The sequence below is a fragment of the Eptatretus burgeri genome, chromosome 15 (assembly GCF_056783735.1).
Source record: "Eptatretus burgeri isolate ZD-2024b chromosome 15, Ebu_testis_v1, whole genome shotgun sequence".
Lineage (NCBI taxonomy): Eukaryota > Metazoa > Chordata > Myxini > Myxiniformes > Myxinidae > Eptatretus > Eptatretus burgeri.
Window position 1 is genome coordinate 16,273,195 of NC_140975.1, and position 72,089 is coordinate 16,345,283.

At 46.8% G+C, this 72,089-nt stretch overlaps 1 protein-coding gene and 1 long non-coding RNA gene across 3 annotated transcripts in view; both read left to right on the forward strand.

Annotated features, from left to right (window-relative positions):
* The first annotated feature begins 8,229 nt into the window (after positions 1-8,229).
* MPC1 (mitochondrial pyruvate carrier 1) lies at positions 8,230-30,647 on the forward strand. Of its 2 annotated transcripts, none has more exons than XM_085857209.1 (4): positions 8,230-8,356; positions 24,198-24,294; positions 24,638-24,770; positions 28,787-30,647. In XM_085857209.1, the coding sequence occupies exons 2-4, from the start codon at positions 24,252-24,254 to the stop codon at positions 28,809-28,811; spliced, it is 201 nt and encodes a 66-aa protein (XP_085713335.1). In that variant the 5' UTR covers positions 8,230-8,356; positions 24,198-24,251; the 3' UTR covers positions 28,812-30,647. The 2 variants fall into 2 exon arrangements, with proteins under 2 accessions (XP_085713335.1, XP_085713334.1); XM_085857208.1 differs by lacking the exon at positions 8,230-8,356 and adding an exon at positions 19,642-19,961.
* A 21,990-nt stretch (positions 30,648-52,637) lies between these two features.
* Positions 52,638-72,089, forward strand: part of LOC147011626 (uncharacterized) — a 22,154-nt gene continuing 2,702 nt past the window's right edge. Inside the window, exons 1-2 of the long non-coding RNA XR_015051723.1 lie at positions 52,638-52,818; positions 71,919-72,089. The exon at positions 71,919-72,089 is cut by the window's right edge and continues 2,702 nt beyond it. This is a non-coding gene — a long non-coding RNA (uncharacterized LOC147011626). The remainder of the gene's footprint in view (positions 52,819-71,918) is intronic.

A 72,089-nucleotide genomic window follows, 5' to 3' on the forward strand; every position in this document is an offset into this window, starting at 1 on the left:
CTTCCTCTGGATTGAAACTTGCCAGGAATATTACCGGGGCCCCGCAGATGTGCCTTTTCGAGGTTTGATATCAATCTGACGAGCGGTTCCCAAGTTACGTCCATTTATCTGTCGACCAATGACAAGACACGGTGCTATGACGTCACAATTAATGTTTATTTGTTTATTTATTCATTTATTATTTATTTAATTGTTTTTGCACGATTGACTGTCTGATCTGATTGAAACTTGCCAGGAATCTTGCTGGGGCCCCGCGGATGTGCCTTTTCAAGGTTTGATATTAATCGGATGAGCAGTTCTCAAGTTATGGCCATTTATCTGTCGACCAATGACAAGACACGGTGCTATGACGTCATTCATGACGTCACAATTAATGTTTCTTTATTTATTTATTATTATTAAATTTTTTTGCACGATTGACGGTCCGATCTGATTGAAACTTGCCAGGAATATTGCTGGGGACCCGCGGATGTGCCTTTTCGAGGTTTGATATCAATCGGACGAGCGGTTTCCAAGTTACGGCCATTTATCTGTCGACCAATATCTGCGAGAGAGGGGGACGGGAGAGAGGAGGGGGGAGAGAGGAGGGGGAGAAGGAGGGGGAGAAAGAGGGGGGAGAGAGAGGGGGAATAGAGGAGGGGTGAGACTAGGGGTGAGAGAGGGCGGGAGAGGGGTGTGAGAGGGGGTGGGAGAGGGGGTGGGAGTGGGGGCGAGAGATAGGGGCGAGAGATAGGGGCGAGAGAGAGGGGGAGAAAGAGGGGGGAGAAAGAGGGGGAGAAAGAGGGGGGAGAAAGAGGGGGGAGAAAGAGGGGGGAGAGAGAGGGGGAATAGAGGAGGGGTGAGACTAGGGGTGAGAGAGGGTGGGAGAGAGTGGGGGGGGAGAGAGGGGAGAGAGAGGGGGAGGGAGAGGGGGGCAAGAGAGAGGGGGTGAGAGAAAGGAGAGAGAGGGGGTGAGAGAGAGGGGGCATCACAATTCAAGAGAGGGGGAGAGGAGGGGGAGAGGAGGGGCGAGAGAGGTGGGGTGAGAGTGGGGGCGAGAGAGAGGGGCGAGAGAGGAGGGGGGAGAGAGGGGGCATCACAATTCAAGAGAGGAGGGGCCAGAGAGGGGGGTGAGAGTGGGGGCGAGAGAGGAGAGGGGAGAGAGGAGGGGCGAGACTAGGGGGGAGCGAGGGGGCGAGAGAGAGAGGGGGCGTCACAATTCTTCTTCATTTGATATGGCGTCACCATTGACGCTGGGGACCTGAGTATGTTTCCCAGGTGTTTCCCAAGTTATTTTTTTTTTTTTTTTTTTTTTTTTGTATACCTTGGTCGAGGCTCGTATGAGAGCTAACACACAACTCACAGCAAGGAGGCATGAGACAAGAGGGGCGGGAGTGGAAGGGACAAAACATTGGGGAACAGACACAGGTGAACTGTTGAAGGGAGAGGGAAGGGGTTGGGACGGGGAACATGGCGAGGGAAGATGGACATTGGGGACTTTCAGGAAGGAAAGCAGGAGAATTGAAGGAAGTGGGGTAGGGTGGATTATCGGGGGAAGAAAAGATGGAGGATTTGGATGGGGGAAGATAAGAGGTGGTGGTGAACAGCTGTTTTGAAAGCCTGAAGGGAAGAATGGGAAAGAATAGAGTGAGGAAGTTTATTCCAAAGGCGGGAAAAAGAGGAATGAAAGAGTGAAGATGAGCAGTGATTCGTGATTTTGGTAGTTTTACCAGAAGGGGGGTTGTTGGCGGACCTTGAGCGCCCTGTGGAAATGTGGTTGGGACAAATCGCAGAGAGAGCAGGGGGGCAAGGCTGGAGAGGAGTCGGTAGAAGACAGAAAGACCACCGACCAACCTGCGGTGATTGAGTGAGAGGCCCAAAGACTCAGCTTCATTGCGGGAGATGCCAATGATCTTAAAAGCCCTGGTTTCGACAGCGTGAAGTCGAGAAAGGTGGGAGGCAGGAGCACCAGCCCAGAGGGGAGAGCAGTACTCCATCAGGCTACGGACAAAAGCTTTGTAAGTGGTCAGGAGCTCAAGAGGGCCGAGGAAGGACTTTGCACGACGGAGGATTCCCATTCGGCGACTGGCTTTTGAGGCAAGGTTGGAAATGTGACTTTCCCAGGAAAGGTCATGGCAGATAGTGAGACCCAGAAGCTTGAAAGAAAAGACTTCTTCCAGAGGATTGTTGAGAAAGTGGATGGGGGGGTTTTGTAAACGGTCCTTTCGAAGAGACATAGTGAGAGTGTGAGATTTGTCTGGATTGAAAGACATGTTCCACGTGTTGGACCAGTTTGTGATTTTATCCAGATCTGCAGTGAGCGAAGAAGCTGCTGCTTGCCGGTCTGAGGGATGACAGATGGTACGGCAGAGGGTTGAGTCATCGGCAAAGAGAAATAGAGGATTTTCCAGAGAGTCCGAGAGATCATTGATGAAAACCAGAAAAAGAACAGGGCCCAGAACGCTACCTTGAGGAACTCCAGCCTGCACAGGAAGAGGGGATGAAAGAACTCCATTTAGGGCCACACGTTGACTGCGACAGGAGAGGAAGTCTGCGAGCCATGAGTGGAGATGGCCTTGAATACCATGGGCAGAGAGTTTGGTGAGTAGGGCAGGGTGCCAGACTGTGTCAAAAGCACGTGATATGTCCAGGGATACGGCTCGGATTTCCTGTCTGGCATTGAGGACCTCCATCCATTGATGGGAGAGCAGTAGCAGCATATCTAGGGTAGAGTGACCTGGTCTGAAACCAAATTGATGATTGGAAATCAAGCCATTGGAGAAGAGGAAGGATTTCATGTCTGAAGCGATGATGGATTCCATAACCTTGCTGATGATTGGGAGGAGGCTGATTGGTCTATAGTTACAGGGATCTGTTTTTGCACCTTTATGCAGGGCAGTGATGTTAGCAGATTTCCAAGCAGATGGCAGATGACCTTGGGAAAATGAGAGGGTGAATAGAACAGAGAGAGGGTGAGCAAGAGCAGAAGAGCAGGCTTTGAGGACACGTGGGCTGATGCCGTCTGGACCGGTTGCAGAATCTGACTCGAGGTTTGAAAGCAAGCTCTCCACCTTGTCAGGAGAAAAGGATACAGAGTCCAGGGACAGTTGGGTGCGACTGGGTAAAGTGGGTAGAGATAGTGATGGGTTTGGGACACAAGATTTAGCTGCAAACACCGAGTTTAGACATTCAGCTTTATCACGTGTGGAATCAGCAGTGCGGCCATTTGAGGTAAGGGAGGGGATGGAGGGGGAACATACACCAGAAACAGATTTGATTAAACGCCACCAGGATTTTGAGGTGGGAGAGAGAGGTTTGAGAGTTCAGACTTGAGATGAGAAAGATGTTGTTTTCTGGCTCTCCTGAGGGTAGATACACACTTGTTCCGAGCTTTGTGGAAAGAACTGAGATTGCTCCTCACTTGGGTTTGCTTTGCATGAGGCAGAGGCAAGTTGTTTCAGGACAACTGCCTCGCCACAAGCTTCAGTAAGCCAAGGGCGGGAGGAAGGGTAAGACAACTGAACACGAGAGGGGATAAATCTGTGCATGAGGGAGAGCAAGTTTCTTTGAAAGAATTCCCAGGATGAGTTGATGTTTGAGAAAGTAGTGATAGGAGACCAGTCTGTAAGTTTGATGGCTGCTCGGAGACCCTGCCAGTCGGCTTGAGTGAAATGCCAGACTCGACGGCGGTGAGGTGGTTCTCTGATAACAGCCAGAGAGATGTCCACTTTAATAAGGACGTGGTCAGAAGAACCAATTGGAGCGAAGGAAGAGCAGCAGATATTGTCAGGGAAATTTGTCAAAATCAGATCCAGAAGAGATGGAGTACCATTGGTTGAGATCCGGGTCGGGAAGTTGACCGATTGAGTCAGTCCCAATGAGTCACAGAAAGCTTTTGCTGATGTCCCATGGCAGGTGAGAGAGGTACCCACACCTAGCCAACTGGCGTGATGACAATTGAAGTCGCCACATAAGAGGAAGAGAGAGTTTGGATGAGAAGATAGAAGATGGTCCATGTTTTCGGAGAGTGAGGTGTAGATGGAGTCATCACTGTTCGGTGGACGGTACAGTACACATATAAACATGAGGTGGGAGTGGAGGGGAAGCCAGAGCCAGAGGTATTCCTGGGGGTGTGGGGGAGTGAGAGCAGTGCAGGGAGAGTGAGGAATAGAGTCTTTGATGAAGAGAGCAACACCTCCACCAGGACGAGGCTCAGGTCTGTCATACCGTAAGAGGGAGTAACCAGGGAGAGATACTTGGGAGTCAGACACGTCTTGGGAGAGGAAAGTTTCTGTTAGGCAGATAATGTCTGGTTTGTCAGTGGCAACCTGCATGGAAAGATCTGAAAGGTTTGAGCGAAGGCCCCGGATATTTGAGGTCCACACTTTTAATGAAGAGGTAGGGGAGGAGGCTTTTGGTGCAGGAGGTGGAGGGGCGGGGGAGGGTCGGACGAGGGACGAGGGGGGGAGGTAAGGAGGGTTGCTGAAGGAGTGTGGGGTATTGCAGAATAGCGAGGGGAGGGGGCCGAATGAGGAGGAGAAAAGGCTCTGTGGTGCTGTGAGAGAGGGGGACAAGAGACAAGGAAGATGGCAGTTGAGGATTTGAGGAGGTGGAGTGAAGAGATGGAGGTGAGAGGGCAGTGGAGGGAGGCAGGTTGGTGGATGAGAGGGGGGGCAACTTAGAGAAGGAAGAGTGAGGGGGATGAAAGGTGGGAGAATTTATGATAGTTATGTCCATTTATGATACGGTTGGTCCGATCTAATTGAAATAATGCCCCAATCCAGTCGTCATTTACGCACCGACGGGCCCGCCCCTACGGGCCCGTACTAGTATATATAAATATACATATAAGTAAAATAAAAATTATATATATATATATACATTTATATATATATATATATATATATATATATATATATATATATATACATATATATATATATATATATATATATATATATATATATATATATATATATATATATACAGTAGACTACTCGTAAGTCGTCACCATTGGGACTGAGAAAAAAGTGACGACTTAAACGTGTGACAACTTACGCGTATGCGAACATTCATGATGACTGTGGTGTGAAGGATGATACCTTTCCAAGATGTCTTTCAATTTGCCATCGTTCCAGTCGTGCACCACTGCCGAATCCACGCCGCATGATTCGCCGCACTTCTTGACCTTGCCGATTCCCCACCTCACTTTGAATCTGTCTATCCAGTGCATCGGCAAGGTCTCGGCATCATCATGCCCGAGGTCCGCAGCGAATTTACGTGCCTTCAGCAGCAACATTTCACCGTCCAACCGAATATTTGGCTGAGCCGACATTTGCCGAAACCAGATGATGAGCGCGTCATCGACATCTTCAAAGGACACACATTTCACGCGTTTCACACTTACCACCGGCCTCGCCATCTTCTCCACTCGTCCAAATATCTTGTCCTTATTCTTCAAGATATCGTTCAATGTCTGCCGTTTGATGTCCAACTTCTCAGCTATGGCTGTTTTCTTCATCAGTGGGTTTGCCTCGCAAAACTGGATAATGTCGTATTTTTCTTGGTAGGTTTTAGTTGTGAGCTTCCGCTTAGTCGCCATCGTCCTGCCTGCAGTGCGATAAACGTGTGTACATATCCAAAGTAGAATGACAATCGTCGTCACGACGACCACGGCTTATGACTCCATAATACTCAATACAGCACTCAATGTCCAGCTTCACGGCCGAGCCTGGCCACACACTGAGCCAGCGACCACCGTGGTCGCTGACTGAGCTGAACACAGCACAGTTATAATTCGTCTATCACTGGCGGTGTAAACCAATGAGCGAGCATCACAATTCCATGAAATCGGGCTTCTCACGAGGCAGCAGTTCCGTGTGACGAGTTAGGCATGGTAATTTACTTGAGTTTCCATTATGCGGGAACGGACAACATCTGACGACTTCGACGAAGTGACGACTTAAAATGACGACTTACAGACTTTATGCAAAGGGATTTAACATTAGATAAATTCGGGACTTTTTGACGCTGCCGACTTAGGCGTAGTGAGGAGTTACACGCTGCCGACTTACGCGTTGTCTACTGTATATACATATATAAATATGTGTGTGTGTGTGTGTGTGTGTGTGTGTGTGTGTGTGTGTGTGTGTGTGTGTGTGTGTGTGTGTGTGTGTGTGTGTGTGTGTGTGTAGTTTTTGGCCCTATCTCTGAATGGTGAAAAAAATCACTTAAAAAATAAATAAAGAAAAATTCTCACGTCTGGATCTTCATCAAAATCTAATAAATTCGTCATTGTCACACACCCAACCTGTCCACCAAGTTTTGACCAAATCCGTACACAACTTTTTGAAACTTCGTGGTGAGTGTGTGTGTGTGTGTGTGTGTGTGTGTGTGTATAGTCTTTGGCCCTATCTCTGAATGGTGAAAAAAATCACTTAAAAAATCAATAAAAATTCTCACATCCAGATCTCCACCAAAATCTAATAATTTTTTGCATTGTCACACACACAACCTGTCCACAAAGGTTCGGCCAAATCCATACACAACTTTTTGAGACATCGTGATGTGTGTGTGTGTGTGTGTGTGTGTGTGTGTGTGTGTGTGTGTGTGTGTGTGTGTGTGTGTGTGTGTGTGTGTGTGTGTGTGTGTGTGTGTAGTTTTTGGTCTTATCTCTGAATGGTGAAAAAAATCACTTAAAAAATAAATAAATAAAAATTCTCACGTCCGGATCTTCATCAAAATCGAATAAATTCGTCATTGTCACACACCCAAACTGACAACCAAGCTTTGTGCGAATCCGTCCACAAGTTTTTGAGATATCGTGCTTTCCATAGTTTTTGGCCCTCTCTCTTTATGGTGAAGCATCACTTTAAAAACATTTTAAAATTATTGTATTCGGATCTTCACCAAAATCTAATAAATTCTTCATCGTCACACACCCAACCTGTGCACCAAGATTCGTCCCAATCCGTCCATCACATTTTTGAGATATCCTCTTCACAGACAAACAGACAGACAAACACACGGACAGACCGGGTAAAAACATAACCACCGCCGCCACCTACCTCAAGAGAAAATCAGCTGAGCTGGTCACTGGAATTTGGCGAATCTCATCAGCTTGTTTCAGACTATCAGCTGCTGTTGGAGCATCATCGTCCACGTCATTATGTAGCTGATCCACGTCTCCAGCTATGATTGTCAATATCGCAATAATTTCTTGGCTCAGTTCACCGGTCGCAGCCTCCCCACCTCCTGCCTTTTGCAAGTCGAGTTTCTTCTCACGAGCCAGCGCCTTCGCCTTCGTCTTCATCCTCCTCCAGAGTTCTCGGAGGTCCCGAGCAGAGGTTTGTGGCCGCTCTGGGAAATGGGCCGCCATCCTTTTGGAAATATCTTCCCATGCGAGCTGCTTTTTCTTGTTTGCGCCCGTGTCACTTCTCCTGTCTTGGATTGTTCCTCGGTGAACCTTGATTACTTCGATTAAACCCATTCTTTGTTCCAATGAAAAATTGTCCCCTCTTTTTTTCCCCGACATGTTGTCGGCCGTTGGAATACACGGTTCAAACAATTGACGATTGTGAGGCCAATACAGAGTCTGTGAGGTGAATCAGTTCAGTGACCTCCTATATGGTGTGATGAAGAAAAGAAGTGTTTAAAAAGCAGAGAATCATAAATTAGGTGCGTACAAGCCGGCTGTTTAGACGCGTACAACTAATCGGATGTTTAGACGCGTACAACTAATCGGATGTTTAGACGCGCACAACTAATCGGCTGTTTAGACGCGCACAACTAATCGGCTGTTTAGACGCGCACAACTAATCGGATGTTTAGACGCGCACAACTAATCGGCTGTTCATGTTCCTTCATAAATTGACGTCTACACGGGCGATTAGCCGTGCACGTACAACGAAGTATTTGTCATCGTTTTAATGGTTAGGCTGTATTAAGAAGACGCTTGCTAAATGCCTTTCGTAAATTCGGTACTTTAAGACTTAAATAGCAAAAAAGAAAGGCAAAAACTTACATGACATTTTGGGTTGTTATTTATTTGGAACATAAGGTAAAATCGGGGATGCCATCCTCACTCGCAAATCGACGTAATAACACCTTATTCTTTCTCTTCAATTTCTCAAGTTATTGACAAACGAATGAACTTACCTTATCGACGTCAACCCTACAATATATGAGTAATTTAAATTCAATAGTAAAATTGCAAAATGAAGATGAACACGAGAAGTTAATTCTTAAATGCGGAAGTGGCTTGGGCGGGGGGGGCTTGCCGCAGATTTTGTTCACCTTGACACGACATGGCGGGTGTTATTGCGAAAAACCTTTTGAACAACATCAAAAGCAAGGAATTCCGTGATTACCTTTGCAGGTGGGAGTCACGTACGGTTGTGATGTTAGTCGTAAAAAAAAATATTCCGCCGATGTGTCGGTGTGAGAGATGAAGGAGCCATGAACTTAAACTTCGGTGGCGTCATGTGATTCTGTCACAGTTATATTGTACTGATAAAAGGGATGAGAGAAATCAAACGCCGTGAATAACAACTCCTTTTATTGCTCAGATTTACACTGTATTTTAAATATCACTCTCCACAATGTTTAGAATACATGCTTCAAATAATATGTTGTTTTGACCTCTACGTGGTTTCATTTGACAGCTCGCCAAATCCAATCTTCAATCGCTGACCTAACCATAACCCCCAATCGGTGACATAACCATAACCCCCAATCGCTGACCGAACCATAACCCCCAATCTGTGACCTAACCATAACTCCCAATTGGTAACCTAACCATAACTCCCAATTGGTGACCTAACCATAACTCCCAATCGGTGACCTAACCATAACTCTCAATCGGTGACCTAACCATAAGTCCCAATCAGTGACCTAACCATAACCCCCAATCGGTGACCTAACTATAACCCCCAATCGATGACCTAACCATAAACCCCAATTGGTGAGCTAACCATAACTCCCAGTCGGTGACCTAATCATAACTCCAAATCGGTGACATAATCATAACCCCCAATCGGTAACCGAACCATAACCCCCAATCGGTGACCTAACCATAACTCCCAATCGGTGACCTAACCATAACCCCCAATCGGTGACCTAACCATAACCCCCAATCGGTGACCTAACCATAACCCCCAATCGGTGAGCTAACCATAACCCCCAATCAGTGACATAATCATAACCACCAATCGGTGACATAATCATAACTCCAAATCGGTGACCTAACCATAATCCCCAATCAGTGACCTAACCATAACCCCCAATCGGTGACCGAACCATAACCCCCAATTGGTGACCGAACGACCCCCAAACGGTGAACTCACTCCGAACCCCAGGGCCAGCCCGAAATCAAATGACACTCTCGGCAAAGGGCATCAATGGTGCCTGCCCCCATCCCCCCCACCCCCCCCCGTTTGTTCAGCTTTTGAACACCTTATGGGGAGATAGAAAGGGCATGCAGTGATGAGGGGGTAGCGATGGCAGGCAGTGGTGAGGTGGTAGCGAGGAAAGCAGTGGTGAGATGGTAGCAAGGGCACGCAGTGATGAGGTGGTAGCGATGGCAGGCAGTGGTGAGGGAGTAGCGAGGACACGCAGTGGTGAGATGGTAGCAAGGGCACGCAGTGGTGAGGTGGTAGCGAGGCAAGCAGTGGTGATATGGTAGCAAAGGCACGCAGTGGTGAGGTGGTAGTGATGGCAGGCAGTGGTGAGGGAGTAGTGAGGGCACGCAGTGGTGAGATGGTAGCAAGGGCACGCAGTGGTGAGGGAGTAGCGAGGGCACGCAGTGGTGAGATGGTAGCAAGGGCACGCAGTGGTGAGGTGGTAGCGAGGAAAGCAGTGGTGATATGGTAGCAAAGGCACGCAGTGGTGAGGTGGTAGCGATGGCAGGCAGTGGTGAGGGAGTAGTGAGGGCACGCAGTGGTGAGATGGTAGCAAGGGCACACAGTGGTGATGTGGTAGCGAGGCAAGCAGTGGTGAGGGGGTAGCGATGGCAGGCAGTGGTGATACAGTGGGTGCAAGCAGTGGTGTAGGTGCAGCAATAGAGATTGGTGGGAAGGAGGTATGGGAGACAGTTTTGTAGGTGATGAGAATTTAAGATGTGGATTCTTCATTCTGCAGGAAGGATCGCAGACAGAATTCTGTGCAATTTTGAAGGAGCAGGAGTTAGGGACGTGGTGGGAAGGGTAAATGACATCATATGGGGTCACGGAAGGAAGAAGTTGGTTGCGGTACACCTTAGAGCAAATGATTTCGGGAACGTTTACTTGGAGGATTTTTAAAAATAGATGCAGGATATTGGCAAAGCAATTGAAAACAGAGTTGCAAAGTAATGTTTTCTTGTATTCTTTCTATATTAGGAAATGGAACATAAGTTATGAGGAGAGCGATAGATGTCAACTATGGCTGGGAGAATTGTGTTGGGAGGAATGTTTTGCATTTAAGAAGCAGTGGGAATCATTTTGGGTGCAATGTGAGTGTTTCCAGGCTGAAGGAGACATCAGGCGATTACAAGGAGATATGATTGAGATGTTTAAGACGGTGAAGGCTTGGGACAAAATAAGTGCAGAAGAATACATTAGAGTGAGTGATCGGACCAGGGGCCAGAGCCTGACAGTAAAGAAGAGGTGAGGATGGTTGTGAGGTAGTGTTTCACTCAGAGAGTAGTTAATGCATGGAATGGTTTTCCTGGAAAGGTAGATTTAAATTGGAATGAGATAGGTACCTGGAAATATTGGAGGCAGGGATGGCGGGAGGACTTGTATGTAGTTGGAGTATGGATGGGTGATTGTGTACATGTGAGGGAGTGTCTTTAAGTGAAAGTGTGTGGTCGGTGTTACATATTATTCACCCTGAAACTGGGTTCGCCACTACCACCTACCCCCTCCCACCGCCAAACGTAAAATCAAAAAGTTCATGTTTTATAACAACAACAATTAAAGATGTGTTATTGTTGTATTGTAATGTTAATATTAAAGATGTGTTATTGTTGTAATGAGCTTGGTGTTGGCTTCGTGGTTAGAGTGGCTGGCTCCTAAGGATCCGAAGGTCCTGAGTTCGAGTCCCGTTGGCTGCTGAATTAACACCAGGGCGTTGACTCAGCCTGTCATCCTTCCGAGGTCAACAAAATGAGTACCATTGTACTGGTCCCGGTGTATTCCCCGGTTATGAGAGATGTACCATATCCCTGTGTGCCGTAAGAGGCGACCAGGGTTCACGTCAGGAAGGACATCCAGCCATAAATACATTGCCTCAAGAAAAAGCTAACCCCTGCTCAGCAGGGAAAAATGGCTGTAAAAACGGCTGTTTTTATTGTTGTAATGTAATGTTAATATTGTTGCGGGCCAGGAGTCGGGAGAGAAGACCACTAGGTGGGGGAAGCTATCTCGGTTCCCACCAGACTCCCCGGAATTGTAGGCCGTCGCACACGGATAAATCCATGATGTGGCGGGTCGCTTTACCGACCATGAACGCCAATAACTTAACTGCATGACCTAGGGTCCTCCCGTCTATGGGTTAATCAGGTTACCTAATTAATCACGTGATTTAATTACCGGGGAACACGTTCTTGGTACGCCTTCTCCGTACCGGATCACTCCACTGGATCCGATCACTTTTCTGGATCGGATGCAGCCGAGCGACACTGCCAAGGACGTACCGGCTAAAACGAACGGATCGTTGGGAATAAAGTCCCGGCTAAACTAGGATTCGGACCATGCTGGATGAATGGGAAAAAAGACAAAAATGAGCAGGGAACATTCCTAATAATGATTTATTACAATGGGCGAGGAAACGTATGTGGTACAATAAAGATTTATTGGGGTGTGTTGTGCAGAGATAGGGGAGAGAGGTGTGGTGCAGCAAATAAACAGGCAACTTACAAAAGCGGACACAGAGCAGACTTAACGTGAAAATAATAATGACGACAATAACGATCTTCTGCAGTCTTACTTAAGCAGACAGGCGCCAGGACACACACATACACGCACACACAGACACAGAAAACCCGATGAAGAGGGAGTATTGCAACAAGAAGGGAGAGGAGTTGAGGCCACGATCTTGGTACCTTTCTACTTGACTGCACGATGCACCACCGATACATTTCGGAGGGGGGTGGGGGGGGAGGGGATGCTCCGTGGTGTGGCACCCGACAGCTGCCGCGTCATCTCTGGCTTCAGCAGCGCGTGTGGAGACTGTGTTTGTGAAGGAGGGGCTTGAGTAGAGAATGGTCGATGTCCAGGGTGCGTGGATGGAGTGGTATGCGGGACCAGGTAGGTGGGTGGGGCCAACATCGTGTGGGCGGAGTCCAGGCAGCAGGAAGCGGGTCGTGGCAATGTCGAGCAGAGCGAGGCGAGGGCTTGGCCAGAGCGATAGAGCGAAAGAGAAAGAGGAAGGCGGAGGGACCGCTCCTACCATTATAGGACTTGCAGCGTGGGGGGAGGGGCCACCCCGAAGTGAAACGTCATCACCTGAATTGGGCGCTCCGATTGGCCCCGACCCCTCATGTGGCCCACTAACTTTTGCCGGAAACCGCCTCGTTTCGTTTCCGGCAAGGTCATCTCAGACAGTGGACATATTCTGCTCCGACCCCACGACATGACACGAATCGCCCACACCGAAATTGGCACGCGAATCGTCCCGCAAAACCCCCAGGGCCGTGCCCTGGTGACCAGCCGAGGATCCCGCATGCCCGCTCGGGCGTTCGACCAGCGCCGATCAATGCGCCTGCTCCGCATGCGCAAACGTGGCCCACACTACACAACATTCCCCGGCTCGATCGCAGCTTCGCTGGCCATAGAGACGAGAAGACGTTCACCATCCGTGGGGAATCTGCTGCCAGCGAAGGTCGAAAGTACATTGTTAGGGATAAATCCATGCATGTTTCGCGAGCGGCGTACGTGTCTGCCTTCAAGCACATTCCATACAGTGCGCGTGGTTCGGCCATTACGCACGTGGCCAGCGCTCGCGTTCGCACGACTCTGCTGGCGTGTGCGCGGGGCGAACACCGATATGTGTCAGATAAATGGTTGAAAAGGAACGCACCGCTTTTACCATGCACACCCGCATCCTACCCAACGTGGCGTGGAGTCGCCTTTATCGGCCCCGTATGTGTTTTGTGCAGCGTGGGTGTCGTGCTGGCTATGTTTCCTGTGTTGTGAAAAACACCATTCGTGCAGCCTCTTATGAGATATTCATTTGTATGCCTTTTTAATACAACCGGCAATCTTCCCCAGATCATCGGAAGCTCAAGTCTATAATCCCGGACTGCCAAGTGCACTGTGTAACTCGCTGCACACGTTGGGTTTAGGGCTCGCTTAGAATCGAGGGCTCTGCGCTGATAATGCCCGCATGTCATCGTTTCCTCGCAGCGGCGCCGCACGCGCTGGCCTCCATGAGGGCCCATCTCACAGCGAAGGCGCACGTGGCTCACATTTACCTCAGGGAAAATCAGGCGAAAAGAAGAGTAATGATGAAATGAAGAAAAAATGATGTAAGCAAACCTAGCTATGAGATCATCGCAACGCACTCCCTTGTTGTCCCGCTAGACAAAAGGAAAGGGATGATCTACATGTATATTAATGGAATAACTGTCTTGGGACCACTATCTGTTGTTTGCATGCGGTTCCGAGAACTGCAACAATATTAAAGATGTGTTATTGTTGTAATGTAATGTGAAAATTAAAGATGTGTTATTGTTGTAATGTAATGTTAGAATTAAAGATGTCTTATTGTAATGTTAATATTAAAGATGTGTTATTGTTGTAATGTAACGTGAATATGAAAGATGTGTTATTGTTGTAATGTGGTGTTAATATTAATGATGTGTTGTTGTAATGTAATGTTAATATGAAGATGTGTTGTTGTAATGTAATGTTGATATAAAGATGTGTTATTGTTGTAATGTAATGTTAATATTAAAAATGTGTTATTTATGTAATGTTATGTTAATATTAAAGATGTGTTATTGTGATGTTAATTTTCAAGATGTGTTTTTGTAATGTAGTGTTAATATTAAAGATGTGTTATTGTAATGTAATGTATTAACATTGTGTTATTGTAATGTAATGTATTAACATAACAAGAATGAAAGATGTGTTATTGTTGTAATGTGATGTTAACATTAAAGATGTGTTGTAATGTAATGTTAATATAAAGATGTGTTATTGTTGTAATGTAGTGTTAATATTAAAGATGTGTTATTTATGTAATGTTATGTTAATATTAAAGATGTGTTATTGTGATGTTAATTTTCAAGATGTGTTATTGTAATGTAGTGTTAATATTAAAGACATGCCGAAACCTCGTCACAGACGGATGCTTCAGAGTTGAAGGTTGACTATTGGCACGATGTGCGATGCACTCTTACAGGTACGAAATTTCTTTCAGTCCAGGTCACAGTACCAAGAAAAACGTGACGCGACCGCGAGGAGGAGCACAAAATTGGTCCTTCAGTATTAATATAGAGATACAATGTTTCTTGTTACATATTTTGTGTCAAATTCATATTCTGAGGTAGTCAGCATGTGCAGAAGAGGGTTTTGCATTGCAGACGCTATTTTTGAGGAGTGGAATTACACCTCTCAGCGGTGACAGTCTGTCGACGACGGACGTAATGACGTCAGCGATTGACCGATGATGTCATGACGTCCTTATGCCTCTCAGCGGTGACGTCACACGTCGCCATGTAAACGAATGTAAAACGAAAAGTGTTTATTCTGCTTCAGAGTTGAAGGTTGACTATTGCCACTATGTGCGATGCACTCTTACAGGTACGAAGTTTCTTTCAGTCCAGGTCACAGTACCGAGAAAAACGTGACGCGACCGCTAGGAGGAGCACAAAATTGGTCCTTCAGTATTAATATATAGATGTGTTATTGTTGTCATGTAATGTTAACATTAAAGATGTGTTGTTGTTGTTGTTGTTGTTGTAATGTTAATATTAAAGATGTGTTATTGTTGTAATATAATGTGAATATTAAAGATGTGTTATTGTTGTCATGTAATGTTAATATTAAAGATGTGTTATTGTTGTAAAGTAATGTTAATATGGAAGATGTCTATTGTTGTAATGTAATATTAATATTAAAGATGTGTTATTGTTGTAATGTAATGTTAATATGGAAGATGTCTATTGTTGTAATGTAATGTTAATATTAAAGATGTGTTATTGTTGTAATGTAATGTTAATATTAAAGATGTGTTATTGTAATGTAATGTGAATATACAGATGTGAACTTTTATTGTTGTAATGTGAATATAAATTGTGTTATTGTTGTAATGTAATGTTAATATTAAAGATGTGTTATTGTAATGTTAATTTTCAAGATGTGTTATTGTTTTAATGTAATGTGAATAAAAGGTTGTGTTATTGTTGTAATGTAATGTGAATAAAAGATGTGTTATTGTTGTAATGTAATGTTAATATGAAAGATGTGTTATTGTTGTAATGTGAATATAAAGATGTGTTATTGTTGTCATGTAATGTTAATATTAAAGATGTTATTGTTGGAACATAATGTGAATATAAAGATGTGTTATTGTTGTGATGTAATATTAATATTAAAGATGTGTCATTGTAATGTAATGTTACTATGAAAGATGTGTTATCTTACTATAATTCACTGTCTCTCCGTCTGTTCCCAGGTACCGCAAAAACAGCTGAACCGATCGCAACCATTTTTTGGGTGTGTAATCCTTGGAGCCCTAGGAGTAGAATAGGCATAAATATAAAAACATGACCCCATTGACGGCTCCAGTGGGAGCGGGTGCTTCCAGTGGTAATAATTCAAAATGTAAAAATAAAACGTGAGGTCAATTAAAGTCTTAAGTCAAGGCACCATTACATACAGGCTTTAATACCGACAAGGGGAAAACAAAAGAAAAGCAAATCCTCCCTATATTCTGGCACTTAGCTTTGTCCAAAGGTTGTCTCTATTGGACTTTGTGATCGAAGCGCTTCGGCCTGCCCGGGGAGATGCGCCCAAAATGTCGCCAAGCCGCTCACTAGGCGGGAAATGTATGTGAGGTAATTTGAGAGGCGGTATTCAACACCAGGGCTCACCAACCGCTGTGCGGCTTCCTCGTCGTTGCTGATGCCGCTGCTCTCTGCAGAATGGCGCCGCTTCCTTCGGTGATATACACAAGGCTTTGAGGTCGGTCTCTCACAACTCAGCCAAGAATCAATGGCCAGCATCTTGTTCCACCATGCGAGCCAATATACCTCAGCACGAATATGACAATTGTGCTGTCTTCTTCATGCATCAAAGGAAAGCCAGCCGTAATGCCCTGATCTTACCTGCCATCTCCTAGCTCCGTCGTCTCTCGACCGCATCCCTCACACCAAACTCGACCCAACAAAACCAACCGCTCTTCCTCCTCGCTTCTGACTTCCCACCCCTCAAACATCCAACTCCGGGCATGGCGGTTGACGTGAAGCTGGGAAGGTGGGGCTTCTGCCTGCTTGGCACATTTGTCTCGCTTGTTGCTATGGTTGTTATAAAAACGTAATTCCTGTTATTGCTGGCTTGTAAATGCAAAAATGTAGGAAGAGGTCAGAGGGGGCAATTACATACTGGGGGAAATTGGCCTTCATCTCTTTCTAATGAACACAGCACCACCCCCAGTGTGGTAACAAGTAACATTTAAGCTCTCAGTTTTCCGACTTAATTCACATTGAGATGTCTCCGACATGTCCACGGACCATGGAACTCTATACAATCCTAACTTTCCGATGAGATTTCTCCATCCACCCCAACAACCGCAATATATTTATATATATATATATATATATATATATATATATATATATATATATATATATATATATATATATACATATACAATCATGCGCCACTTAACGATGGGGTTTCGTTCTGAGAAACGCGTCGTCAAGCGACGTAATCGTTGTGCGAACATCATTTTTTTTTTCGTTTTCGTTTTCGAACATCGTACTTACACAAAACTACACACCTAGGCTATATGGTGTAGCCTATTGCTCCTTGGATACAAACCTGTACAGCATGTTACTGTACTGAATACTGTCGGCAATTGTAACACACATCCAAGAGAGACGGAAGACACGTTAGATTTACCTTTGTGCTGTTCATGACGGTCATCGGTGTTGTTAGCAGCAGCTTACAATCTCTTCTTGCATCGATTATAGAAAGATGAATTAATTGCATTTCGATTTTATTAATATGTAATCATTGCATCGATGTTATAATTTACAAATGAAGAAACGAGCACCTGTCAATTGTGATATATATTTTCAGAACAGTGCGATTGTTTTAACAACTTAAAAAGCTTCACCAAAAATAAATTGGTGTTTCAATTTCGACTGTACCAACGATTTATTCGCAGAATTCTTCAATTCAAAGGTAATGTACTTGCTAGAAGTTAAACGTGAAAACATTGGTTCAGTTTGAAAGCCGATTTCCTTGAATCCCGATTTAGCACGACCCTGCTTTTTTCACGATGACATTTTATGGACCTCAACGATCGCATTATAACAGGGCCACACTGTCGTTTATTATCATTATGAGGTATTATGTACTGTACAGCGCACATAATTGTATGTGCTACGTCAGCTACATCACTCGGCGATAGGAATTTTTCATCTGCATTTTTTTTTTTCAGAGCTGACAGATCCGTCGTATATGCAATCCGTCGTTGCCCGGAACGTCGTTAAGCGGCGCATGACTGTATATATGTGTGTGTGTGTGTGTGTGTGTGTGTGTGTATATGTATATATATATATATATATATATATATATATATATATATATATATATATATATATATATATATATATATATATATATATATATATATATATATATATATATATATAGCCTGGTGTTGGCTTAGTGGTTAGGGTGGCGGCTTGGGATCCCAGGATCCTGAGTTCAAGCCCCGTTGGCTGCTGAATTAACACCAGGGGGTTGACTCAGCCTGTCATCCATCTGAGGTCGGTGAAGTGAGCACCAGTGTACTGGTCCCAGTGTATGCCCCGGTTAGAATAGGTGTACCATATCCCTGTGTGTCGTAAGAGGCGACCAGGGTTGGCGTCAGGAAGTGCATCCGGCCATAAAAAACATTGCCTCAAGAAAAAGCCTAACCCCTGCATGGCAGGGACAAATGTCTGTAAAAACGGTCATTTTTATTATATATATATATATATATATATATATATATATATATATATATATATATATATATATATATATATATATATATATATATATATATATATACATATACATACAGGTAGTCGTCGACTTATGACCGCAATTGGTTCCGACCAATCGGTCGTAAGTCAAAAAACGTATATTTTACATACAAAAAAAAATTAAAAATAAAAACTTTTTTTTTTTGGGGCCACTTTACGTGGTTGTAAAGTGGTCGTAAAGTCGAACAGTCGTAAATTGCATAGGTCGTAAGTCGACGACTACATATATATATATATATATATATATATATATATATATATATATATATATATATATATATATATATTTGTATGTATATATATGTATGTATATATATGTATGTATATATATGTATGTATATATATGTATGTATATATATGTATGTATATATATGTATGTATATATATATATATATATATATATATATATATATATATATATATATATATATATATATATATATATATATATGTAGGAACGTAATAATGTTTTTATCCCCCACCGCGTGGCGGAAGGGGGATATTATTGTCACCTAGGTCGTCCGGCTGTCCGTCCGTCCGGGCGTCAACATTTATAGCTGTGAGTGCGATAACTCATAAACTGTGCACCATATCGATTTGAAATTTGGGTCACACATGTACCACCTGAAAAGGAGAACCCTATTGATTTTGGGCGTGGCCGGATCCAAGATGGCCAACTGGGCGGCTATTTTGAAAAAATGTTTTTTGTAATAAATGGAAAACCACTTATCTGATTTCAATTATTTTTGGTTACTACGTTCCTCACCCCTGGGGAACTTTTTCGAGATGATGACCAAATGGTGTCTTGTTTCCAATTCACCTCCCTCATTATCTGGAATATGTATGACCTTTTTCATTCAATGACAGGGGATTCCCCATCTCTGATGGTATATTTATAATGTATGTTGTTATAATATATATATATATATATATATATATATATATATATATATATATATATATATATATATATATATATATATATATATAATACCATCGTGTCTCTCTCTCTCTCTCTCTCTCTCTCTCTCTCTCTCTCTCTCTCTCTCTCTCTCTCTCTCTCTGTGTCTCTGTGTCTCTGTCTCTCTGTGTCTCTGTGTCTCTGTCTCTCTGTCTCTCTGTCTCTCTGTCTCTCTGTCTCTCTGTCTCTCTGTCTCTCTCTGTCTCTCTGTCTCTCTGTCTCTCTGTCTCTCTCTGTCTCTCTCTGTCTCTCTTCCTTATGCATGGCCAAATATTTTAAGTTCCAAACTCCAAACTCAGGCTTCAAATATAACTGTGTGTGTGTGTGTGTGTGTGTGTGTGTGTGTGTGTGTGTGTGTGTGTGTGTGTGTGTGTGTGTGTGGATCGGGGGGTGGGGGGGGGGAGGGAGTAACATAGGCTTTGTGCCTACGGTTTCATGTGGGGGTGCCGGGGCACACAAACAATAATCACAGCCACCACAACAGCAGTGTGTTTTAAAATATCCTTTTTATCATGCGTTTCTCTTCATTTTACATCCTCATTGAGATTCACAGAAAGACATGCATTATGATTGATGTGCAACATGCTGTCTTTTGTTAAACCCGTCCAGTGGAGCGACAAGTAGGCTGCTAAAGATGGTTTGTTGTTGAAATTATGTTAACTATTAAAGATTGTTGTTGTCATGTGATGTTTTAATGACATGTTCTCTTTCTCCTTTTACTGTTCTGTGCATCGCTGTCCCACACACCTTCATGAACTGAACATTTGCTGCAGCACGGTATGTGGAGCTAATTACATGTTGTTGTTGTCGTTGTTGTTGTTGTTGTTGTTGTTGTTGTTGTCTGATGGTTATTTTTTTGGGTCCAGAAGGGTTTTTATCACATTAACCAACCTATCACACTTTATACTCAGGCCAACAATATTGAGAACTTAACTGAGAAACCTGTTTCACCATGGCAAGAGAAAACCAAAACTTTTCCAAACCACAAAAAAGCAAATTTGTATTGTTTCGAGTTCTGCCAGTCTGGGTCGCGAGGTGGCTTCTCGGACCTGCTTCCTGACTGATGGCCTTGAAGCTGATGACCTGCAGATAACAACACAGCATGATGGGTTGCTAAACAACCACGGAGGCCATCTGAGATGATTAATTTAGGTAGGGTCCTCGCGTCAAAATCCTGCATTGCCTTCCCAGTAAATTAATCCCCCCACATAGGAAACTGCTCTCCAACGTCCCACGACTGTCAACTAAGAATGGCCGAGCCATACCGAAAGTGGGATGTTGGTTAATAACTGACCATAACAAAGCTGTGCAGCAGAACTCCCATTCACTCTTTACACACACTGCCTTAGCTACAGAAGAAAAGACTCTTGTGCAAGTTCGAAATAGTTTGTAAAAGGATTTGGCAAAGGACACGTATTTAGAAGGCAAAATCAGTGCAACAAAGAAAGATCTTACCCTGAACACACAAGCCCCTTTGTCAGTCATCTTATTATGAATCCACACCCAGATGCCTTAATAATGACAGGAGGAGAGAAGAAAGGTTGATAGACAAATAAGTGAAGTAGTTGTGGGTTATGGTGTCAACCCCAGCCTCACCCGTACATGAGGTAGTAACACTCACATGGTAACGAACAGGATGTGTGGTGTGGGTGAGGTGGAGGTGCGGTGTATGCAGGTGTGTGTAATGCGAGTTCTGAAAATAACTGTTGTGGACTCAGTTGATACTCCACAACAGGGTGAGTCAATGAGGTGTGTGTGCTCTGGAAGGTGCAAGGGTGTAGAATGCGTGTTTAAGACGTGCAGGGAGAGAAGTTGGTTCCGGGGAGAATCATTGTTGCCTCTTTCTATGCTCGAGAGTTGGTGGTTGGTTTTACAATGTGTATAGGAGGTACTGTCCGTGGACAGGTGGTAACTATGACTATGCCTAGCAGCCTGCATCTCCACGCCTGTTCCACTTTGTCATCGGCACTTGGCATAGCCCACCTCGGACTCTCCACTCGATCACCAACCAATTCTGAACTTCAAGAGCTGCTTTGCTGAACTTCTCAACTGAGCTCTCCAGAACTGAACTGACATTCGAAACTCCATAACTCTGACTCTGTCGGAGAACTTTGATTGACACTCTGTGAACTGAACTGTCAGACTCGTATTGTTGCAGGCCGGGGATCGGTTGCGAGCAAGACCGCTAGGTGGAGCAGTAGGGTCCACTCTGCCGAACACCCGGAATCTAGATCGTACCTTTCGGAAAACTCCGAAAGGTACGGGTCCCTTACAGGACCGTGAATCATCAAGAAATCAACCACGTTGGACAGGGTTATTTGCCAAACTTCAAAATACCTAGAGGCCCACGTGGCAATCTACCGAGGATTCACACCCTCGACGGAACTCATACGGGACGAGCCGTATGCATGCTCGACCCGTGCGTAACTCGAGCGGATGCTTACCGAAGTCCCGTCGGTCCAAATGTACAATTTGCCGCTTCCCCAAATTTCCCAACACGCACCTTGCAAAACCAATAAAATAACCACAAAAACGAACTGATATATTTAACAACTGCATATTTATTTACAATGGGTGGGAAGAACACATTAAAAAAAATAATGACCGTTTTTACAGCCATTTTTCCCTGCTGTGCAGGGGTTGGGCTTTTTCTTGAGGAAATGTTTTTTTATGGCCGGATGCCCTTCCTGATGCCAACCCTAGTCGCCGCTTACGACACACAAGGATATGGTACACCTATTCTAACCGGGGCATACACCGGGACCAGTACACTGGTACTCATTTCATCAACCTCGGAAGGATGATAGGCTGAGTCAACCCCCTGGTGTTAATTCAGCAGCCATGGAGTTGAACTCAGGTCCCTGGGATCCCAAGCCGCCACCCTAACTACTAAGCCAACACCAGGCTTGGAAGGAACACATAAGAGCAGAGTTAAATCGACTAAAGCAAGGCAAATAATGTACAGCGAAAGCACTTATCCAATTCCTACTTTAAGATGGGCCCACACACAGACGCATACCCAAAAGAAATGGACCCAAAATGGTCTTTATTATCCCTTCAGCTCGGAGGGAAGTCGAGCTGAGGGACGAGAGTGTGGCAGGCTACCTGGCTGCGAGCGCGCGGCTCGACGTCCACACCTTCCCAGAGCACCAGTCGGCAAGAACGGACCAGGGCAGCCGAATCCAGCGGTGGCGAGACAAGGTGAGGGATTGATGCGACGAGCCCCGAGCCAGCGACGAGAGAGATCCGACCAGCGCCAGCGGCGGGACGTGCAGAGCCCAGAACACGCGCTCGAGAAGCGGTCAGAAGAACCCGGCACCAGCGAGATGCGATCAGAAGAACCAGGTGCCAGCGAGATGCGATCAGAGTCGAGAGCTCTGTTCAGCCCTCATCCCGACAACCAAAACTCTCCTCTCGGTCCACAACCTTATTCACCCTTCTCCGGGGGGGGGGGGAGGGGACGCCTCCTCCCTCCCCGCTCTCCCTCAATGGACAGTTTTTGGAGCGCAAAGTGCGCTCGTCGCCCTGTCATTGGCCAAAACTGGCGCCAAGGCCGTTGATTGGACCGGGGGGCGTGACGGCCGTCGCTGCGGACCGCCCCGCAAACAGGCAGAGGAACATTATCCTGCGTGGGCTGTGGTCATTGGACGACTGCCGAGGAACTCACCCGCATCTCCCTGATTGGGCGAGAGCCGCCATGAGTCTCCTCCTTGAACTCCACCCACCACGGGCGCCATGGCGTCGGCCAGAGCGAGGTGAAGGTGAGGGTGATGCTGGTGTTGTTGTAGAAGATTTGTGAATGTAATAATAAAAACCCTAACTATCAAAATAACTCTGCAGCGCATGAACATTTAATTACCCATTAAACAAGGGACAGGACCCGAACTAAAAACACACTTACCGATATAACCGAGCTATAGGGGACGGCTGTCTGTCTGTGTGCACAAAGCTTCCAGATTCGTAACAATATCACCCACGTTTGTGTCGCCTCTCAAGTCTGCTTTCCGAAAGCCAGCTACGCTAATCAAGGCACTGCAATTGGTTCCATGGAAACGATGGGCAGGGCTGCTGGAATGACGCTGGCAGTGCTTTCAGCTTGGCGAGAAACAACACTGGAAGTGCTAGTGGCTCTGTGGCATGACCACAACAATGTTGATAGCACCAGTGGCTCGGCTCTGTTGTGCTAAAAGAGGGCCGATGTTCCATGTATGCTATTGAAGTGTTACTGAATGGATTTGTGGCGTGATTTTGGTGGAGTGTATGTGGTATGGGGTTGGAATCTGTGGAGTTGAGAAGTGTTTGAGGATGGAGTTTAAGAATAAAGGTTTGAGACTAAGTGCTTGAGCCTGAGGTATGAGAATGGGCGTTTGAGAACGGATTTGGAGAATGAGGAAGAGAACAATAGGAATAGCTTTCACTACATTCACAACACATATTTTCCATTTCACTAGTATGAGGGGGAGGGATAATTTAGCTCAACAAAATTGCTGCAGATATCGGCTAGCAGTGTCTTCCCGCGGTCTTCCAAAACCGCAACAATATGAGTGATGTTTTAGACTCTCGTAGACCTGCTTGTTGTTCCCGTCTCATCACATTGCTTTTAATGCTGTTATCCCAGGTTCAAATCCCATTTACTGTGTCTACTTGCTCGACACCAGTGTCCTTGGAAACGAGCCTTCGATGCCGTACAGAAAAAGACATACGAGTCGATAATGAGACTCAAAATGTGGAATCGATAGCACGCATTATGTAATATCTTGCTTCAAACCATGTGAAGTGACATTGCTTATGCAATCAAGAAGCTCCATGGAATAAAGGAGGAAGATAAAAAGTGTTCAACTGGTAGGAAGCGAAAGCCAATGTTATTGGGTGAAAAACAACTTTGAACTCGATAATGGATAATCCGTTCATTGTGTAATTAGCAAGCATGGGAACAACGTTGGTTGCCTATCTGGTTTCTATTAAAGTGAGTGGTGTAGTGTGACATGTTTTTGTTTGTTTTGTGTGTTGCAGCATTTCTGGGGACCAGTCGCCAATTGGGGTTTACCCATCGCCGCCATCAATGACATGCAAAAGAGTCCGGATATAATTAGTGGTCGGATGACGATGGGTGAGAGAGAGGGATGGGATGGATCAAGGCCAAATGGCACAGTTAATTTATATACTTTGATGAGTAAGTGCTTGTAAGTTCATATGATTCAGCATGTTTGTACTATGAACTATAGAAAGGACTGGCAGGACAATTTACAGCTGGGTTCGGGATTCAAACTCAGGCTAAGAATGATAAAGGCGAGTGCGCACACCCTGCCAGCCCTCAGCAGAATAGCACACACTCATGTGCCAAAGAAAATCCTCAATTCTGGAAATATGCAGTCAGCAAGTTCCTTTCATTTAATGGAGAATGGCTGATCGTTGGGTGTGAGCCTCAACGACGTACCTTTCCTTTGTTACAGCTCTCTGCATGTACTCGCTGCTCTTCATGCGGTTTGCATACCGTGTGCAACCCCGTAACTGGCTGCTCTTTGCCTGCCATTTCACCAACGAGACCTGCCAAGTGATTCAGGGTGCGAGACTCATGAAACACAAGTGAGTTTGCCCGCTGTTTGATTCGTTGTTGCAGAATGGTACCCGTGACCAGTGTGATTGAGCAATGATGGGATTAAGCATTTATCGCCATTCGCGTTTTGTTTCCGTTGCTTGTAATTTGATGTGCGGTGCAGCTTCTCAAGAAATCTTCATTCACCAGAATGTGGGTTTAAAACAAAATGTCTGCAATATCGCTTCCTACGTACAAAAGGAAATTGTGTGAATACTGACTATGTTGTTTCTTTATTGATATATCTCTTTATTAAATTGCTTTGGTGGAAATAACTTTCCTGGAGCACTCTGGGTGCTGGCGATCTCTCTGCAGTCAGTGTGGAATTTTGAGGATGTATTTGCTCATCCCTCCATGGGATGCCAACCATAGGTGTTTGTCCGTACCTTATCCTCTAAAATGTTGAGCGCCAAATGAGGAAGCCGCAAGTACCATTTGTAGTCTTTGTTACGACTCGGCCGGGGTCGGGTTAGAACCGTTCACCTCCCAGACTCAGAGTGGACAGACACTTTTAACCACGACGCCACTGCGTCTGGCATTTAGTTTTTAATTTATAAAAGAGATTAAAAATATATATATACAAAAGATATCTCTCCTAGGTAAACAAACAAGCGTGCAAACAACCAGGTAAACAAACTATCCCTCAAATAGCTCATTTTGGGGGTCCATGGTGTTGTTCTGCAAAAAAAATTGTCGTTGTTGTTGTTGTTGTTATTGTCTAAGCTGATGGAATGCATTGATGCAGCAAAACTTCAACAACAACAATTTGTTTTACATCTCCAGTAGTTACTACTTCTCTTTTCTATGATGGAGGTAATTTGAGGGTTTCCATTCCAGAAAATTACAATGTAGTTTACGAGTATAATGGAACGACAGATACATCATGGAAATAACATTTCACTTCCTCTGTGAACCCAATGGGAAATCGATGCAATTCGCTCAATCGTATCCTGGCTTTTTCAATATTCCAACGTGACGCAAACCCTTGTTTTTTGGGAGTTTTTTCATCTACGTGTTAATAACTCATGAAAATCATCATGTTAACGAAGAACACACCACCTTGCCTCTCCCTTTCATAAACCAGGAAAGCCATACCTGCCCGACCCCACTGTTGCCAACATAGCTGGGGTCTTTTGTTCCTTGTTCGGCTGCGGCCTTGCCTGAAGCAAAGGAATGGACCACGGTCTGGGCAATGGAGATGGCGATTGAGATCCATTTTAATAGCTGAGGCACTTTAACTGCTTGTGCCTTTGGTTTATGAAATCGAGCTGTTGATATGAGGTAAACATCCACTTTATAAAAGGAAAAAAAAGAAATTCAAACATCTGAGCGTCCTCTCTCAGTCTGGGAGATCGGCAGTTCAAACCGACTCGGCCAGGGTTTGAACTGCCGATCTCCCAGACTCAAAGAGGACGCTCAGATGTTTGAATTTTTAAAATTCAACGTTCTGCTCCCTCGCTTGACACTCAGCAATTGGACGATATAGCACAGATAAATAACCATAGGACAGTATCTCTTGAGAGAGCTGTGGGTATATTTGAATGCAGGGAGCAACTAGAATGGCACTCGGAAGAGCGCATACCTCCGCCAGGTTGAACAGTTTACGTTTCGTGTCCCACTGATGGGTCGGATCTGCATCCGGACCAATTTGTCCTTTGTCATACACCAAAACCTAATCTGCTTGGTCGTGTCACCTACCCAACTCAGCCACCAAGTTTCGTTATAACCTGTCCACAACTTTTTGAAATATCGTGCTATGCAGTGTATCGTTTTTTTTGGCCCTATCTCTCAATTGTGAAGAACTTATTTAAAACATAGTATCTGGATCCGGATCTTCACCAAAATCGAAAAAAATTTCCTCCTTGTCACACACCCAACCTGTCCACCAAGTTTTGTCCGAATCAGTCCATAACTTAGAGACATGCTGCTTAGAGACAGGCATTTAGACAAACGGGTGGAAACATTTACGTCCGGTTACCTTCAGTGGTGGTCACGAGATGGCATTGCCGACACCTAGAGTGTACCAGGATGTTACTTCCTCAAAGGTCAATGGCTGTATTTGTCTTGTGTTAAAACTCAAGTCCTGTTTTGTCCGATGTGTCTGTTCTCACTGTATCGTGCCTTCATAAAGTATTCACACCCTTCTTTTGTCACATTTTGTTGTGACAGCCTGAACTTAAAATGGATTGAATGTAATTCTTTATCACTGATCTACACAAAATACCCCATCATGACAAAGTGAAAACACATTTTCAGAAATTTTTACAAATTAATTAAAAATGAAAATATGAAATGTCTTGCGTCCATAAGTATTCAACCCCCTTGCGATGACGACCCAAATTGAACTCAAGTGCACCCAATTTCCTTTGATCATCCTCGAGATGTCTCGAGAACTTGATTGAAATCCACCTGCGGCCAATTTAATTGATTGGACATGATTTAGAAAGAAACACACCTTTTTATATAAGGTCCCACAGTTAACAGTGCATGTCAGAGCAGAAACTCTACTATGAAGTCCAAGGAACTGTCCATAGAACTCTGAGACAGCATTGTGAGGAGGCCTAGATCTGGAGAAGGGTATAAAACAACTTCTTGAGTGTTAAAAGTTCCCAAGAGCACAGTGAGCTCCATCATTCGGAAACGGAAAGAATTTGGAACTTCCCAGACTCTTCCGAGAGCTGGCCGTCCGACCAAACTGAGCAACTAGGCAACAAGGACCTCAGTCAAGTTAGTGACAAAGAACCCAATGACCACTCTGACAGAACTACAGAGTTCCTTGGCAGAGATGGGAGAACCTGCTGAGAAGGACAACAGTCTCTGCAGCACTTCACAAATCTAGACTTTATGGGAGAGTGGCCAGGCAGAAACCACTCCTGAGAAAAAGGCACATGACAACACACCTGGAGTTTGCAAAAAGGTATGTGAAAGACTGCGAGCATGAGGCAAAAGATTTTGTGGTCTGATGAGACAGAAATTTAACTCCTTGGCCTACATGTAAAGCTCTACATCGCTCGTAGCTCATCACTCATCTAACACCATCCGTACCATGAAGCATGGTGGTGGCAGCATCATGCTATGAGGACGATTTTCAGCAGCAGGGACTGGGAGACTTGTAAGGTGAGAGGGAACAATGAATGGAGCCAAATACAGGCAAATCCTTGAGGAGAACCTGCTTCAGAGTGAAAAAGACCTTGGACTGCGGTGAAGATTTAAGTTCCAATTGGACAATGACCCCAATCATACAGCCAAGGCAACACTGGAATGTCTTCAGAACAAGAACGTGAAAGTCCTCGAGTGGCCCAGCCAAAGCCCAGATTTGAATCCCACTGAGAATATGTGGAAAGACTTGAAGATTGCTGTTCATTGACGCTCCCCATCTAACTTGATGGAGCTTGAGCAAATCTCCAAGGAAGAATGGGAGAAAATCCCCAAATCCAGATGTACAAAGCTGATACAAACATACCCAGGAAGACTCGAAGCTGGAATCGCTGCCAAAGGCACTTCCACAAAGTATTCACTCAGGGGGTTGAATACTTATTAATGCAAGACATTTCAGCTTTTCATTAATTTGTGAACATTTCTAAAAACGTGTTTTCACTTTGTCATTATGGGGTATTTTGTGTTTATCAGTGACAAAAAATTTAATTTTAAGCCATTGTAAATTCAGGCCGTAACACAAGAAAACGTGACAAAATTAGAGTGAATACTCTCTGAAGACACTGTACGTGCATGATTTGTGTGTGACATCTCTAATGTGAGCCTTAGGCTGTGGAACAAAAAAACATGTTTTATCATTTTTATATTTTTTGTGTGTCACCGATGTTTCCTTGAGATAAAATGAATAAGTTGTCCTTTGTCCTGCACAGTATGGGATACATCGTATACCATGTGGGACAAAAACAGCCCGAGCCACATGTTGTCTAAACTGATGATGTTGAATCGTGCTTTTTGCTTTCCCGGTGTATCCGGTTTGCTGCCAACATATGTGGTTGAACTTGTGTTTCAGAATGGAGAATAAGGCGGCCACATAATGTGTCCGGCCTCTTGGCGTCCAACTCCAACCCTCTTCAGTGATGATGAGCCGACGACATCAGCGGGCCGTATGCCGTTTGCCTTTCAGATAAAACTTAGTGAAACCTTCACCCTCACCTTACTTTCTCTTCACTTGTTGGGCCTTTTCTTTCTTGCATTTCTTTCCGATCTATTTGGTTTTTTTTTCTATTCACCCGATCTCTAGGTTTGTTTTTATTTTAAACAAGTTCTGTCTCCTTTCTTTGATTCAGTTGTCCTTCCCACCCAGAATCATGTGCATCAACCTTTTTATATTATTACTTGTTGCAATTTAGACTCGAGTGTAAAAGCTCGGCCTGCATTGTGTTGTTCATAGATGTTGTGACTTGGGCAGATAATGAGGACACTGGACTCACAATGTACCTTACTTCCCATTCCTTGAGATGGATGTAAGCTCGAGATGAACAGATGAGCGCACGCGCGCGCGCGCACACACACACACACAGACACACACACACACACACACACACACACACACACACACACACACACACACACACACACACACACACACACACACACACACACACACACACACACACACACACACACACACCTAGGCCCTCCATGAGCAAAAATAATCGTTTCTGTTCGATCGAAGTGCACATTTATCGTTTATGTGCCGGAAGAAATTAAAAAACAAAGAAAAAAAAAGAAAATTCTGGAACTCACCTGTTCAGCAGGTGGAAGAAGGTTTCTGCTCTGGCTCTTGTTTCCCATTGATTGAACGTGGAATACTTGCAATGATATTATAGTGGTTCGTCACATGTAAATAGGCAGCCAATGTACATTGATGTGTTGTGTGTTTTGTTTTGTGACTGTGGTTTTAAACTGTTTTGTGAACCTCATCCTCCTACCATCTCGATTATCTTTGGTTATTTTTCTCTCCTCTCCCCACAGTCTCATATCTGTATCTCCTGACGTAGTGACAGTAAATGAGATTCGCTGTCATATGCTGCTGCTCATTATGGCTCTGATTATGGCTATACGAAGAATGTTGTGCAAAAAAAAAATAATTAAATAACGGTTGTCATCAGCTCACCGGTGAAATCCATGGGACATGTGGGAAATGTTTTCCATGTAAGGAATCCGAGAGGCCTACAAAGTATAGTTTTGCGTGAAATGAAACAGGTCACAGTATCCGCACAAAAATGCAGAGAGGACAGACGGCTTAATTCATAATGCTCTGCAGGCCCGTGTGCTTTGCGATGCAAAGCACCAGAAGGATGGATTTCGAAACCCCCCTTTGCGGCAAGAAAGGGCATTTCACTTACTTGATGGAACGTACAGGTGCTGTCGTTTTTTAAAATAAATCTTGTACATCGCATAATCATGTATTCTGTTTGCCTCGTGTGTTTGTGGTTAGACTCCTTTTCCGAGCACTTATGTTGTCCGACACTGCGCTAATCACTCATTTGGCACAGTTCATCCTGTGCAAGTTCAGCCGAATGTCCATCCAGGTCTCCGGACATGTTCCCGGGACATGGGAGATCCATCCATCCATGGGAAGGTAACCTTCAGGTTTCATTTAAAAGACCAAAAAGCAACAAACAAATAATAGCAGCTCAGAAGGAAATTGTCGGCCTTGTCTTCTTGCACCGTGTTCGATCAACGAGCACGTGGCTTACATTATGACGTCATAGATTGTAGCGAATGTGATGGTTTCATCGCACTGTTTAAACCTGTAACGGTCAGTTCGAATAATGATTTTGATCGAATGATTATCTTGTTTACTCATTGCCCAGAATGCTTACACTGTACTATTATAAGGCTTGAATAAAATCATTGAAACTTTACTTGTCTCTGATGTGGATTTTAATTACAGGATTCAAACCGTCTCCAGCTTTGAATAGATAGATGGTGACCACTTCTCACATCACAGGTGGAGATACATCTTCGGCTCCTCACAAACCCGACACCTTCATGGCAATAGACGAGGTGATTGATTTATTGTGCACTCTTGTTATCAATATGTGATCGTCTTGTTGATGAGGGGTTGTGTACTCGAAGGTGTCATGCAAGCTGCTCATTGTCCTTGTACGTAGAAAATCGGTTGTGACAGTGGTCGGTGATCGTTATAAGCATTTAAAATGGAACATCTTTTGACCTTTTCCCTCCCTGAGAGTTATGCATACTCACCTCAGCTGTATAGCGTGGGTTTGAACCTGAACCCAACTATAAACTGCCATCCTGATGTTTCACAAGCAGGGTTTCATTTGAAAGACCAAAAATAAATTTATTTTAAAAGACCATCAGTGATGAGTGTGACGTCCTTAGGATGGACGTTAAACTGGACATTCCGTCTGACAGCATGATTTGGTGGATGTGAAAGATCCCACGGTGTCCTTCGCGAAGTGTTGTCGAGTTATCGGCGGCACCCTGAACAAATTGCATATTCCTGATGTAACCGACAGGAAGCACTGCAGCAGTGACACAGCTTGCACCCCCAGCAATTTATGCTACCTGCAGCCATGTGCTGCGTACAAAAGAAGGAGGCTCCAGCTGCTCGTAATGTAATCTCTTAAGGCTAGCAAAGTGTTTACACGAATTGGCATCTTGTAAACCTTTGGTTTTAGAGTACAGGTTTGGTGGACAAAGCTTCCCTGGCAGGTGGTTCCACATGGGAATCGGTGCTGCAATTCAGCTGCTGCTATGAGCAACTGTGTGGGACTTTGGAAGGTCAAACATTTTGGCATCTGCTTCCTCATAAAGAAATTCAGCTTCTGTCATTGAGGACTCCAGAACGTTGTCTCCCACTGTCGACGTTATAACACGGACAAGTACCGAGATAAGGTGTCTGCGGTGGAGAGGGAAGATGTGGATGTCCTTCTGAGGTGGTCCATCCTTGAAGGCTTATTATTGGGACAGCTCTCTTCTGAACATTCTCAAGATTACCCATCTTTGTCTTTCTTGCAGACATCCATGCCTGTGGTGCGTAATCCATAACGAAGTGCACCTGCACTTTGTTCACATTGATTCTTCCTTCCTGGTCCAGCTTGGAAACGAGTTTCTGTAAGACCGACAGCTGCCGTCCTGTTTGGATGAATAGTACTTTGGGTTTGTAGAGTCCTCGATGGGTCCTTAATTGGGGGTCCACCATAATCCCCACAAGAGTAAGTTGTAATAACTGCTGGAGTTTCACAGCCTCAAAAAGGACAGGAGGTACAATATGCTCTCGTACTTCTTGGGTCAAATGTGACTTCATTCACGGTTACCATTCTCAAGATTTCTTGGAGATGTCCATCCGGGGGAGTAGTTGTCTCTGCATCCGATGGAGCAGTATCGAGATGTTGGCAGTGCTTTTAGGTACCGTAGCTTGAGCATGGATGAGTGATTGTATGCATTTGTGAGGAGTGTCTGTGGGGGGGGGGGGGGTGGGGTGGTGGTCAGGGAGTGGTGTGTGCTTGATGTGTGTTTCTAACCCAAGAATCGCCTTCATCCACTCCTTTCTCCCCCACCCCTGAAAGGTAAAAACAACCAAAAAAATATACATTTTGAGTTGTTTAAAAAATATATAAATTGGTGTGGTGATGTGGCACAGGCGGCAGGTATGACGGGCCAAATGGCCTCCCCACGTCTGGATTCCTTGTGTAAAGGTGTATAAATAAAAAAAAGATTGCGGATTTTACCCAGCGTCTTGAACACCATCCTGTCGAACACGTTATATTAGTTCTTCATCTCTGGTGTTTATGTCCTTTATGACGTCCTTAAAAACAGTACATTTCCTGTTTGGAATTGCTCTCAATTTTTTTTACCTGCCAGATAGACAGAGTCAAAATATTATCCAAAGTGATCAGGATGAATTCTGAGCCCTCCTCCCCCCCCTCCAACCCCCAATTGTGTACAGTCTTTTTGGCTGCTGGTTGCATCATTTGTTGGGGGCATAGCTATGTCACTGATTCAGTGCCCCTATTAACAGTACACAATGGTGCTCATTTCACTGACCTCGGAAGGATGACAGATTGAGTCAACCCGCTGGTGTTAATTCAGCAGGAAAAACAGGGCTCAAACTCAGACCCTAGGATCCCAAGCCCCGACCCTAACTGGTAAGCCAACACCAGGCTTAATTCTGAGCCAACTTATATTAAAACAGCAAACTTGTCTTGCTATTCATGTTCAAAATATAACATTTGATTTAAATATATGCCTGGTGTTGGCTTAATGGTTACGGTGGTGGGCTTGGGATCCGAGGTTCCGTACTTAAAATCCCACTCGATGTTGAAATTATAAGACTCGTTATTTCTTTAAATTATCAGATTTCACAACAGATTTCAACACTTGTTTAGTCAGGACGATAACCGACCCTCAAAACCTAAATAATATTTCAATGATATACTTTAATTAGTCCATGAGAGTATATCGGGGACAATCGTATCATATAATGCATGAAATCGCTCCAAGCTCCTTATTTGAAAACTATGCGACTTACTTACAATAGCGATGTTACAGCGATTCGTAGCTCTGAGTGGCCTATTCCAAGTCAATGCATGGTTGAGCAGGCCAAAACATGGCAGCTTCAGACCCCAGCGAATTACCCAGGAACCACCTGAAGACACAAGAGAGTGAGGTGGCCAAGGATCGTCAAATGAAGGATATAATTAAATAAGGCCGTTAATTATCTTCAAAGGGGGTGTTTTAATTAACCAATACACCCAATTCTCACTCTTGCACTTCCTTGGAGTTTTCTTAGTGTGCATGAAAAGTTTCAGGATGCTAGGTTTTATGGTTTTGGAGTTATGGAGGACGCACGCACGCACGTGACAATCAGGTATAAGGCAAATAAACATGACTGAAGTGGAGATGTTGGAATAGGATCGAGTGAGCGACTGGAAAATTTCATCTTCATGACCACTGGCAGATGAAGCAGTGTGAGTAACCTCAACAAGGATGCTCCAGAATGGGCCAGTGCAAAGGGCTGGAACACTGAGGAGGGTTATGGTATTATTAGTGGACCTGGTTTGCTGTCCAATTCGGCAAATTCTCATAAAAAAAAACTGTAACAATCTGTCAGTAAGTATAAAGGGAGAGGCATGAGAGGGCTTCAGAGGACGTTTTATGGAAGAGAAAAAGATTCCTAGGGTTATTATAGCCGCTATCAGTGTGGCATAGGAGGAGGATCTGGCGACCTTTTGGGCGACAGAGTAAGCTGACTGATGTTCTTTAAAAGACTGCAGGTGGACAGTGAGACCCGACTTTCTCCACCTGCGCTCAAGCTTACGCCCCAGGGACTTCTTTTCATGGAGATGATCAGTAAACCACGGGGATGAGCTGTGGAATGTTAGCTGACGGGACTTTTCAGGTGCACAGTTTTCGAGGTTATCACGAAGAGTGTGGTTGTACAAGTCAACCATCTCCTCAAGGGCCATCTCACTACATGCCAGCAAGAAAACAAAGCAAATGGAATCTGAGAACATGCCTGTGTCGATGGATCTCAGGTTTTGGAATGTCATGATATGCATAGGACAATGCAGAAGTGGAGAAATTGACAGGTCCATCAGCACAACCCCATGATAAGAAATACCATGTTCCAACACAAAAGGATCAGAAACAGGACCTTCACCAGTAATAAATAACAAGGTCCAGAGTGTACCACTACCCTGTCAATATTCACTCTTTACCTGTCAATAGTGTCCCACTACACTGTCAACACGATCTCTCCACCCTGTCAACATGACCTCGCCACCCTGTCAACACGACCTCTCCACCTAACAACACGACACCACTACCCAATCAATATTCAGCCCTACCCTATCAATAGTGTACAACTACCTTATCAACATTCTACCTCTTTGGTGTTCGCAGATTCCTACAGCACGTGGTGATGAGATATGAATATGACACCGACACGACGGACCAAATGACCTTTAACAGTTTCGAGCAATTAATTTAACTAATGCATGCCCGGAGGTGCGTGCCCGTACATGCGTGGCCGTACGTGAAAAACAAAATTAACTTTCAAACCGCGTGCCAGAAACAACAACCACACAGGCCGTTCCTTCGCTCTCGCGTGCCCATACGTGCGTGCCCGTATGTGCAAAAAAAAAACAAACTTTCAAACAAACACACAGGCCGTTCCTTCGCTGTCGTAAATGACGACTGGATTGGGGCATGTGTTTAAGAAAATCGAGAAAGTACAGAAATCAAGAAAGAAAGAATACAGTAAGTCAATAAATCGAGAAAAAATCGAGAAAGAATACAGCACTCGTCACTACCGGAAGTCCGGAAGTGAAGTCCTCACTGTCCGGAAGTTCGCATATCGCAGTTACAATTATTCGCAATTTAGTTTTAATGGCCAATTATTCAATTAGCGCCAACGTATTTTGCCTTTTCGCAAGGAAAAACACAAAGAGAAGAGGGAAAAAAAAAGTTACGTGCAAAAAAATTTTTCCTTCCTGCTTCGGAGCACACCAGCGAACTCTGATATTACCGAAATTTATGCACCATCTAATATGAAAATGATCATAACTTGGGGCATTGTGTTTATCTATAAATGCACATAAGTAATCAAGAAATTATTAGAATACACTAAGTCATCACGATCTGGAAGCCTGTACGTTGTAACCCGTAATGGGGACCGCGGTTGAGGTTCTCTTCCCCCATCGGCCACGCCCACGCAGCAACGTGTCCTGTCATTGGTTGGTAAATAAATGGCCATAACTTGGGAAGCACTTGTCCGATTAATATAAAACCTCGAAAAGGCACATCGTCAGGTCCCCAGCAATATACCTGGCAAGGCTCAATTAGATCGGACCAGTGGTTGTCGAGAAACAGCGGTCACAGCACACACGCGCACACACACACACACACACACACACACACACACACACACACACACACACACACACACACACACACACACACACACACACACACACACACACACACACACACACACACACACACACACACACACACACACACACACCGTGGCGACGGTGGTGAGGAGATGTTGTTGGTTGTGGCGACGGTGGTGAGGAGATGTTGGTTGTGGCGACGGTGGTGAGGAGATGTTGTTTGTTTGCAAAAATAAAGATAGCAAAAGAATAATACTACCTCAAAGATGCACAGCCCGGCTCCTGAATAATTTCCGTTAGACAACGGTGGGGAAATCTATCTGTACACACACTTATCTACATAACTGATCTTCGGGGAACCTGTATGGTGTTCTGTGAATTTCCACAACTGTAACACTACCCCCTCCCCTTTTTACAGACTCGTCCCATGTCGTCGAATTTTTGTGTGCCTTCAGATGTAAGTTTCCCCGAGTACGATTTACCTTCGGATCCCTGAGTGCGACATTTGGTGTATCCGTGTCCCAAAAGTAAATAACCTACGGGCTGAGTAACTAACTAAACAAACTCACTCATACAGACGACTTAACTATAATTGCCGGCACTACAACAAACATGTAGGGGAAGCAAAACTCATGTACAATTTACCCTTAACTTAACCTTAACCTTGTACATGTTACACTAATCATGGCCCAGGACTGATGGACTCTGTGGGGAAAAAGGGCATGGCAAAGTTAAGCATAGTTTGTGAGGGTGAGCGCCCCCCGCAGCTGAAGGTCGGATGTCTTCGGGGCCTGTTCAAAAGGCCCCATTGTCTGTCACAGAACCTTTTCATGTCTTCAGCTGCTGGAGGCAACTCACCCCAACCCGGCATGCCATATGCCATCCCACAGGCCATTTTTGAAGCAGGGAGCCAGGCTGCCCAAATGCAGTCTCTGGCTCATGAAACAATTGCAGGTATGAACACAGAAAGTGGCCGGCTACCCAATGCAGTCCCAAGCCTCCCCCTTGAAATGAGCGCAGTTGAGCAGTGAACACGAATGGTGCACGGGCTGCACCAATGCAGTCCCCGTGTGCAGCTGCCTATAGGGCAGTCCCTGCAGAACACTGGATGGGCACTGCCGCAAGCAAGCACAAAAAAATGAGCGGATGGATGGATGGATGGAAAACACGGTGCATGGGCTGCTCAATGCAGTCCCGTGGTATAGCTGCCTGCAGGGCAGTCCCTGCAGAACACTGAATGGGCACCGACGCAAGCAAACACAATGGTTGGCGGGGCTACCTGCAGGGCAGTCCCCACAACTTGTGCGATGATCCTGGCGCTCATGGTGATGGATGGACACAGGCAAATGCAAACAAGGGCTAGCAGACATGGGGTCAACACAGAGGCAGGTATGGCAAGGCAAGGCCGGAACAGGCCGCTGTAGCAAAAACAGGCCGGCATGAGAAGCTGGCCGGCCTCTTGTCTCGTTCTGGAGGTTTGTGGAGGGAGTGCGGTGGTGCCAGCCGGTCTGAAGGTGGGCTCGGACCTACCCTACTGTCTCCCTCCCAACCTATCGCCTCTGCCTGTCTCTGTCCATATACCCAATCGCTTTGTTTGCAAAACCAAATTTAGCCCCATCTTATTTTTTTTGTTTGTTTTATTTTATTATTTCCTTTTATTTCCCTCTATAAATTCGTCTCCGTAACCCCCTTTAATGTCTCTGTCCGGCTAACCTATCCTGTCCTCCAGCCTACTCCCAACTCCTATGTCCCCTTCCTGGAGGGGAATAAGGGAGAGCTAGCATCCTGTCTTGAGGCCCAATCAAGCCTCAGAATGGCCTCCTCAGATCTCAGCGATCTCCTTACCACGGTGAGTCCAGCGGCCCACAACGAGAGCGAAGGGATGGATGGTGTGGAGGAGTACACTTCATATCTACCCTAACATTTATTCACTTTTAACTACCCCGGGGCTTTCCAAAAGCGCCTGTCGCTTAAACTATTGGTTCTACCAACCAAGATTCCCGTCGCCTGTGTTGGTGTCCTCACAAATTTGGGCCATGCCCTCGAATTTTCCCTCGTGCCTTCGCACGATCTCATGGCTGGGACGCGTGGCTCACTTGGCAGGAACTACCCTCTGCCGATTCTCCAACTATAGCACCCCGGGCCATGTGACTGTCTCCGAGCCTACCAACTCCCTAAAACCTGGGGAGTGCCCCTTCAGGGCTACTCCCCCTCGATGCTCACGTGGCAGGCTGGCGCCACGGGATCATTCCCCGGGTGCCCGTGCCCACAACACTGCCCACGTGGCTATTGGCGCTATGGGCCCCACATCATGCGGGCCCACCCGTGCCCACTACGCTATCCCGGCCCCTCTTGGGCGCCTGGCCTACCGTGGCTGACTAGCCCGGTGCCCGGGGTGCCCACTAAGGGATACTCACCATTCGCAGCCACGCTCCCAGCCCGTCAACAGGACTCCTGCACCCCTGCAAATGGGTTTCGAGCCGACATTCGCACCAACAGCAAAACGACCTCCATTTTGTCAATTTGACTAACCCACTAACTGACTTTACTCTGACCCTGACTGACTGACTGTCCCTTGGGTGGCAATCACTCCTCCCCCCCAATCACTCATCGCACCATGCATACCACATTCACTCCATTCACACAGGCCCGCAGGCCCTCACTCACTCAACATGTTTCCATTCATTTCCCTCCATCGCTCACATCGCTAAACACTGCCATTCTTCTTCACTAAATCCCTCAACTAACTCGTGCTCCCTCGTCATCCCTTAGAATATAGCACGTTCCATTTAACTCTACGTAACTAAGCTACGGCCCCACTACACATCCAACGTCTGTCAGTGTCTCCAAATATCATTTCCCATCCCAAATCTAAACTGACTTTCCCACTAACTAACCATTCCACGGGCCCCATGAGGACTTGTCCCTGCCCCATGAGGCCGGTCTAACTAACACTAACCCTTCCCCCTAACTAGTGGTTTCCTGTGCCCAAGCGGAAACCCAAGGGAGTAGGATCTTCCACTCCTGCCTCAGGCTCGTGTTTACCCGAGGTGGCGAGGCTTGCTTCTCTCTTCTTCTTTTCTTTTTGTCTGCGCACCAGCACGGCAATTCACAATCCGCGTTCTTTTTCCGTGACGTCATGGCAGCTGTTCGAGCTTCGCGCTCCTCGTCCCTTCTCGGACGGTAACTTCTGGCAGGGATTCCCCTCCTGCCGGATTCCAACCATACGTGCAGCCACGATGTCACCCTGCGCATCCCAAGCAAGCCCCGCGTTTCGAGGGGTTCCCCACGCGAGCACATGTGCCCTGCTCGTTGAAGCTTTACAAACACGCTCGCCTGGAGAACCCGTCCGATCCAAATTCGTTATTCCAGCCGAGCTTCTGTCCGTCCGCGGGATCGGCTAACATCCACCGCGTGCGTTTCCGGACCGGATTTCACTCACGCAGGCGCACAGGTGCGCACACGGTGGCCTCGTGTGAAGCACAGCACGGACCTCGCACGCGCTGCTGTGCGAATCCGGCACGGTCACCAAAACAGCTACGGCCGCGACTCGGCCCTTGTCCCTTGTCTGGCACTGTCTTTGTCGCCATCCAACACACGCACTCCCACGTGCCATGACGCTTGCACACCTCGCCATGACACTCTCACTCGGACATGCGGTTGCATGTTCTCGCATACCAACCATCATCTCCCTTACATACAGCGACCTCACACACACGGTTTCTCTTACACACGGCCTTTCACTCACGCATGCCATTTCACTCACACAAGCGGTTTCTTTCACACACCGCCTTTCACCCACGCAATGCGTGCTTTCCAGCACACATTTCGAAACCACACACGTAACCACACACACTGGAACAATCACGCTGGCAATTCATGCTACCACAAGGGGTCCGGTGGCCTTCACACCCCCAAGCTCTGCGTGTACCAGTCCACAGCACTCGCCCCCTCGAACTCGCAAAGCTCGATGGGACTCACCTCGTTGCGATCCGCTTCAAGGGAGCATAGCGTCTTCCCTCATTCCTGAAGAAGGCTATCCTGCTGCTTGCACCGGGTCACGACACATTCTGCCAGCGCACCCTCATTTTCCCTCGCTAACTCCATGTGTGTGTGCTCGTCTTTAACCCCGTCTTTATCATGTAGTCTCTCCTCTACCGTTTCCATCTCCCGCGTCTCTGTTTCCGTTATTCAAATTGCTCCCTCCAGCTTCTCTGTTTCCGTGACTATTTACGTTTCTGTCACCTCTTTTGTTCCCTTCGCCTCCATCATTATTTCTGCAGTCTCCATTTTTATTTGGTGTCTCCTTTAACAGGGTTTGCCCTAATTGTTGTTTCATCCGACGAGCGATGTCAATCAAGTCCCGCACCACTAATGTTCCTCCCTGTGGTGATGTCACACATCCCCTATTAGTGTGCTGTTCTACTTCCTGGCTCCATTTTCCTTCCCATTTGAGTCGTTCTTCCTCTCTGAGCCCCCTTTGTTGTTCGTTATCTTTCCGGAGCTTTTCCATCTCCGCGGACTCTAACTTTGCTCTCTCCTTGAGTTGGTTAATTTCAAATTAATATTGTTTTTGTTTTCTATTCCATCGTCTCTCATGTTCTTCATTCTCCAATCTCATAGTTTCTTTCATTTTGTTGATTTCCTTTTCCTGTTTCATTCCTTGTTTTTTTTTTAGCAGCATCTCGCGTAGAGAACGCTGCTCATAGAGAGCTTGGCGTTGTTGTTGTTGTTGTTGTTCTTCTTCTTCTTCTTCTTCTTCTTCTTCTTCTTCTTCTCCTCCTTCTCCTCCTTCTCCTCCTTCTTCTTCTTCTTCTTCTTCTTCTCCTCCTTCTCCTCCTTCTCCTCCTTCTCCTCCTTCTCCTCCTTCTCCTCCTTCTCCTCCTTCTCCTCCTTCTCCTCCTTCTCCTCCTTCTCCTCCTTCTCCTTCTTCTTCTTCTTCTTCTTCCGACAAAACCTTAATCTCTCGGACTTGGCTCTTGTATATACAAGATCCGGATCTCCTTAAATACTAAGCACATGTACACATCCTCACATAGACGGTGCCTTTTGAGAGCGTCTATCATGAACTTTTAAATATATTCGGACATTTGCTTTAAAGTTTTGAAAAGTTCACGTTACTATTTAAAGATTATTCCATTTATCGTATTGTAATTTCGTAAATACATTATTTATTTCGTAAATACACGCTATATCGTAAATACATTATGACGCGTTTCGCTATTGGCTTAATCAAGGCACGTGACGAAATATCGGAAGTTGTGGCTGTTGTTATTGTTTTTTTTATTAAAAAATTAAAAAAAAAATTATTTTTATTTTTAGCCGACAAAATCTTTGGGACGCTGCTCGTGGACACATTTGCCCTTGTTGTTTCTTAGCCCACTGTCTCTCTTGTTCCTCATTCTCCATTCTCGTTGTTTCCTTCAATTGGTTAATCTCCCTTTTTTGTTTCATTCCTTGTTCTTTCACTATTCTTTCTGGCATCTCATTCTTTAGTCTTGCTTTGGTTTCTAATTATTCGATCTGCACAGTGTGGTTCCTTAATGTTTTATTCTCCATTCTCTTTCTTTCCTCCCTTAACATCCTCAGTTCGTTTTGTAGTTCCCTCTCTTTGCTTTGGTGTTTCTGTAACTCAGAAGTTTTTCGCACAATTCCTCTCTGGCCTTCGCACCTCTTTTGCATGCTTCCTTCCTCAATTCGCCCATTTTCTTACCGTATTCCTCTCGGTCTTCCTGATATTTCTGTTTTATTTTTATTGTCTGTTCCAGTGTTTCTCTTTTCCAATTGCCATCTCTTACCTCTAGCTTCAGTTGTTTCAATTCCACACCGTGTTTCTCTTTTTCCTTTTCTAGCTTTGTTTCCCATTCTTCCTCCAAGTTCTTTCTATTCCGGGAATTACTAATTTGCTCCTCCTCTATTATTTTGTTCAGTTTGCTCTTCTCTTGTTCCAACTTATGGGTGCTCCCCTCTACTTTCCTCATTTCTCCCTGTAGTTCTTTGAACTGTCTTGACTTTTCCAACAATTCTTCCTTCCTTTGCTCCAGAGATTTCTCTCCTCTTTTTATCTTCTGTTCTAGGCTTTCTCTTTTCTGATTGCCTGTTTTTACCTCTTACTTCAGCTGTTTCAATTCCAAATCGTGTTTCCGTTTTTCCTCCTCCAGCTTTGTTTTCCTTTCTTCTTCCTCCCTCATTTCTCACTGTACATCGGCCAATCGTTGTGACTCCGTGTGCACGTAATCCTCATGAACCCCGTCTGCGCGCTGCCGTGCCTCTTCCAATTCAATGGCAAACGAATGCAATTCCCCGATACAGTCATCACCACACCTCTACCGATCCAAGGCCTCCGACAATTGTGTCTGAAGCTTGCCAATGCATGCGCCAGCGTCCTGCCACGCCTCCCATGGCGCATGCCACGACCATGTGGTCTGAATCGGTGGCTGGGAGCCTCCGCCCCGTGTTGTGCCATTCGTTGTGCTATTAATAGCAACCCGATCCGTGTTGGCCGAGGTGTGGCCGCGCTGCTATTTTGCGACTTTGAGTTTGTTTGCCAGCAAAGTTCATGCTCAGGCCGCTCCCACTGACTGCAATTAGTGGTGGGGTTATAATAAAAAGAACCGTCCCGGGCCATGGATTCTACATCAAAACATATTCCTAAACCACCCTGTGCCTGCTCACCTTGATCTGCCATTTTGCGTATCGGAAATAAAAAATTTCCACGCTCGGAATTTGATGGGAACGGAGGGTCGCCACGCACACCCTTGATCCGGTTCCCGCTAATTTAGTGAGGAGACGGAGGGGTTTGAATTCCGCTGGCTGACACCAGTGTTGTGGTTTCCACCCGTGCGGCGTGCGGGCGCCCGCTTTTAGCTAATTGCGGCCGCGCGCGCCAACCGGACGGGCAATCCAGTCGTAGCTTTCCGGGTCAATGCCGAAATCCAGCTACGGGTGTGTTTTTAACCACACCGAAAAGCAGCCAACTCTTCTGTCCACGCGCGACAGGGTCCGATCGCCGAATTGTCGATTTACCTAAGTATGCGCGCAGACAGAAATGCCGGGGATTTACACCTCGATGGGACCCGTACGGATACGAGCCGCTTTACGCAGCTCGCGCCGTTTGCGATTGCCGAGCGGTTTATTATCGCCAAGCCCCGTCGGACTTGATTATCTTATCGGCTATTAAAAGCCAGCTATTATTTCGAACGCAAGTATGGCAGTTCAGTGGAGGAAGAGACACAACGAGCAGGTGAATATTCAAACAAGGACATTTATTTTTCACGTATGCAGTCAATGAAGCAATGTTCGGATGGGGACAAAGACATGAGCAAAAAAACCCTACAGCCGATGTCTATTTATTACGTACACTTATAACAATTCTCTACTAAAGAACAAGGCGCCACAACTTCCATGCAAAGAAAACCCCAGGAAAGGAAAGGGGTAGAGAACAGGGCCCGTAGGCGTTTAATGTTCCATGGAGCCATGAAGACCGCCGTGGTGAGGAGATGTTGGTTGTGGCAACGGTGGTGAGATGTTGTTTGTTTGCCAAAATAAAGATAGCAAAGAATAATACTACCTCAAAGATGCACAGCCCGGCTCACAAACAATTCCTGTTAGACATCGGTGGGGAAATCTATCTGGACACACACTTATCAACATAACTGATCTTCGGGGAACCTGTATGGTGTTCTGTGAATTTCCACAACGGTAACAATATGAACAGAGAAGACTACTGCAGCAAAAATTGCCAATTTGTGTGCGACCATCTACTTCTGTTCACTAATGCAGTTACCAGATGGTATGGGTCAGCACATGACTTGAGAATCTTGGAAGAATCGCAGATATTTGAGAAATTCCACAGAGGAGAATACCAAGGCATTTTGCTGGGGGACCTGGCATACCCGTGCCGTACATTCATGCTGACTCCAGTGTGCATCACTAAGACAGCAGTGGAGAGATGCTGCAACCAGAGGAATACAAGTACGAGGGGAGTGATCGAAAGAGCCTTTGGTATCTGGAAGAAAATATTTCCTTGTGGATCCAAAGCAACTCCTCTCAGGTGTACTGTGTACAATAAGTAAATTTCAATGAAGATTCCTGATCAATTGTGAAGAAACCGTTTATAATCTGAGAACCTTTTCTGCATTTACACCATCTAATTTGGTCATTGCTTTTATTGCAGTCGGAGCACAGTTGCCGTTATCTATCTATAATTCCAGCAATCTCTGTGTGTCTGTGTGTCTGTCTGTGACCGCTGTTTGTCACCAACCACTTGTCCGATATAAGAGAAACTTGCCAGCTATATTGCTGGGGCCCTGTGGATGTGCCTTTTCAAGGTTTGATGTTAATCGGACAAGTGGTTCCCAAGTTATGGCCATTTATTTACCAAACCAATGACAGGACACTGTGCGATGACATCACAATTGACGTCACAATTCTTCTTTTTTTTGTATGTTCGGCCACGCACCTACGGGCATGCATTAGTTCTTGCAAAAGTCTGTTTGTATAATTGAGCTTGATGAAGTAATGATCCCCTGCCAGAGCCCGACCACGACATACCATATGAAAACCTACCAGAACCAAACCAGCGACCAGAGTAGAAGCTGATTTATGTGGGAACATATTTAGACAGCGGTTCATTATGGAACACTTCAATCAGTACGTGCAAAATATATCACACTTTTAAAACTTGGTGTTGATATTTTATTCAATAATCAAATTGTTTCACAGATCTGAGCAAATCCGTTTTCGTTTTTCCGTGTAATACTCTATTTTGGCTTCGTAAACCCTTCGTTTACATTTTGCAGCCTCTTGCTGAAGAGAAATCAGTATCATCTTGGCTTCATGCTCTTCTTTCAGGAACGACAATGCTTCGGTCGTCTTTAGCAGTACCGGGTTCGCCTGCTGACCTGGAGATGTCGACAATTTCTTGCCTTTCCTGGAATAAAAGCACACTCACGTCAGAATGGACAAGATGGAGCCGATTGCATATAAAGTCAAGTGCAGCCTGCTAAAAAAAAACAAGCTCAAATGAGCTAAGATCCTCGTCCTTTTAATGATGATTTAATTGTGATGTATCAGGTTTGTGATAAATGATGTGCTAATGCCCGGCTTGATTCCCGCAAACAAAATTCAAACAGCTTGCCTCGTTTCGGAGATAATGGTATAGGCGTTTTCCATTAGCGGCGATATTATGATGTCAACTTTTTTTATAGGAAGAATTTCCAAAATCAGAGATGGTTACTGCCTGCGCATGGGCTTTCTGCATATACATGGCAAGTTTCACGAAGATCCGATGAAAACTCTGGGTTGTGAAACAAAAAATGTCAAAAAATAGGAATGACGTCATAAAAATTGATATGATGTCATTGTGATGTATCATATGTGCAGTAATTAATCTCTTCTAATAACCTGTTCGATTTCCACAAACAGAATTCAAAAACCTTGCCTCGTTTCGGAGATAATTTTTTCGGCGATTTCCATTAGCGGAGATATTTTGACATCCTAACTTTTTTTCTAGGAGGAATTTTCAAAATCGGAGATGGTTACTGTCTGCACAGGGTATTTTTACATATGTATGCCAAGTTTCAGGAAGTTTCGATGAAAACTGTAGGTTTTCCACAAAAGTCCACAAAAGTTTAAAAAGACCACAAGAAGAAGATGAAGAACAACAACGTGAGTAAAACTGAGAGATCCACCACGAGGATCTAAAAATTATAAACAAGAAAGCCAATCATTCCTTACCCTTTGGACTTGCCCGTTTGGTTTGTATGAGCATTCTGCGTGAAGTCACCGTTGTCTTTTTCTTCTTCAAACTCTTCCAGCAGAACTCCATCTTCCTCCTTAATGGTACTACAATAGAAAAAAAAAGGTTTATATATTTTTGAATCTAGAGTATATTAATGTTTCAATTAATTAGAAAGAATGTGCATGGATTTACAAATGGATTGCTGTATTTTCATAATGATTTCTTTTGATCGTAAAGAAAACAATATCATAACGAGAACGACACTTGGTCGAGCGCATACTTCCACCTGGCCGAACAGTTTGTTTTCCATCCCACTGGTAGTCCAGGACCTGAATCCAGACCTGAACCAAAATCGAATCAACTTGTTCTTGTCACCAAACAAACTCATCCACCAAGTTTCGGCCAAATCTGTACACAACTTTTTTAGACATCGTGATGTGTGTGTGTATGTATATATATATATATATATATATATATATATATATATATATATATATATATATATATATATATATATATATCTTGTTGTGGTTACCAAATTCGCAAACCACCATTCAGGTCCCTTAGGTGAGGTATCTCGGTAAGTACATGTGTAGTTAGGCCCAAGCCCGTTGTCTAGTGGGAATACATGTCATTTATGCGTGCTGCGACTCTTCAGGATAGCCGTTTTTCTTTTGCTATCTTTATTTTGGACCAACCGCCATGATTACCACCACAACCACAACATCAACCACCAACCACAACGCCGCTTCACCACAACCGCCACGACCTTCACGTCACACTTCGCAACCGTCGCATCGCCACCGTTCTTGCGCCGCCTGTGGGTGCCGGTGTTGGACTCGTGCAGGGCGCGCGCCGAACAGCGTGTACAAAATCACGGATTTTGTGCTTCAAAAACGGATCAAAAACGACACACGCCCACTTTTTGCCGTCCAATCGGTGAGCGAGGGGCGATTTGGCCCCGCCTCCAGGACGATCGATATATGCAAATTTATGGATCAAAAAGCCTTCACGCCCACTTTTTCTCGGGCCAATGGGGAGCGAGGTGAAAGGTCAAAGGGAGGGGGTCAAAGGCGAAGCTACGGGGGGATAAAAGGACCGTGTTCGTCAGTCAGAAGAGAGTCGAGAGAGAGGAGAGTCGAGAGTCGAGAGAGTGGAGAGTCGGAGAGTCCAGAGGCGGAGAGTAGGAGAGTCGGAAGCAGAGGGTCAAGACTTCGCGGGCGGTGGAGCTGCTCGTCGTGTGCGTTGGAGTCGGAACGGAGGGGACGAGCTGTGGGAAGGCGGCGACACCAGACGAGGGGGTGCTCGCGTCGTGCAGGGAGCTGCACCCGAGGGAGGCCGACAGCGCGACCTGGCCGAGGTGGAGACGCACACCAGGGATAATAAAGATCCTCTATACCCCGAGCATCAGCAACCCCCTCCTGTTTCCCCCCGCGCTGAGATAGTGCGACCAAGGGGGCCCCTTTCCCACCCCCTACCAGACACCCTCCGCGAGGCCCGCGGGGTTGGGGCGCCATCGCCGCTCCGCGTCTCATCACCAGACGGGTAGGCGCGACCTGGTCTCGGCCTCAGGCCCGCCTCATCCTTGAGGGTATTCTTTCCTTGGTTTTGGGTATGTGTTGTCGGCGCCGTCTGTGAAGTAGAATTGTATAAGTGTTGCCGTGTGCTCGGTAGTCGGTATTAGCTCTGCATTGTGTTTTCACTTTTACATTTGCTTGTTGTGTAAATTGCATTGTGTCTTTTCTGTGTGCATTTGGTGGAATTGTATATGTGTGCTTCCCGTGTGCCGCGAATAAATGTGCTTTTGTGTTGAACTGTTTCCCGCTTCGCTTCGTCATTTCTCCCATTGAATCCTCATCTTGCTTCACGTAAAGGGTTGGTAGTGGGCTGAATACGCCCGATAATTAATCGAACCGTCGAGGTCGACGATAACACCGCTCGGTTATTCTGATAGTACGGAACGGGTCGCTTAAGTGGCCCGTGTCCGAAGTCGACCTGCGGCGAGGTGCGATCGCCCGGTCTACCCTCCGCGTGGGTACTTCGGTAGGTCGAATTTGGCGAGCAACCATATCCCACGCGGGGGCTGATTGGCTCGATCGCGGTGAGACCGAAAGGTCCACCCGTGACTGGTTCCCGGCGTTAGTCCGAGAGGGTCACGACTGGATTGTCCGTCCGGTGGGCGACGTGCCGCGATTCGAGTTACGTGGCCGTCAGCACGCCGGCGGGCGCGAATACCGCAACAATATATATATATATATATATATATATATATATATATATATATATATATATATATATATATATATATATATATATATATATACAGTAAACTACTCATAAGTCGTCACTATCGGGACCGAGAAAAAAGTGTCGACTTAAATGTGTGACGACTTGCGCGTATGCGAACATTCATGATGACTGTGGGGTGAAGGATGATACCTTTCCAAGATGTCTTTCAATTTGCCATCCTTCCAGTCGTGCACCACTGCCGAATCCACGCCGCATGATTCGCCGCACTTCTTGACCTTGCCGATTCCCCACCTCACTTTGAATCTGTCTATCCAGTGCATCGGCAAGGTCTCGGCATCATCATGCCCGAGGTCCGCAGCGAATTTACGTGCCTTCAGCAGCAACATTTCACCGTCCAACCGAATATTTGGCTGAGCCGACATTTGCCGAAACCAGATGATGAGCGCGTCATCGACATCTTCAAAGGACACACATTTCACGCGTTTCACACTTACCACCGGCCTCGCCATCTTCTCCACTTGTCCAAATATCTTGCCTTTATTCTTCAAGATATCGTTCAATGTCTGCCGTTTGATGTCCAACTTCTCAGCTATGGCTGTTTTCTTCATCCGTGGGTTTGCCTCACAAAACTTGATAATATCGTATTTTTCTTGGTAGGTTTTAGTTGTAAGCTTACGCTTGGTCGCCATCGTCCTGCCTGCAGTGCGATAAACGTGTGTACATATCCAAAGTAGAATGACAATCGTCGTCACGACGACCACGGCTTATGACTCCGTAATACCAAATACAGTACTCAATGTCCAGCTTCACGGCTGAGCCTGGCCACACACTGAGCCAGCGACCACCGTGATCGCTGACTGAGCTGAACACAGCACAGTTATAATTCGTCTATCACTGGCAGTGTAAACCAATGAGTGAGCATCACAATTCCATGAAATCGGGCTTCTCACGAGGCAGCAGTTCCGTGTGACGAGTTAGGCATGGTAATTTACTTGAGTTTCCATTACGCGGGAACGGACAACATCTGATGACTTAGACGAAGTGACGACTTAGAGAGGACGACTTACAAACTTTATTCAAAGCGATTTAACATTCGATAAATTCGGGACTTTTTGACGCTGCCGACTTACGCGTAGTCTCCTGTGTGTGTGTGTGTGTGTGTGTGTGTGTGTGTGTGTGTGTGTGTGTGTGTGTGTATGTGTGTGTATGTGTGTGTGTGTGTGGTTTTTGGCCCTATCTCTGAATGGTGAAAAAAAATCAATGAAAAAATAAATAAATAAAAATTCTAACGACTGGATCTTCACTCAAATCTAATAAATTCTTCATTGTTACACACCCAACCTGTCCACCAAGTTTCGGCCAAATCCGTCCACAAGTTTTTAAGATATCGTGATATACATAGTTTTTGGCCCTCTCTCTTTATGGTGAAGAATCACTTTTAAAACATTTAAAAATTCTTGTTTTCGGATCTTCACCAAAATCTAATAAATTCTTCATCGTCACACACCCAACCTGTGCAACAAGATTCGTCCGAATCCATCCATCACATTTTTGAGATATCCTCTTCACAGACAAACAGACAGACAAACACACGGACAGACCGGGTAAAAACATAACCACCTCCGCCACCTACCTCAAGAGAAAATCAGCTGAGCTGGTCACTGGAATTTGGCGAATCTCATCAGCTTGTTTCAGACTATCAGCTGCTGTTGGAGCATCATCGTCCACGTCATTATGTACCTGATCCACGTCTCCAGCTATGATTGCCAATATCGCAATAATTTCTTGGCTCAGTTCACCGGTCGCAGCCTCCCCACCTCCTGCCTTTTGCAAGTCGAGTTTCTTCTCACGAGCCAGCGCCTTCGCCTTCGTCTTCATCCTCCTCCAGAGTTCTCGGAGGTCCCGAGCAGAGGTTTGTGGCCGCTCTGGGAAATGGGCCGCCATCCTTTTGGAAATATCTTCCCATGCGAGCTGCTTTTTGTTATTTGCGCCCGTGTCACTTCTCCTGTCTTGGATTGTTCTTCGGTGAACCTTGATTACTTCGATTAAACCCATTCGGCCGTTGGAACACACGGTTAAAACAATTGACGATTGTGAGGCCAATACAGAGTCTGTGAGGTGAATCAGTTCAGTGACCTCCTATATGGTGTGATGAAGAAAAGAAGTGTTTAAAAAGCAGAGAATCATAACTTAGGTGCGCACAAGCCGGCTGTTTCGACGCGCACAACTAATCGGATGTTTAGACGCGCACAACTAATCGGCTGTTTAGACGCGCACAAGTAATCGGATGTTTAGACGCGCACAACTAATCGGCTGTTTAGACGCGCACAACTAATCGGCTGTTTAGACGCGCACAACTAATCGGATGTTTAGACGCGCACAACGAATCGGCTGTTTAGACGCGCACAACTAATCGGATGTTTAGACGCGCACAACTAATCGGATGTTTAGACGCGCACAACGAATCGGCTGTTTAGACGCGCACAACTAATCGGCTGTTCATGTTCCTTCATAAATTGACGTCTACACGGGCGATTAGCCGTGCATGTACAATGAAGTATTTGTCATCGTTTTAATGGTTAGGCTGTGTTAAGAAGACGCTTGCTAAATGCCTTTGGTAAATTCGGTACTTTTCGACGTAATGAGCAAAAATGAAAAGCAAAAACTTACATGACATTTTGGGTTGTTATTTACAGTCGACTCTCGTTATAATGGACTTCCGGGGACCGCTCGAAAAAGTCCATTTTTAAGAAAGTCCATTATATGGAGGTGCTGTCATTTAATGACCAAAAATAACCAAAAACAAGTGAACATACAGAATTGCTTTCTCAAGTTTACAAGTTTTATTACAAAGTTTTATGCACGTTCAAAGAAATTAGTCAGCTTCGTCTGTTTAGCATGGGTGGCTGCTTTTACAGCACCTTTCATTACTATGTCCTCAAGGGTAGATAATTCTGGCAGGCCAGGCAGATCGTGAATGCTGATATAAGATCGGATAGATCTTACACACCTGAGCGCCTCACTTGCTGATTTGCAACCAGTGTCGTCGACACTGTCGATCTCTTCAATTCCGTCGACCTCCGCATCGTTTGGTTCCGTGCTGCCTGTGACTTCAGCGACTATTTCTTGATCTGTTAATGCGGATTCGTCGACTCCCAAATTCATATCGCAATGAACGTAATCCTCGAATGTTTGTTCTGCCGGTAGGTCCAGGTGTGTGGCAATGAAGTTCCAGATATTACGATCTTCAAGTTCCGCCTGCTCATCGATCTCTTCTTCCTCAACTTCATCAGGAAGATGAGCGAACTTGAAACCGGCTCTTCGAAAGCAGTTTGCTATACTCGTCGGGCTAACCTCATCCCAGGCCTTGGACACCATTGAAATTGCGTCCAATAGGCTGATTTTCGTCTCAACACCGGATTCGATATCCAGGACGACTTGTCGATTGAGTTTGCCTCTGTATCGCTTTTTGCAAGTCTCCATTATCCCTTGATCAAGAGGCTGCAACTTACTTGTGGTGTTTGGAGGCAACGACACAACAGTGGTGGATTTCAACTCGACGTTGTCAGTAATGTGGGAACTGACGGAATCCCAAAACAGGAGCACCTTCCGTCCCTGCCTGGTCATTTTATGGTCAAACTTTTCGAGCCATTGCTTGAAGACGTACCTGTCCATCCAGGCATTTTTCTGGGCGTAATAATCAACGGGAAGTTGAGATACATTTTTGAAGCATCTTGGCTTTTGAAACTTCCCAATCATCGTGAGACGATACTTTTCACTCCCATCCGCATTGGTTGCGAACATTAGAGTTACCCGTTCTTTACTCTTCTTTGCTCCGTGGCACTCTTCTCCTTTTCTGGCTAATGTTCTGTTCGGAAGCATTTTCCAGAACAGACCTGACTCGTCACAGTTGAACACGTTTTCTGGCGACCACCCTTCGAGATGCTTAGGCAGAACTTCGCGAATCCACCTCCGGGTCGTTTCCTCCGGTACAGATTCTGCTTCGCCGGCTCGAACCTTGAACTTGAGGCCGTGGCGCTTTTTGAATTTATCCAGCCATCCGTCGCTGGCTTTGAAATCCTCTAAATTCAGCAGTTCTGCAAAGGCTTTTGCCTTTTTCACGAGAAGAGGACCGTTAAGAGGTATTCCTTTCGCTCGTATCTGCGTATACCATTTCAGTAGCGCCTCATCAAGTTCGCCGTGTGCAGCAGTGCGGATCTTTTTCTTTTTGTTCGTCGCATTCTTTTCAAAAGCTTCTTTAACTTTATCTTTATTCGAAATTATATTCGAAACTGTTTGTTTTGACAAGGCGTAGTCAAGACATACCTTTGCCTGCTTCTGTCCGGCTTCTACCTTTTCTATTATCTCCACTTTTGTTGGTAGGTCGATCGCTTTTCTTTTCCCCATTACTGTATCACGATGCACAGTGTAGGGAATGTAGATATGCTGTGACCGCACGAGAGAGTCTGGACCCAACCTCTAAGCAGGCCCTTGTATACTAAATGTACGAGCGATCATCAACCGATCAATAGGTTCGACTGGCTGACATTTGGGAATCCCCAGTTTATCTTTCGCGTACACACTGAGTGCATTCGGCTGTTTAAATGCAAATAATTGCCCGATATGATCGTTTTTGTTGACGAAATCTCGCTCGAAGTCCATTATAAGGACAGTATTTTTTGCTCTCAGGACCTCAGAAAAAGTCCATTATAGAGAAGTCCATTATAAGGAGAGTTTTTTTTGTACGTAAAGTATATTGAATGATCACGGGATCGGCGAAAAAGTCCATTATAGAGAGATGTCCATTATACAGGGGGTCCATTATAACGAGAGTCGACTGTATTTGGAACATAATGTGAAATGGGGAATGTCATCCTCACTCGCAAATCGACGTAATAACACCTTATTCTTTATCTTCAATTTCTCTTGTTATTGACAAACTAATGAACTTACCTTATCGACGTTAACCCTACAATATATGAGTAATTTAAATTCAATAGTAAAATTGCAAAATGAAGATGAACACGAGAAGTTAATTCTTAAATGCGGAAGTGGCTTGGGGGGGGGGCGGAGGGGGGCTTGCCGCAGATTTTGTTCACCTTGACACGACATGGCGGGTGTTATTGCGAAAAACCTTTTGAACAACATCAAAAGCAAGGAATTCCGTGATTACCTTTGCAGGTGGGAGTCACGTACGGTTGTGATGTTAGTCGTAAAAAAAAATATTCCGCTGAGGTATCGGTGTGAGAGATGAAGGAGCCATGAACTTAAACTTCGGTGGCGTCATGTGATTCTGTCACAGTTATATTGTACTGATAAAAGGGATGAGAGAAATCAAACGCCGTGAATAACAACTCCTTTTATTGCTCAGCTTTACACTGTATTTTAAATATCACTCTCCCCAATGTTTAGAACACATGCTTCAAATAATATGTTGTTTTAACCTCGACGTGGTTGCATTTGACAGCTCGCCAAATCCAATCTTCAATGGGTGACCAAACCATAACCCTCAATCGGTGACCTTACCATAACCCCCAATCTGTGACCTAACCATAACCCCCAATCGGTGACCGAACCATAACCCCCAATCGGTGACCGAACCATAACCCCCAATCGGTGACCTAACCATAACCCCCAATCGGTGACCGAACCATAACCCCCAATCGGTGACCTAACCATAACCCCCAATCGGTGACCTAACCATAACCCCCAATCGGTGACCCAACCATAACCCCCAATCGGTGACCCAACCATAACCCCCAATCGGTGACCCAACCATAACCCCCAATCGGTGACCCAACCATAACCCCCAATCGGTGACCTAACCATAACCCCCAGTCGGTGACCTAACCATAACCCCCAGTCGGTGACCTAACCATAACCCCCAGTCGGTGACCTTACCATAACCCCCAGTCGGTGACCTTACCATAACCCCCAATCGGTGACCTAACCATAACCCCCAGTCGGTGACCTAACCATAACCCCCAGTCGGTGACCTAACCATAACCCCCAGTCGGTGACGTAACCATCACCCCCAAACGGTGAACTCACTCCGAACCCCAGGGCCAGCCCTCGATCAAATGACACTCCAGGCAAAGGGCATCAATGGTACCTGCCCCCACCCTCCCCCCTGTTTGTTCAGCTTTTGAATACCTTATGGGGGGGGTAGCAAGGGCATGCAGTGGTGAGAGGATAACGAGGGCAGGCAGTGGTGAGGTGGGAGTGAGGGCACGCAGTGGTGATGGGGTAGCGAGGACACACCGCGACCTCGTCGCCGACCGCCGTCCTTCTCGCCTCGGACCCGAGCTCCTTTGCCTCTTCCCGCAACTCTTCTCAGCCGACTCCAGAACCCAACTTCACTTCTTATAGGCGGGCAGGAGCAGCTAATATGCAAATATTCGGATCAGGATGACCTCGGGGGCGGAGCCACGCTCGCCGATTGGTCGGAGCAAACGGGGGCGTGAACCTCCCCTGATCCGAGAATTTGCATATATCGATTTCACACAGACGCGCCTGGAGGCGGGGCCAAGTCGCCCGCGCTTGCTAATTGGACGGAGGAAAAGTGGGCGTGTAGCGTTCTTGATCCGAATTTTCCCTCGGAAAGGCCGCTATTTGCGCTCGCGGCTCGGTGCGTTCGGCACCAATCACTGAACGGGCCCGAGACAGCCCGACGCTCAGTGTTCACAGGTCGTGCGGGAATGGCCGTAGGAGGAGAGAGGTGAAGGTGGTGGAGGGTTTTCGGTGGTGGTTTGATGGTTATGGTGCCGTTTGGGAATTGCAGTGATGCGTTGATGTGGGAGCGAGTTGTGAAGGTAAAGGTCGTGGCTGTTGGCGTTGTTGTTGTTGTTGTTGTCCGAGGGTTGGAGCGTGGTTGCAGTTGGTGACGATGGCTGGCGTGGTGGTTGTTGTGTGATGGCGGTTGAGACGTGGTTGGTTCAAAATAAAGATAGAACAGAAAAAATGGCTAACTCAAAGTGTCGCAGCCCGAATGGATCACATAAATTCCCTCTATACAATGGGTTTGGGCTCACTACACATGTACTTAGAGATATCTCACCTACGAGCCCTTCATGGTGTAATGCGAATTTCCACAGCCGTAACACTACCCCCTCCCCTTTTTACAGACTCGTCCCGAGTCGTCAAATTTTCGTGTGCCATCATGTGTAGTTCTCCCCTAGTACGTTTTACCTACGGATCCCTGAGTGCGACATTCATGGTATTCGTGTCCCCAAAATAAATAACCTGAGGGCTGAGTAACTAACTAAACAAACCCACTCACTCAGACGACTTAAATAAAATTGCCGGCGCTAGACAGACATGCCGGGGGCGCACTCATATTTACAGTACATATTACTTCGAAATTCTACACTAAACCATGGCCCAGGATCAATGGACTCTGCAAAGAGAAAAGCAGTTAGCAGGGAGCCAGGCTGCTCGCATGCAGTCTCTGGCTCATGAACCAATGCAGGTGACGGGGAACGTGGCCGGCTGCTCACACGCAGTCCACGGCCTCCCCCTTTTAAATGGGAGCAGCGAACAACGGCGCATGGGCTGCGCAAATGCAGTCTCCTTGTGCGGCTGCCTACAGGGCAGTCCCGGCAGAACAGTGACCGGTGCGGACTCAAGCCGACACAAACAAGGAACGGTGGATGGATGGATGGAAACAACACGATGCACGGGCCGCCACTGCAGGCCCGTGTTGTAGCTGCCAACAGGACAGTTCTTGCAGCTTGCAAACTGTTGCTTGATGATCCTGGTGCACATGGCAATGAACAAGGGGCGGGGAAATCGGAACAGAACAGGGGCAAAAAGAACCGCGGGTAGCAGGCATGGCATGGCAAAGGTAGCAGGCAAACAGCCTGCAGAACAAGGCCGTTGCAGGCAAACACAGCCGGCAGACGAACTGGCCGGCACAGGCCTTGCAGTAAAAACAGCCGGTAGATGAACTGGCCGGCACAGGCCTTGAAGCACAGCAGCTGCAGACGATCCGGCCGGTACAGGCCTCGCAGCAAAACAGCAGCTGCTGATGAAGTGGGCCGGCCTTTGCCTTGCAGTGGAGGTTGGTGGAGGGAGTGCGGTGGTGCTGGCCACTCAGAAGGTGGGCTCGGACCTACCTACCAGTCTCCCTTCCAACCTATCGCCTTTGCCTGTCACTGTCAATCCCACTCCCTTAATTTGGAAAACCCAATTTAGCCCAAACTTATTTTTTTGTTGTTTTTATTTTCATCCTTACTTCCCCACTATAATTCGTCCCCTAACCCCCTTTACTGTCCTCGTTCGGCTAACCTATCTCATCACCTAGCCTACTCCCAACCCCTACGTTCCCTTCCCGGAGGGGAATAAGGGAGAGCTAGCGTCCTGTGTTGAGGCCCAACTCAAGCCTCAGGATGGCCTCCTCGGAGTTCAGCGATCTTTACCCAAAGTGGGTCCAGCGGCCCACAACGAGAGCGAAGGGATGGATAGTGCGGAGGGGTACACTTCCTAATCTCCCCTAACCATTAACCTTTAAACTACCCCGTGGCTTTCAACAAGTGCCTCTCGCTTAATCTATTGGTTCTAACAACCCAGATTCCCGTCGCCTGTGTTGGTGTCCTTACAATTTCGGGCCTCGCCCCCAATTTTCTTCCCGTGCCCTCACACGGTCTCATGGCTGGGACGCGTGGCTCCCCTTGGCAGGCACGACCCTCTGCCGATTCTCCGACGATGGCACCCCCGGGCACTACACTGCCTCCGAGCCTACCAGCTCCCTAAACACCGGGGAGTGCCCCCCATGGCAACTCCCCTGAAACGCTCACGTAGCAGGCTGGCTTCCCGGGCCCCTTTCTGAGGGTCACCCGTGCCCACAACACTGCCCACGCGGCTAATGGCACCCCGGCCCCCACACCATGCGGGCGCACCAATGCCCACTACGCTATCCCGGCCCCCCCATGGGCCCTTGGTCTACCGTGGCCGACTAGCCCGGTGCCCGGGGTACCCACTCAGCGATACTCACCATTCGTAGCCACGCTCCAAGCCCGTCAACAGGGCTCCTGCACCCCTCCAAATGGGTATCGAGCCTACATTCACACCAACAGCAAAACGACCTCCATTTTGTCAATTTAACTAACCCAGCTTACTCACTCTACACTGACCCCGGGGTCCCTTGGGCGGGAGTCACTCTTCCCCCCAATCACTCATCGCACCATGCATTCCTCATTCGCTCCATTCACACAGACCCGCTGTCCTCACTCACTCACCAAATACGTTTTCCATTCCATACTTCTCAACTCACACCGCTGAATCCTGCCATCCTTCTATCTGCATCCCCAAACTAACTCGTGCTCCCTCGTAATCCCTTACACTACAGCACGTTCCTTTTAACACTACGTAGCTAAACTATGTCCCCACTACACATTCAAAGTCTGGCACTGTCCCCAATCCTTATTTTCAGGGGGGGATTTCATCCCTCCCCGCGGGGCTCGTGAACTCGTTGCAAGGCTCTGCGAGCCTTGCGCCTCTGCGGGAGCGGCTATTCCAGCACCGACTCCTCCGGCAAGACATATCCATGAGGGCGTAAGGTCGCCCTTGTAAGGTCTCAGGTGGTCCGCGTGGACGATCCGGGGAAGGGCCCGTGGTCCCATTTTAATTTTTAGGACCACGTCACTGATTTGCGCCAGGACGACCCCCGGGCCGTGCCAAGGTGAGGTGAGCTTCGGGCATCTGCCCTTCCTCCGCGGGGGTTAAAGAACCAAATCTTCGCCCCCAGTGGGTATTTGCTCACCTGGCTCCGGTGGTCGTACTTGCGCTTCATCTTTATGCCTGCCTGTTGGAGCTGGTGTCGTGCGAAGGCATGGACCTTCTCCAACCGACGGGCATAGCCCTCCCCCGGGGGCCTATCAAGCCGCTCAGGCGTCGGACCGCTCAATAAATCGACGGGGCTTCTCAGCTCCCGTTTATACATCAACAGCGACGGACTACACATGGTAGACCCGTGCTGGGACGTGCGATAGGCCATCAGGAGGTACGGGAAATGTTCGTCCCAGTATTCCTGGTTAGTTGCGTTGAAGAGGGCCAACTGTTGGACCAGGGTCCTGTTGAACCTCTGCACCATGCCATCAGACTGTGGTCTCAGGGGCGTTGTCCGTGTCTTTCGAATTTCCAGGAGTCTGCACACCTCTTTTAGTAATTCGCTCTCAAAATTTCATCCCTGGTCCGTGTGCAGCTCCTGCGGAATCCCATACCGGCATGTAAATCCTTCTACGAAGGCCTTTGCCATGACCCCTGCTTCCTGGTTGGGGAGGGCAAAGGCCTCCGGCCATTTGGTGAAATAGTCCATAATTACGAGGATGTACTTATTACCCTGGCGAGTGGGGGCAGTGGTCCCAAAATGTCCATGGCCACTCGCTCAAGGGGGGCCCCAACCTGATGTAGTTGGAGTGGGGCCCTCATCCTCTGTGGCGGTCCCTTTTTTGCAGTACAGGCGTCGCATGCTCGACACCAGTTCTGTACATCGCGCCCCATGTTAATCCAATAGAACCGCCGGCGGACCCGAGATTTTGTTTTGGTCCTGCCCAAATGGCCGCCAGTGTGGGTACCGTGCACCTGTTTCAAAATTTCGGTCTTAAACTCATCAGGGACTATCACCAGCCAAGAAGTTTGTTCGGAAGGAATCTCCACCCACTTGCGATACAAGATGTTGTCCCTCATTTCTAGGGTCCTCCACTGAGCCCAGTATGCTTTTGTTCGCACTCCGAATGGGGCGATCTCCTCCCCACTGGGCCTCCTGTTTTCCTGGACCCATTTGTACACTGGCCCTATCACGGGGTCTTCCCGCTGGGCCGTGCTCCATGCCAATCCACCAAATTCCTCTCCCGCGGTTAGTGGCAAAGTTGGGCGTACCACCCGGGCCGCACGGACTGGGAGTTTCGGGGAGGTGTCTGCCAATTGGTCCCTCTCCTCATGTATAGTGCAATATCTGCAGTTTTCTCCAAGACAGGGGTGTCGAGAGAGCGCATCGGCATTCCCATGAGCCTTACCGGCTCTATGGACCACACTGAAATCGTACTGCTGCAACTTTTCCAACCACCTTGCAATCTGGCCTTCCGGTTCCTTGAACCGTAAGAGCCATTGCAAGGAGGAATGATCAGTTCGAACCAAAAATTTCCTCCCGTACAAGTATGGGTGGAAATGGCTCACGGCAGACAGCAGAGCCAATAGCTCCTTGCGAGTTACTCAATAATTTCGTTCGGGCCTACTCATGGCCCGACTGTAATACGCGATCACTCTTTCCACGGCCCCCTGTGTCTGACACAAGACTGCTCCCAATCCTTCCTGGCTTGCATCCGTGTCCAGGGTATACATCACGTCATCGGTGGGGTACGCTAACACAGGTGTGGATGTCAAACACCCCTTTAATTTGAGGAAGGCCTCCTGGCACTCCCCTCTCCAATTAAATCTCAACCCCTTCTCCGTCAACCGGTGAAGGGGCCTGGCTATCTCCGCAAAGTTTGCCACGAAGCGCCGGTAGTAGGAGCAAAGTCCCAAAAAGCCCCGTACCTGTTTAACAGTTGTAGATACGGGCCACTCCTCTACCGCTGTAATTTTTCCAGGGTCGGTCTTCACCCCCTCGTGGCCCATCACGTGTCCGAGATAGGCCACCTCTGTCGCGAACAAAGTGCATTTCTCCGGGCTCAACTTTAACCCTGCCTGCCTGAGGCGCCCAAACACCTGGTCCAAATTGGCTATCTCCTGGGTGAATGTTTTAGCGTGTACCAGGACGTCATCCAGATACACCAGGCATGACTGCCACGGCATGCCGCCTAGTACACACTCCATCAGTCTCTCAAAGGTGGTGGGGGCGTTACATAAACCGAACGGCATCACAGTGAACTGATACAGTCCCTTCCCTGTGGAAAATGCCGTTTTCTCCTTCCCCGTCTTATCCATCTCCACCTGCCAATACCCACTCTTGAGGTCCAAAGTTGAGAACCATTTAGAGCCTGCAACGGCGTTGAGGGTATCGTCAATTCTAGGCAGGGGATAGGAGTCTTTGAGTGTCACGTTGTTCAGCTGGCGATAGTCCACGCAAAAAAGCGTGGTCCCATCCTTCTTTTTGACCAGCACAACCGGTGACATCCAAGGACTTCCCGAGGGCTCAATGACACCTGCCTTGAGCATCTTTTCAACCTGTTCATCAGCCTCCTCTCTTTTGCTCCATGGGCACCTTCGAGCAGGCTGACGGACAGGCCGGGCCCCATCGGTGTGGATCTGATGTTGCACCAGGCCCGTACGTCCAATATCCTCGGGTGACAAGGAGAAGATCCCCATGTGTCGGTCGACCAGTTTGTATAAGGCCTCCCGTTGGGCATCCTCCAAATCTACACTACTCCGATTTACCATCTCGCAAATGGGACCGGGCCAATTCCTAATCAAGTCTGGAGACTCCCTCTCGGGCCAGTCTGGCTCGACGTTATCGTCCCTCAGCTCTGCCACCTCTTTTACTGGGGTGCAATCTGCCACCTTCGTGCCCTTCCTGATAGTGCGTGGTTCCGTGCTAACATTTATCACCCGAACGGGCACTATTGGCCCGTCGGTACTTACCAGGGTGCGGCCCACGACTAAACCCGGGGTTGGGCCGGTAGTTCCGCCAGGCCGCAGGAGCCCTGCCACGTTGGGTGTGCTCACCACTGGGCCGGGACCACCGCCTCGGCACCCGGGGGAATGACCACGGAGTCAGGAACCTCCAGCTCCACCCTCTCATCCGTGCTCACGCCCCCTAACGGCAACTCCTCACCACCCAACTGCATGACCCCCCCCCGGCCCACGTCCATCTTACAACCACCGGCCGTTAGCACATCCAACCCTATTAGACATGGGTCGCACACCTTCGCCACCCAAACCTCTATCTTTGTTTTCACGGTACCCAATTTAAACGACATGAAACCAAGTCCTTTGATGGGGGCCGTTGCCCCGGTAGCTAGCTGCAAACTATGGTTTTGCAGACGGTGGATCTCATCCCAACCGTTTGGAGTGGGGTGGGAACGAGGCCCCTTTTTTGCACTATCTCAGCGCGGGGGAAAGGGGGAATTGTTGATGCCCTGGGGGAGGAGAATGGCTGGCTGGCTTGGGTCCCGCGACGAGCGATCCCACACCGCGACCTCGTCGCCGACCGCCGTCCTTCTCGCCTCGGACCCAAGCTCCTTTGCCTCTTCCCGCAACTCTTCTCAGCCGACTCCAGAACCCAACTTCACTCATTCCCCTTGCGCTTGCCTTCTTATAGGCGGGCAGGAGCAGCTAATATGCAAATATTCGGATCAGGATGACCTCGGGGGCAGAGCCACACTCGCCCATTGGTCGGAGGAAACGGGGGCGTGAACCTCCCCTGATCCTAGAATTTGCATATATCGATTTCACACAGACGCGCCTGGAGGTGGGGCCAAGCCGCCCCGCGTTTGCTAATTGGACGGAGGAAAAGTGGGCGTGTAGCGTTCTTGGTCCGAATTTTCCCTCGGAAAGGCCGCTATTTGCGCTCGTGGCTCGGTGCGTTCGGCAGCAATCGCCGAACGGGCCCGAGACAGCCCGACGCTCAGTGTTCACAGGTCGTGCGGGAATGGCCGTAGAAGTAGAGAGGTGAAGGTGGTGGAGGGTTTTCGGTGGTGGTTTGATGGTTATGGTGCCGTTTGGGAATGGCGGTGATGCGATGATGTGGGAGCGAGTTGTGAAGGTAAAGGTCGTGGCTCTTGGCGTTGTTGTTGTTGTTGTCCGAGGGTTGGAGCGTGGTTGCAGTTGGTGACGATGGCTGGCGTAGTGGTTGTTGTGTGATGGCGGTTGAGACGTGGTTGGTTCAAAATAAAGATAGAACAGAAAAAATGGCTAACTCAAAGTGTCGCAGCCCGAATGGATCACATAAATTCCCTCTATACAATGGGTTTGGGCCAACTACACATGTACTTAGAGATATCTCACCTACGGGACCTGAATGGTGTAATGCGAATTTCCACAGCAGAAACAATATAAAGATGTGTTGTTGTAATGTTATGTTAATATAAAGATCTGTTATTGTTGTAATATAATGTTAATATTAAAGATGTGTTATTGTTGTAATGTAATGTTAATATTAAAGATGTGTTATTGTTGTAATGTAATGTTAATATTCAAGATGTGTTATTGTTGTAATGTAATGTAAATATTAAAGATGTGTTATTGTTGTAATGTAATGTAAATATTAAAGATGTGTTATTGTTGTAATGTAATGTTAATATTAAAGATGGGTTATTGTTGTAATGTAATGTTAATATTAAAGATGGGTTATTGTTGTAATGAGCCTGGTGTTGGCTTCGTGGTTGGAGTGGCTGGCTTGGGATCCGAAGGTCCTGAGTTCGAGTCCCGTTGGCTGCTGAATTAACACCAGGGGGTTGACTCAGCCTGTCATCCTCCCGAGGTCGGCAAAATGAGTACCATTGTTCTGGTCCCGGTGTATGCCCCGGTTAGAATCGGTGTACCCTATCCCTGTGTGCCGTAAGAGGCGACCAGGGTTTGCGTCAGGAAGGATATCCGGCCATAAAAACATTGCCTCAAGAAAAAGCTAACCCCTGCTCGGCAGGGAAAAATGGCTGTAAAAACGACTGTTTTTATTGTTGCAATGTCATGTTAATATTGTTGCGAGCCGGGGGTCAGATAAGAAGACAACTAGATGGGGGAAGCTATCTTGGCTCCCACCAGACTCCCCGGAATTGTAGGCCGTCGCACACGTCTAATTCCGTGACGCGGCGGGTCGCTTAACCGACCGTGGATGCCAAAAACTCAACCGTGTGACCAAGGGTCCTCCCATCTATGGGTTATTCGGGTTACCTAATGAATCACGTGATTTAATTACCGGGGAACACACCCTCGGTACGCCTTGTCTGAACCGGATCACTCCACCGGATCGGATCACATGCAGCCGAGCGACACTGCCAAGGACGTACCGGCTAAAAGGAACGGATCGTTGGGAATAAAGTCCCTGCTAAACTAGGGTTCAGACCATGCTGGATCAATGGGAGAAAAGACAAAAACGAGCTGGGAACATTCCTCATAATAATTTATTACAATGGGCGAGGAAATGTATGTGGTACAATAAACATTCATTGGGGTGTGTTGTGCAGAGATAGGGGAGAGAGGTGTGGTGCAGCAAATAAACAAGCAACTTACAAAAGCGGACACAGAGCAGACTTAATGCGAAAATAATAACAATAATAATGATGACAATAACGATCGTCTGCAGTCTTACTTAAGCAGACAAGTGCCAGGACACACACATACACGCACACACAGACACAGAAAACCCGATGAAGAGGGAGTATTGCAACAAGAAGGGAGAGGAGTTGAGGTCACGATATTGGTACCGTCCTACTTGATTGCACGACGTGCCACCAATACGTTTCAGGGGGGGGGGGGGTGGGGGATGCTCCATGGTGTGGCACCCGACAGCTGGCACATCATCTCTGGCTTCAGCAGCGCGTGTGGAGACTGTTTGTGAAGGAGGGGCTTGAGTGGAGAAGGGGCGGTGTCCAGGGTGCGTGGATGGAGTGGTATGCAGGTCCAGGTAGGTGGGTGGGGCCGACATCGTGTGGGCGGAGTCCAGGCAGCAGGAGGCGGGTCGTGGAGATGTCGAGCAGAGCGAGGCAAGGGTGAGGCCAGAGCGATAGAGCGAAAGAGTAAGGCGGAGGGACCGCTCCGACCATTATAGGACTTGCAGCGTGGGGGGAGCTGCGACTCCGAAGCGAAACGTCAACACCTGAATTGGACGCTCCGATTGGCCCCGACCCCTCATGTGGCTCACTAACTTTGGCCGGAAACTGCCTCATTTAGTTTCCGGTAAGGTCATCTCAGACAGTGGACATATTCCGCTCCGACCCCACGACATGACATGAATCGCCCACACCGAAATTGGCGCACGAATCGTCCTGCAAAAAACCCAGGGCCATGCCCTGGCGACCGGCTGAGGGTCCCGCATGCCCGCTCGGGTGTCTGACCAATGCCGATAACGCGCCCGCTTCGCACGCGCCAACGTGGCCCACACTCTACAACATTCCCCGGCTCGATCGCAGCTTCGCTGGCCATAGAAACGAGAAGACTTTCACCATCCGTCGTGAATCTGCTGCTGCCAGCGAGGGCCGAAGGTACATTGTTATGGATAAATCCATGCATGTTTCGCGAGCGGCGTACGTGTCTGCCTTCAAGCACATTCCATACAGTGTGAGTGGTTTGGCCATTACGCACGTGGCCAGCCCTCGCACGACTCTGCTGGCGTGTGCGCGGGGCGAACACCGATATGTGTCAGATATTTGGTTGAAAAGGAACGCACCGCTTTTACCTCGCATACCCGCATCTCGCCAAACATGGCATGAAGTCGCCTTTATCGGCCTCCGTATGCATTTCGTGCACCGTGAGCTCGTGCTGGCTATGTTTCCTGTATTGTGAAAAACACCATTCGTGCAGCCTCTTAAGAGATATTCATTCGTATGCCTTTTTAATGCAACCGGCAATCTTCTCCAGATCATCGGAAGCTCGAGTCTATAATCCGGACCGCCAAGTGCACTGTTTGACTCGCTGCACACGCTGGGTTTAGGGCTCGCTTAGGATCGAGGGATCTGCTCTGATAATGCCCACGCATCATCGTTTCCTCGCAGCGGCGCCGCACGCGCTGGCCTCCATGAGGGCCCATCTCACAGCGAAGGTGGGCGTGGCTCAGATTTAGCTCAGGAATAATCAGACGAAAAGAAGAGTAGTGATGAAATGAAGAAGAAATGATGTAAGCAAACCTAGCTATGAGATCATCGCAACGCACTCCCTTGTTGTCCCGCTAGACAAAAGGAAAGGGCCGATCTACACGTATATTAATGGAATAACTGTATTGGGACCACTATCTTTTGTTTGCATGCGGTTCCGAGAACCGCAACAATATTACAGATGTGTTATTGTTGTAATATAATGTTAATATGAAAGATGTGTTATTGTTGTAATGTAATGTTAATATTAAAGATGTCTTATTGTAATGTTAATATTAAAGATGTGTTGTTGTAATGTTATGTTAATATTGTTACGGTTGTGGAAATTCACAGAACACCATACAGGTTCCCCAGAGATCAGTTATGTCGATAAGTGCGTGTCCTGATTAGATTTCCCCACCAATGTCTAAAGGGAATTATTCATGTGCCGGGCTGTGCATCTTCAATTTGCTGTTATTCTTTTGCAATCATTATTTTAAAACAAACATCTCCTCACCTTCATCTCGACGGCATCGCCATCTTGCCAACAAACACGACGGCTGCCTCGTTGGAGCGAAAGCCAGTGATTTCTGCCACGTCCGCTTCCCACGGCCGGTGATTTCTGCCACGTCCGCTTTCCACGGCAGAATCAGATCAAAATGACAAAAGGGGCAGAGCCTGGGAGGGGGGGGGTGAAAGGTCGGAGGTGGAAGTCCAAACCCCCACCCACGAACTCGATAAAAGGCGGGGCTGAGACGCCCGGAGAGAGTGTGGTTCGGTTCAGTTTGTCGGTTGAGTTGAGGAGAGGAGTCGCCAGCAGTGGAGTTTGGAGCCTGGAGTCCAGCCAAGTCTGTGGTGCCGTGCGAGGTTGTGAGTCGGTGGAGGCAGCCGGAGAGTAGTCGCCAGCCAGCAACATCACGGTCCGAGGTGATCGGGCCCCAGGACGGTCCGAGCGATGCGGAGGAGTGAACGGGCGATTAAGAGAGCATCAACTCTAAGAGAGCTAGGCCCGTTCGCTCCTCTGAGGCATCGTCGGCCAGGTCCGATTAACTAGGCCGCACGGCTAGGCCTGGACCAACCGAGCTGCCAATACACCAGCTGCCGTGTTGATGACGAGACATACCGAGGGTCGCTGAACCAGGGCCCAGCGAGTCACCACGAGGGTGGGAGGTAACCTGCGCGGTCTCACGGAGCTCCTGCGGTCTTCACGGCTCCACGGAACATTAAAGGCCTACGGGCCCTGTTCTCTCCCTTTTCTTTTCTGGGGTTTTTGAATGAAAGTCTGTGGCGCCTTGTCCGCTAAGTAGAATTGTTATTAGTGTACGTAGTAAATAGACTTCGGCTGTAGGTCTTTTTGCTCGTGTCTTGTCCCTTACCCCCATTGCTTGCATATGTGCATTGTAAAATAAATGCCATTGTTTGAATATTCACCTGCTCGTTGCGTCCCTTCCTCCATTGAACTGCCACAATTGCGTTCGGAATAAATAGCTGTTTTTTTTTTTTTAATACCGATAAGCTAATCGGATCCAACGGGGCTTCGCGATAATACACCGCTCGGTAATCGCAAAACGGAGCGAGCTGCTTAGGCGGCTCGTTTCCAAGCAGGTCCTGTTGAAGTACAATCTCTCGGTAGTCTGCCCGCACGAATAATTAGGTAAATCGACCATTCGGCGATCGGATCCTGAAGCGTGGGTAGAGTATTGACAAGGTTGTGGTGTGCTTTAAAAACACCCGTAGCTGGATTTTGGCGTTGATCCCGAAAGCTACGACTGGATTGCCCGTCTGGTGGGCGCACGCGGCCGCGATTAGCTAAAAGTGTTCGCCCGCACGCTGAACGGGTGGAAACCACAACATTTGTGTCAGCGAGCGGAATTCAAACCTCTCCGTCTCCACACTAAATTAACGGGAACCGGATCAAGGGTGTGCGAGGCGACCCTCCGTTCCCATTAAATTCCGAGCGTGGAAATTTTTTATTTCCGATACGCAAAATGGCAGCTCAAGGCGAGCAGGGGCAGGAGGGATTAGAAATGATAGAATCTATGGCCCAGGACGAAATGACCATGCAGGACGAAAGCACCAATATGCAGGTTGACTATTCCCCGCAAATAAATGAAGTCCGAAATGGGCACGGGGGCAGCGGTGGCTTTTGACGCCCCCCCTCCGTCAAATCCCCCCCGCCCCCCGTCAAATCCCCACCCCGCCCCCGATCCTTGCCGAATCGGCTCAGCCGAGTGCATTTGACATGGTCCAGTTGTTTGCAATGCTGGCAGAAATGAATGCATATGTGCAACAAATGAATAACAAAATGGATACAAATGCGCAACAAATGCAAAGTTAAATGAACAAAATGGATGCAAATGCACAGAAAATGAAAGAAACTGTAAAATAAATGGAAAACGACATAAATAAAAATGCGTGCAAGATGAACTGCAAAATGGAAAAAAAATGGATGAAAAAAGGGGTGAGATGCAGCGCATGGGGCGAGGCCTGCAGACGGGCATAATGGCGCCTGCATGTGGAGTGCAAAATGGCGGCGCCACTTGGGAGAGACACCGAACCGATGAGGGGGAGTGTGGATTGTGTCCGGCCTGCGATGGAAAAGGGCGAGGTCAAAATAATGCGGGAGACGTGTTGGGCGAGACTCGTAACGGTAGAAAAAGTGACAGTGACAGAGAGGGAAAAATTATATGGTGTGACTGAGACGTGTTCGAGACACGGAGAGACGAGGGAAATAATAAAGAAGACAACGGAAACAGAGACGCGGGAGATAGACCGAGTCGAGAATGAATTTAATAAAACGAAGGAGGAAACGGAGACGAAGAGCCAGGGAGAAACTAATGAACGCGAGAGAACGACGAAAAAAAATAGAAGAAACGGGAACGCAGGAGGTAGAGGAAGTGATAGTGGAGACGACGGCAGAGATAATGGAGACGCAGGAATTAAAAGAAATAACAGAGACACGGGAGATAGAGGGTGAATTAAAGGAAACTAAAGACGGACACACACACACATGGAGTTAGCGAGGGACAATGAGGGGGAGCTCGGGGAATGTGTCGTGACCCGATGCAAGCAGCAGGATAGCCTTCTTCAGGAATTAGGGGAGGGAATGTTCCCCCTTGAAGCGGATCGCGACCAGGTGAGTCCGGTCGAGCTTTGCGAGTTAGAGGGGGCGAGTGCTGTGAATGGGTACACACGGAGCTTGGGGGATATGGAGGCCCCGGGACCCTTTGTGGTAGCACGAATCCCCAGCGTGGTTCTTCCGGTGTGTGTGGTTTCGAAATGTGTGCTGGAAAGCGCGCATTGCGTGGGTGTAATGGCGTGCGTGGGTGAAAGGCCGTGTGTGAGAGAAACGGCGTGTGTGAGGTCGCTGTATGTAAGGGAGATGATGGTTGGTATGCGAGAACATGCAACCGCATGTCCGAGTGAGAGTGTCATGGCGAGGTGTGTAAGCGTCATAGCACGCGGGAGTGCGTGCGTTGAATGGCGACGAAGACGGGACCAGACGAGGGACGAAGGCCGAGTAGCGGCCATAGCTGTTTTAGGGACCGTGCCGGATTCGCACGGCAGCGCGCTCGGGGTCCGTGCTGTGCTTCGCACAAGACCGCCACGGGCGCGCCTATGCGAGTGAAATCCGGTCCGGAAACGCACGCGGTGGATGTAAGCCAATCCCGTGGACGGACAGAAGTTAGGCTGGAATATGAATTTGGATCGGATGGGTTCTCTAGGCGAGCGTGCGTGTAAAGCTCCATGAGCAGAGCACATGTGCTCACGTGGGGAACCCTTCGAAACGCAAGGCTTGCTTGGGATGCGAAGAGTGACGTCGTCGCTGCATGGTTGGAATCGTACGCTGCAGTCGTACGACTCGGCCAGGGTTTGAACTGCTGATCTCCCAGACTCAGAGAGGACGCTCAGATGTTTGAATTTTAAAAATGTTACGTTCTGCTCCCTCGCTTGACACTCAGAAATTGGACCATATAGCACAGATAAATAACCATAGGACAGTATCTCTTGAGAGAGCTGTGGGTATATTTGAATGCAGGGAGCAACAAGAATGGCACTCGGAAGAGCGCATACCTCCGCCAGGCTGAACAGTTTACATTTCGTGTCCCACTGATGGGTCGGATCTGCATCCGGACCAATTTGTCCTTTGTCATACACCAAAACCTAATCTGCTTGGTCTTGTCACCTACCCAACTCAGCCACCAAGTTTCGTTATAACCTGTCCACAACTTTTTGAAATATCGTGCCATGCAGTGTATCGTTTTTTGTTGCCCTATCTCGAAATTGTGAAGAACTTATTTGAAACATAGTATCTGGATCCGGATCTTCACCAAAATCGAAAAAAAATCCTCCTTGTCACACACCCAACCTGTCCACCAAGTTTTGTCTGAATCCGTCCATAACTTAGAGACATGCTGCTAAGAGACAGGAATTTAGACAAACGGGTGGAAACATTTACGTCCGGTTACCTTCAGTGGTGGTCACGAGATGGCATTGCCGACACCTAGAGTGTACCAGGATGTTACTTCCTCAAAGGTCAATGGCTGTATTTGTCTTGTGTTAAAACTCAAGTCCTGTTTTGTCCGATGTGTCTGTTCTCACTGTATCGTGCCTTCATAAAGTATTCACACCCCTCGACTTTTGTCACATTTTGTTGTTGCAGCCTGAACTTAAAACGGATTGAATGTAATTCTTTGTCAATGATCTACACAAAATACCCCATAATGACAAAATGAAAACACATTTTCAGAAATTTTTACAAATTGATTAAGAATGAAAATCTGAAATGTCTTGCGTCCATAAGTATTCAACCCCTTTGCGATGACGACCTAAATTGAACTCGAGTGCGCCCAATTTCCTTTGATCATCCTCGAGATGTCTCGAGAACTTGATTGAAGTCCACCTGTGGCCAATTCAATTGATTGGACATGATTTAGAAAGAAACACACCTTTCTATATAAGGTCCCACAGTTAACAGTGCATGTCAGAACAGAAACTCTACCATGAAGTCCAAGGAACTGTCCATAGAACTCCGAGACAGCATTGTGAGGAGGCCTAGATCTGGAGAAGGGTATAAAACAACTTCTTGAGTGTTAAAAGTTCCCAAGAGCACAGTGAGCTCCATCATTAGGAAACGGAAAGAATTTGGAACTACCTAGACTCTTCCGAGAACTGGCCGTCCGACCAAACTGAGCAACTAGGCAAGAAGGACCTTAGTCAAGTTAGTGACAAAGAACCCAATGACCACTCTGACAGAACCACAGAGTTCCTTGGCAGAGATGGGAGAACCTGCTGAGAAGGACAACAGTCTCTGCAGCACTTCACAAATCTATACTTTATGGGATAGTGGCCAGACAGAAACCACTCCTGAGAAAAAGGCACATGACAACACACCTGGAGTTTGCAAAAAGGTATGTGAAAGACTGCGAGCATGAGGCAAAAGATTCTGTGGTCTGATGAGACAAATTTAACTCCTTGGCCTACATTGAAAGCGCTACATTGAGCGCAGCTCATCACTCATCTAACACCATCCGTACCATGAAGCATGGTGGTGGCAGCATCATGCTATGAGGAAGATTTTCAGCAGCAAGGACTGGGAGACTTGTAAGGGTAGAGGGGACAATGAATGGAGCCAAATACAGGCAAATCTTTGAGGAGAACCTGTTTCAAAGTGCAGAAGACCTTGGCCTGCGGTGAAGATTTAAGTTCCAATAGGACAATGACCCCAATCATACAGCCAAGGCAACACTGGAATGTCTTCAGAACAAGAATGTGAAAGTCCTCGAGTGGCCCAGCCAAAGCCCAGATTTGAATCCCACTGAGAATATGTGGAAAGACTTTTCGATTGCTGTTCATTGACGCTCCCCATCTAACTTGATGGAGCTTGAGCAAATCTCCAAGGAAGAATGGGAGAAAATCCCCAAATCCAGATGTACAAAGCTGATACAAACATACCCAGGAAGACTCGAAGCTGGAATCGCTGCCAAAGGCACTTCCACAAAGTATTCACTCAGCGGGTTGAATACTTATTAATGCAAGACATTTCAGCTTTTCATTAATTTGTGAACATATCTAAAAACGTGTTTTCACTTTGTCATGATGGGGTATTAGTTGGTCATTATGTGTTTATCAGTGACAAAAAATTTAATTTTAATCCATTGTAAATTCAGGCCGTAACAAAAGAAAACGTGACAAAATTAGAGTGAATACTCTCTGAAGACACTGTACGTGCATGATTTGTGTGTGACATCTCTAATGTGAGCCTTAGGCTGTGGAACACAAAAAAAGAAGATGTTTTATCATTTTTAGCTCGCCTGTTCGAAGAACAGAGAGCTATCGTGATACCCCCGGTGTGAGCGTGAGCGTGAAAATGTTAAAGTTTTTGGTGCACGTTATTTCCTTTCTAATGTTTTTATCTACCACACTATTTTTTACTGATTACAATATACAAATACATATATTGCTTTGAAATTATTTGGATCAGACTTCACTGCAATGCTTTATAAAAAATATTATTAGACAAGTCTTTTAAAAACGATAAATGTATAAACAGGCGAGCATTGGGTGGTTTTGACACCAACTCTCTGGTTATATTTACCTTCGCATTCTGCGAAAGGTTATGTTTTGGTCGGCGTGTATATATATATATATATATATATATATATATATATATATATATATATATATATATATATATATATATATATATATATATATATATATATATCAATCTTGTGATTCGTATAACTCAAAAAGTATTAAACCGAATTGCATGAAATTTGGTGGGATGATTGGTTATTAGCCAGGAAGCATTCGATTAGATTTTGGGATTGTTCAGGTCAAAGGTCAAGGCCAAGGTCACGAAAAGGTCAAAATCGTCTTTTTACGATAACACAGTCAATTTTTATTCAACTTGCATGCAACTAACGCCAAAATGTTCAGAATTCAACGCCTCATCTTGTGATATGCAATATGACACAATGACGCCCATACTCTTGTTACCGGTTAGGGGTCAATGGTCAGGGGGGTCACGACCTTGAAAAATATGCGGTTTTTGGCATAACTCAGTCAATTCTTATTCGATTTGCATGAAACCAGCATCAAACGAGATTACCTTCTCTTGTTGAAACGTTGTATTCACCGAGCTTGCGAGTGAAGACTCGCCAAAACGATGTGAGTTGATTGTTGTTTAGTCCGTAGCCCCCGAAAGTCGGGGGGGGGGTCATGACATTATAGATATGTGGTTTGTGTCATAAGACTATTCATATGAAACCAGTTCCCCACACTCATACCAAGAACAAAAAAAGTAGTGGCGGCGAAGGTATGCGCTCTATGAGTGCCCGTTCTAGTTTTTGTGTGTGTCAGCGATGTTTCCTTGAGATAAAATGAATAAGTTGTCCTTTGTCCTGCACAGTATGGGATACATCGTATACCATGTGGGACAAAAACAGCCCGAGCCACATGTTACCGAAACTGATGATGTTGAATCGTGCTTTTTGCTTTCCCGGTGTATCCGGTTTGCTGCCAACATATGTGGTTGAACTTGTGTTTCAGAATGGAAAATAAGGCGGCCACAGAATGTGTCCGGCCTCTTGGCGTCCAACTCCAACCCTCTTCAGTGATGATGAGCCGACGACATCAGCGGGCCGTATGCCGTTTGCCTTTCAGATAAAGCTTAGTGAAACCTTCACCCTCACCTTACTTTCTCTTCACTTGGGCCTTTTC

Coding starts and splice junctions, on each gene's coding strand:
- MPC1 (XM_085857208.1), top strand. CDS start 19,884: ATGTTCTCTTTCTCCTTTTACTGTTCTGTGCATCGCTGTCCCACACAC. Junction 19,962..24,197: donor TGAACATTTGCTGCAGCACG/GTATGTGGAGCT, acceptor TGTGTGTTGCAG/CATTTCTGGGGACCAGTCGC. Junction 24,295..24,637: donor TAGTGGTCGGATGACGATGG/GTGAGAGAGAGG, acceptor CCTTTGTTACAG/CTCTCTGCATGTACTCGCTG.